Raw genomic sequence first — 72,089 nt, forward strand, 5'->3', positions numbered from 1 at the left:
ATACAAGTTTGTGGAAGAAGGGAGAGGCCTTCAATGAGCTTGATGGACTAGGAATCAATGTGGAGACAGGCAATTAGAGTGTGAGGCCACTTACTAGCTGGGTGAACTTGGGAAGATATTTGAACTTCTGTGAGTCTGAAGTTACTAAAATATAAAAGGCAGTGCGCTGGGAGGTGGTGCCTACATCACAGAGTTGTTAGAATCAAATGTGAAGGGGCTTCTTCCATTGCTTCTCAGGTATCCTTTCTAAGCTCTGGAATGCCTTTCTACAGATCTCACTTTGGCACCATGTTTCCCTTGAGGCTCCATCATATATTCAGCAACTTAAGTGAATACACAAGCCAGAAAGAATATTTTTTTCAACCATTTCAAAGGTGTAAATTTCTACCTTTCCTTGTGTTTGTAAATGCTACATGAAGCATCCTTATTACTGAAATGTTAGGTATAGAACATAGAGTGTGGAGGCAGAAGACTCAGCTTTGAGTTTAGCTCTGCTAGTTACATGGTTGTAGCCTTGGAAAAGTCTCTTACCTTTCCTGAGCTTCAATTTCATCTTTTGTAGAATGCCAGAACCGTTACAACACAATGGAACAGGTGAAACCAGGACATGAAGATAATGGATCAAACACCACAGTGTGAGTCAAATACCACAATACAACCTGAACTCAGACAGAGGCAAGTAGACAAATACCTAAAAAAAACTAAAAGAAGTTCAGAAAAGACCGGTCAACTGATCAATTAGAGGACTTGGACAGTGGTACAAGTCAAATTTGGTTGCATGGACAAGGTCTATATGAACAGAGATAGCAGTGAGAGAAACAAAAGAGAGGAAGAGGAGACCATTTGGAGACAGAGACTGAGTTCGTGTTAGACGCCAAGTTGTAATCTACTGGGAAGGTCAAGGGGCAGTAATTATTTAGACTGGCCTGGCACTGGGAATGTGAATGTGGATCACCCTCCCATAGAGGTGACAACTCATGTGAGTTCTCCATAGGAAAGAGGGCAAAGAAAGAGGATCACAGAATTCTGGCATCCTTTGATATAGGATGAGAGGGAAATGGAGACAGGGCAGAATGCAAAGGAATCAGGATTAAAGAAATAGTAGGCAACCAGAATGGTTTATCTTCTCAGGGCCTAGACACCAAAGCAAGGAAACAGAGCAGGGAGACATGGGGGAGGACAGGTAGTAAAGAGAAGCAGTGTTAAAAGCAATAGCAATTTTGAGGAGGAGAGAATAGAAAAAAAGCACAATGATTGTCAATGAAGGGACCTCAGTAGCTTTAAAAGGTTCTCACTGTTCTGCCCCTAGCCCTTTAAGGTTGGCCAATCAGCGTCTTCACACCCAGCTTCGGCAAGGACAGCTCCTATAGGCTTTGTGTAAGGGGGTCTTATTTAAGATTACATTCTCAAAAAATATCCTATTACCTGATAATAAAGTCAGAAGATTACTACAATAGACAATATTCAATATCTACCTCCTTAATCAAATTCCCACATAAAGTTTTGGTCCAATTCACCATTTTCTCCTCCCATGCCCAACCACTCCTGGCTTCTTAACCCAGTGTTGATCACTCTAGCTTCCTCAGATTTTGATTCCTTCAGATTTGCCCCCGACATTTTGTATTGTGGCACTCTTTAGTAGCTCCCAACACAGTGTACCAGCTCCTGGCCTCAAAAGCTCAAGATGGTGCCTTCTAGGTCTGAGCTGAGAAGGTGGCAGATACATAGCAAGACATATTCAGTTCAGCGAAGAATCCATTTACAGAAGGTTTAGGAATGTTTAGGAATGCTACAGAATGGGTGTGAAATGCTTACAGGTCTTAATTGCCTCTCTAGGGACAAGAGAACAAGAAGAACTAACATGGGGCAGGGTCAGTAAGAGTAAGAGGAGTACTGGTTTGTTGTGACTTGCTATTCCTAGATTGGAGGAAACATGAGTACCTCAGGAGGTCAAAAAGGAGCTGTCAGAGGAAATAAAGAGATTAAATGAGTTAGAGAGCAAGAGAGTGAGTGAGCAGAAGGTCTGAGGGAATGTACACAGAGGGAGGTCTTAAAGAAGAATGAAAAACCGTCTTGCAGAAGATAATAAATGTGAATTATCATTTAGAAATTGTTACTGGAAAGAAAGGGAGGACAAGAATACAGAAGGAATCATCCAGATGTGAGAGGAGGTGAGTTCCCTTCAACTTCTGCCGTCAGTCTGGTTATTGGGAGGCATCAGCCGCAGCATCTGGCATAGATCAAATATACCAAAAGCAAGAAAGAGTGGAAGGGAGCAAAGAAGGCAGAAAGCTTAGGAAATACTTACTAACAGCATTTATATGCATTAGCATATTTAATTATCATATTGTTAACCCAGATGAAGTTTCCATGACTTGGATAAGTTAAATAACTGTCAAAAGTCAAATTTGAGATTTTGGTCAAGTCAGCATTTGAATCTGGATCTGTTCAACTCCATAGATCATGTTTTTTCACTTAGTCTTCTTTCTCTTTTCCTCTGCATCTCCATTCTACTTTTTCCTACTATTAACATTGTTGTTGTTGTTGTTGTTAGTGAATTTATATAAGGACAAGTATTATTCCATGGTCTCATCAACTATTAGCCAAGAAAAGTCTTTACATTTGTTTCAATCCACTAATAAACAAGAAACCAGTATTATTTCCTTTGAACAAAAGAAAATGGATTTTCCCCTTTATACCTGTTGCCTTTGAGTCCATTCCAACTCATAACGACCCTATAGGACAGAGTAGAGCCACCCCATAGGGTTTCCAAGGAGCAGCTGATGGATTCAAACTGCTGACCTTTGGATTGGTAGCTGTAGCTCTTAACCACTACGCCACCGAGTTTCCTTTCCCCTCCATTGCACATTTGAATTGTTTGCATCTCTGAGAAAAACATAGGCCTCCCATAAATCAAAAAGTTTCTCCTATGATTCCTTTCTTGGCTCTATTCCCACCATGTTTCCATGGGGTGAGAGATCTAAGAGTGGTCCTGGACTTAGTTCTCTTTCTCCCACATGAACACATCTGACGATAAAACAAACAAAAAAATCAAACCCTTGCCATCAAGTTGATTCCAACTCATAGCAACCCTATAGAACAGGGTAGAACTGCCCCCTTAGAGTTTCCAAGGAGCAGCTGTTGGATTTGAACTGCTGACCTTTTGGTTAGCAGCTGTAGCTTTTAACCAATGTGCCACCATAGTGATACTACCTTCTAAACAGCTCTTGAATCCAGACTTCTCCTTTCTATTCCTCCTCACTTGGTTCAGGTTTTAATCTGGACTTAATCAGAAGGACTTTTTCTACTTCTCCAGCTTTGCCTCTTGTCTCATCTCCTCTCCCCTTGAGTTATCTCATACCATAGCCATTAGGACTTTTACTCCCAAAATTCTTCTGTATATTTACTTTCCTGGTCACACTTGCCCCACTTTCTGAATGACCATCTATCTCCCTTTTCCATCCTGGCACTCATGTCTGACAAATACCTACTGGGCCATAAAGCTCTCTTAAAATGCTTTTCCTAACCTATTTTCTCCTCCCATCCCCCAGTAGAGTTGTATTCTATTCTGTGTGCATAACTCCATCAGAGAACCTGTAACGTTGTTCTTATTTGCTTATGTGTCTGTAACTCTTACTGGCCTGTGGGAACTTTGAGTAAAGAAACATTCTAATTTATCTTTGTATCCCAGGGCTTGGCACATGTTTGATGAATAAAGGAATGAATGAAGATTGCTTTTTAACTGCACAACCATATGTTTCTTTCTGGTCTATATTGTGATTTACCATGATGCCAATGCAAAACAGAAATCTTTATGAATAGGAAACTAAGATTTCTTATATTTTTCGATAACCTCCTTTTTGGTTTTTTTTTTTTTTGGTTTTGTTTTCTTGGCTGCTTTGTTCTGCCCATCAGTGTGTAGGATGGAAACTTGAATGGGCAATTAACATGACAGCCCCGGTGATTACTCCCATAATCTGCAATCCCTAAGTAGTAGGAAATAGAGGCCTTGGGTTGGCTTTGAGTATATTTCCTTATTAGGAAATTACTGTGATTTCATGAAAGTCACAAAGGAAATGTTTTTACTGAGAAATAGCATGCTGCAACTAATTGGGAAAGGAAGAAAATATGTATTTTTTAAACCTCACATACTAACACTATGTCTTAACAATGACATTATGTACTCAGGAAATTCTTAGCTTACACTTGGCCTAGTTAAACAGAGGGATGTTAATTCATTTGAACCCCCAGTGTATAAGAAGATCTCTTACGTGGTAATGGTTTACAGCAGCGTAGCACTTTTCACTTTCAGAAACATTTTCACAGGCATTCTCTCATATAATCTTCACAACGGGTAGGTAGCTTTTAAATTGTTAACAAAAATGGAGATCGAGGCTCAGATTTGTTAAGCGACTTATTCAAGAGCACACAGTGGTCATGCCAGGGCCAAGACATGAGTCCAGATCAGCATGGTTCCTCTGTTCCAATGCTGGACACCTATGGTGACGGATAGACCATGTACTATAACCCAAATAAGTAATTGCAGAGAAGAGCAAAGGAGCCCTAGTGGCACAATGGTTAAGTGTTCAGCTGCTAACCGAAAGGTTGGCAGTTTGAATCTACCCACCAGCTTTGAGGGAGAAAGATCTGGCAATCTGCTTCCATAAAGATTACAACCAAGAAAACCCTATGAGACAGTTCTATTCCGTGACATGGGGTCACTCTGAGTCAGAATTGACTCAGCGGCACACAACAACAGAGACTAGTATGGACTCATTTATGTAATTTCTGAAAAGCGTTGTAGAAGCTCCTTAAGTGTCTTCAAAACTTCAAAAAATCCTTCGGAAATTATTTTTAAATAGAGGGGAAAAGTAGTCTTATGAAGCTTAGGTCAAAAGTAACCCACATTCTATTTCTAGTTTGAAGACAAATTCACTGTTTGAAACTGACTTTCCTTTTTTTTTTTTTTTTTGGACTTGACCTCAGTTAGATAAGGTATGTGGGCTCAAGAATTTCAAAGGACATCCATCTATAACCATCTCATACTATGGGAAATCAGGTGTTAAGACTAAAGAAAAAAGAGACTCTAGATATCCTCTGAAACCACCAGTTCTTAGACTGGGAAGGATCCTTGGACAGTGGTATGAGCAGATGATCAGTGCTGAGAACCTATCCATATTAATTTTAAATACATGTCAGTTCTTTGGTTTAATTTTCAAGAAGTATTTTTTTTTTGTGAATGCTTTTACATCTCTTGTATGTTGTGTTCTCTACTAATGTGGGTCACCAAAAAAAAAAAAAAAAAAGTATTGCCATCGATTCAATTCAGACTCATGGTGACCCTATAAGACAGGGTAGAACTGCCCCATAGGGTTTCCAAGGAGTGACTGGTGGATTTGGACTGCCAACCTTTTGGTTAACAGCTCAGCTTTTAACCACTGCACCACTAAGGCACCATGTGGGTCACATAATAGATTAAGAAAAAATAAAAGTAAATTGCCGGTAATAGGGTAACATGAGGACAAGGCAAGAGACATTGTACAAAAGGTAACAAGTCAACAGCATGTATCAATGAGTGACAGCTCAGCGGAGGCAGAAAGGCAGGACTCTAGGGGGTCTATTGTGAATCACTGGCTCCCTGAGAGTTGATACTCTTATTGTATCCTTCATGTACAATCTCTTTTCTTTAAAGATAAGGATGTTGTAAATGTTACTTTTCTTCTTGTGAACTGTAAAGGAGAAATGAAACCACATGGTCCAGGACTTTACTGGAAAAGCCTTTTGAATAACCTTGTATTGACCCTGGTATTATGTCCAGTATTCTTTTCACATTTCTAAACACCATAGTTTATATTTATTGGGAAATGCTGTACTGTATCCATTTCTGTAATGAAAGCCTTTCTGATCTTAACTACATCACCAACACCTCTGCCTGATCCTAGGTATTGATAATCATCTCTTTGATTACTCTGAACTTAATTAATCAGTATTCGAGCAAAATGTGTGGGTCAAGAGCTTGATTCAATGTATTCAGACAAACCTACCCAAATGTCAGGCTGTTCTGGGCACTGGAGATACAGCGGTAAACAATCATATAATCTCTTGCCCTTGAGGTTCTCCAACTAACAGGGAAGGCAAACATGAGAAAAGCAAATGCCATTTAATGTGATAAGTGCTATAGTGGAAATACAGTGCATGGCACAGTGAGCCCTTAAGAAAAAAAAATAAAAAAATAATTTTTTAAGAAAGAGTCAACTAATTCAGAATAAGAAAAGGTTCAGTCAGCATAGATAGAATAAATTGTCTGATGGTAACAAACAACCCTAAAATCTTAACAGTTTATAATCACACACACACACACACACACACACACACACACACACACAAAACCTAAACCAGTTGCCATCGAACCCTAAAATCTTGGCAGCATACAAAAAAAAAAAAAAAAAAAAAACTGGTTACCATCAAGTCGATTCTGATACATGGTGACCCCATGTGTGTCAGTGTCCATAGGGTTTTCAATCGCCAAGTCTTTCTTCTGAGGTGCCTCTGGGTGGATTTAAAACCACCAAATGTTTGGTTAGTAATTGAGCGCTTAACTGTTTGCACCACCTGAGATTCCTTAGCAGCTTACAACAAGCCCTAATTTTTTGCAGGTTTCCTATGCTCACCTCAGATTGATGTAGGATTGGCCCCACACCGTCTTTATTCTGTATGCAGTAGCCTGTCCTTGTCTGGGACATACCATCCACTTTCAGGAGACAAAAAGGACATGTGGCAGAACCACGCGATGAGCCAGAAGTGGCACATGTCACTTCCTGTTACATTTCATTCAAAACAAATCACACAGATAAGATTAACATCCAGGGGTAGGTTTGTTTAACAGTTTATATGGAGAAGCCCAATAGTGAGCAGCAGTGAATATTTTGAACACTAATATATCCTGTCACAGGGGAAAGTTTTGTCATTTATTATGATTAGAGCATAAGGTAAGATGGAAGATGGGTGAGAAATGGACTTGATATGAAAGCAGAAAACAGATAATAGAGGGCTTTGTATTCTCAAGAAACTTGGACTTGATCCTATGAACAGGGGATAAAATTGGTGAGTTTTGCTTGGAGGGGAGGGGAAAGAAAGGATGGTGTAGTTAGATTTCCAATTTAAACACATCATTCTGTTGTGCAAAGTGGATTGTGGGCAAAAGGCTGTTGGCAGGAGTAGAGGAAGAGGGCAAGAGACTGTCAGCAGGAATAGAGGAGTAGAGGAAGGGTTAATAAAAACATGAGCTTAAGCAGTGAAAGAGGGAATGGAGAGGCATAGAGGGACTTAGAATGTGTAGAGGCAGCTTTAATTGCACTTTATTTGAATTAGACCTGTTGATAGACAGAATGCAAGTTTTCTTTTGTCCATGTCAATGGTGCATTAGCACTAATAAAATGAGTACTTCACTTGCAAAACACACCAGGGGTGAGATGATGAATGCTTGGTGTCTAGGCTCTGTGAGATTCCAGGACACCGGAGAGTGTCTTAGACTGCTCACTGCAGCTCTTGCTGGTGCAATATAGGCAACAAGAGACATGAAGCCAAAATGAAATTTGCTCTGTGATCAAAAACCTGTCAGAAAGAGTTAAACTCTGCTTGTCTGCACAGCATTTCACAATTCACTAACTGCAACCGTGGAAGCTGTGTAGGCTTCGGAGTGAGACATACCTAAAACTCAGCCCCAATTTCTAGCACTTACAAGCCAGTTGACCTTGGGCAATTTATTTTACCTCCGTGAGTCAATTTCTTCAACTCTAAGGAAAAAAGGAGGGAGGGAGAGAGAAAGGGAAGGAGAGAAGTAAAGAAGAAAGGAAGGGGAGAAAGGAATAGAAGGAAAAGAAAAACTAAAATTATGATCATCTTTTTTAAGGACCCAGGGCCTGGTAGTGGCTCACCAAACTGTAGCTTATTTTATTATTGTTATTTTCATTTTATTATTTTTATCTGTAATCTATTCTGTTTTAGTTATCTAGTCTTACTATAACAGAAATACCACAAGTAGATGGTTTTAACAAACAGAAATTTATTCTCTCACAGCCTGTGAGGCTAGAAGTCAGAATTCAGGGTGTCAGCTCCCAAGAATGCTTTCTTTGTTGGTTCTGGGGGAAGATCTTTGTCATCAATCTTCTTCTAGTCTAGGAGCTTCTCAGTGCAAGAGCCCCAGGTCCAAAAGGCACTCTCTGCTCCCAGCACTTCTTTCTCTGTGGCATGAGGTCCTTATATCTCTGCTTGCTTCTCTCTCCTTTTACCTTTTGTAAGAGAAAAGGTAATGCAGCTGCACCCCAGGGAAACTCCCCTTACAGTGGATCAGGGCTGTAAGTAAGGGTGTTGCATCCCACCATAATCCTCTTTAACATAACGTAACGTTGCCTCATTAACCACAGGAAGAGATTAGGATTTTTTTTTTTTTAGTATGCAAAATGCAGATTTATTTATTTTTTTTTTTATAATAACTTTTATTAAGCTTCAAGTGAACGTTTACAAATCCAATCAGTCTGTCACATATAAGTTTACATACATCTCACTCCCTACTCCCACTTACTCTCCCCGTCTTGAGTCAGCCCTTTCAGTCTCTCCTTTCTTGACAATTTTGCCGGCTTCCCTCTCTCTCTATCCTCCCATCCCCCCTCCAGACAAGAGTTGCCAACACAATCTCAAGTGTACACCTGATATAATTAGCTCACTCTTCATCAGCATCTCTCTCCCACCCGCTGACCAGTCCCTTTCATGTCTGATGAGTTGTCTTCAGGGATGGTTCCTGTCCTGTGTCAACAGAAGGTCTGGAGAGCATGACCGCCGGGATTCCTCCAGTCTCAGTCAGACCATTAAGTTTGGTCTTCTTATGAGAATTTGGGGTCTGCATCCCACTGCTCTCCTGCTCCCTCAGGGGTCCTCTGCTGAGCTCCCTGTCAGGGCAGTCATCGATTGTGGCCGGGCACCAACTAGTTCTTCTGGTCTCAGGATGATGTAGGTCTCTGGTTCATGTGGCCCTTTCTGTCTCTTGGGCTCTTAGTTGTCATGTGGGCTTGGTGTTCTTCCTTTTCCTTTGCTCCAGGTGGGTTGAGACCAACTGATGCATCTTAGATGGCTGCTTGTTAGCATTTAAGACCCCAGACGCCACATTTCAAAGTGGGATGCAGAATGTTTTCATAATAGAATTATTTTGCCAATTGACTTAGAAGTCCCCGCAAACCATGTTCCCCAGACCCCCACGCTTGCTCCGCTGAGCTTTGAAGCATTCATTTTATCCCGGAAACTTCTTTGCTTTTGGTCCAGTCCAATTGAGCTGACCTTCCATGTATTGAGTGTTGTCTTTCCCTTCACCTAAAGCAGTTCTTATCTACTGATTAATCAATAAAAAACCCTCTCCCACCCTCCCTCCCTCCCCCCCCCCCGTAACCACAAAAGTATGTGTTCTTCTCAGGTTTACTATTTCTCAAGATCTTATAATAGTGGTCTTATACAATATTTGTCCTTTTGCCTCTGACTCATTTCGCTCAGCATAATGCCTTCCAGGTTCCTCCATGTTATGAAATGTTTCACAGATTCGTCACTGTTCTTTATCGATGCGTAGTATTCCATTGTGTGAATATACCACAATTTATTTACCCATTCATCCGTTGATGGACACCTTGGTTGCTTCCAACTTTTTGCTATTGTAAACAGAGCTGCAATAAACATGGGTGTGCATATATCTGTTTGTATGAAGGCTCTTGTATCTCTAGGGTATATTCCGAGGAGTGGGATTTCTGGGTTGTATGGTAGTTCTATTTCTAACTGTTTAAGATAACGCCAGATAGATTTCCAAAGTGGTTGTACCATTTTACATTCCCACCAGCAGTGTATGAGAGTTCCAATCTCTCCGTAGCCTCTCCAACATTTATTATTTTGTGTTTTTTGGATTAATGCCAGCCTTGCTGGTGTGAGATGGAATCTCATCGTAGTTTTAATTTGCATTTCTCTAATGGCTAATGATCGAGAGCATTTTCTCATGTATCTGTTGGCTGCCTGAATATCTTCTTTAGAGAAATGTGTGTTCATATCCTTTGCCCACTTCTTGATTGGGTTGTTTGTCTTTTTGTGGTTGAGTTTTGACAGAATCATGTTGATTTTAGAGATCAGGCGCTGGTCGGAGATGTCATAGCTGAAAATTCTTTCCCAATCTGTAGGTGGTATTTTTACTCTTTTGGGGAAGTCTTTAGATGAGCATAGGTGTTTGATTTTTAGGAGCTCCCAGTTATCGGGTTTCTCTTCATCATTTTTGGTAATGTTTTGTATTCTGTTTATACCTTGTATTAGGGCTCCTAGGGTTGTCCCAATTTTTTCTTCCATGATCTTTATCGTTTTAGTCTTTATGTTTAGGTCTTTGATCCACTTGGAGTTAGTTTTTGTGCATGGTGTGAGGTATGGGTCCTGTTTCATTTTTTTGCAAATGGATATCCAGTTATGCCAGCACCATTTGTTAAAAAGGCTGTCTTTTCCCCAGTTAATTGACACTGGTCCTTTGTCAAATATCAGCTGCTCATACGTGGATGGATCTATGTCTGGGTTCTCAATTCTGTTCCATTGGTCTATGTGTCTGTTGTTGTACCAATACCAGGCTGTTTTGACTACTGTGGCTGTATAATAGGTTCTGAAGTCAGGTAAGGTGAGGCCTCCCACTTTCTTCTTCTTTTTCAGTAGTGCTTTGCTTATCCGAGGCTTCTTTCCCTTCCATATGAAATTGGTGATTTGTTTCTCTATCCCCTTAAAATATGACATTGGAATTTGGATCGGAAGTGCGTTAAATGTATAGATGGCTTTTGGTAGAATAGACATTTTTACTATGTTAAGTCTTCCTATCCATGAGCAAGGTATGTTTTTCCACTTAAGTATGTCCTTTTGAATTTCTTGTAGTAGAGCTTTGTAGTTTTCTTTGTATAGGTCTTTTACATCCTTGGTAAGATTTATTCCTAAGTATCTTATCTTCTTGGGGGCTACTGTGAATGGTATTGATTTGGTAATTTCCTCTTCGGTGTTCTTTTTGTTGATGTAGAGGAATCCAAGTGATTTTTGTATGTTTATTTTATAACCTGAGACTCTGCCAAACTCTTCTATTAGTTTCAGTAGTTTTCTGGAGGATTCCTTAGGGTTTTCTGTGTATATAATCATGTCATCTGCAAATAGTGATAACTTTACTTCTTCCTTGCCAATCCGGATACCTTTTATTTCTTTGTCTAGCCTGATTGCCCTGGCTAAGACTTCCAACACGATGTTGAATAAGAGCGGTGATAAAGGGCATCCTTGTCTGGTTCCCGTTCTCAAGGGAAATGCTTTCAGGTTCTCTCCATTTAGAGTGATATTGGCTGTTGGCTTTGCATAGATGCCCTTTATTATGTTGAGGAATTTTCCTTCAATTCCTATTTTGGTAAGAGTTTTTATCATGAATGGGTGTTGGACTTTGTCAAATGCCTTTTCTGCATCAATTGATAAGATCATGTGGTTTTTGTCTTTTGTTTTATTTATGTGATGGATTACATTAATGGTTTTTCTGATATTAAACCAGCCTTGCATACCTGGTATAAATCCCACTTGATCAGGGTGAATTATTTTTTTGATGTGTTGTTGGATTCTATTGGCTAGAATTTTGTTGAGGATTTTTGCATCAATGTTCATGAGGGATATAGGTCTATAATTTTCTTTTTTTGTAATGTCTTTACCTGGTTTTGGTATCAGGGAGATGGTGGCTTCATAGAATGAGTTGGGTAGTATTCCGTCATTTTCTATGCTTTGGAATACCTTTAGTAGTAGTGGTGTTAACTCTTCTCTGAAAGTTTGGTAGAACTCTGCAGTGAAGCCGTCCGGGCCAGGGCTTTTTTTTGTTGGGAGTTTTTTGATTACCGTTTCAATCTCTTTTTTTGTTATGGGTCTATTTAGTTGTTCTACTTCTGAATGTGTTAGTTTAGGTAGGTAGTGTTTTTCCAGGAATTCATCCATTTCTTCTAGGTTTTCAAATTTGTTAGAGTACAATTTTTCATAATAATCTGAAATGATTCTTTTAATTTCATTTGGTTCTGTTGTGATGTGGTCCTTCTCATTTCTTATTCGGGTTATTTGTTTTCTTTCCTGTATTTCTTTAGTCAGTCTAGCCAATGGTTTATCAATTTTGTTAATTTTTTCAAAGAACCAGCTTTTGGCTTTGTTAATTCTTTCGATTGTTTTTCTGTTCTCTAATTCATTTAGTTCAGCTCTAATTTTTATTATTTGTTTTCTGCTGGTGCCTGATGGATTCTTTTGTTGCTCACTTTCTATTTGTTCAAGTTGTAGGGACAGTTCTCTGATTTTGGCTCTTTCTTCTTTTTGTATGTGTGCATTTATCGATATAAATTGACCTCTGAGCACTGCTTTTGCTGTGTCCCAGAGGTTTTGATAGGAAGTATTTTCATTCTCGTTGCTTTCTATGAATTTCCTTATTCCCTCCTTGATGTCTTCTATAACCCAGTCTTTTTTCAGGAGGGTGTTGTTCATTTTCCAAGTATTTGATTTCTTTTCCCTCGTTTTTCTGTTATTGATCTCTAGTTTTATTGCCTTGTGGTCTGAGAAGATGCTTTGTAATATTTCGATGTTTTGGACTCTGCAAAGGTTTGTTTTATGACCTAATATGTGGTCTATTCTAGAGAATGTTCCATGTGCGCTAGAAAAAAAAGTATACTTTGCAGCAGTTGGGTGGAGAGTTCTGTATAAGTCAATGAGGTCAAGTTGGTTGATTGTTGTAATTAGATCTTCCGTGTCTCTGTTGAGCTTCTTACTGGATGTCCTGTCCTTCTCCGAAAGTGGTGTGTTGAAGTCTCCTACTATAATTGTGGAGGTATCTATCTCGCTTTTCAGTTCTGTTAAAATTTGATTTATATATCTTGCAGCCCTGTCATTGGGTGCATAAATATTTAATATGGTTATGTCTTCCTGATCAATTGTCCCTTTTATCATTATATAGTGTCCTTCTTTATCCTTTGTGGTGGATTTAAGTCTAAAGTCTATTTTGTCAGAAATTAATATTGCTACTCCTCTTCTTTTTTGCTTATTGTTTGCTTGATATACTTTTTTCCATCCTTTGAGTTTTAGTTTGTTTGTGTCTCTAAGTCTAAGGTGTGTCTCTTGTAGGCCGCATATAGATGGATCGTGTTTCTTTATCCAGTCTGTGACTCTCTGTCTCTTTATTGGTGCATTTAGTCCATTTACATTCAGGGTAATTATAGATAAATAAGTTTTTAGTGCTGTCATTTTGATGCCTTTTTATGTGTGTTGTTGACAATTTCATTTTTCCACATACTTTTTTGTGCTGAGGCGTTTTTCTTAGTAAATTGTGAGATCCTCACTTTCATAGTGTTTGACTTTATGTTAGTTGAGTCGTTACGTTTTTCTTGGTTTTTGTCTTGAGTTATAGAGTTGTTATACCTTTTTGTGGTTACCTCATTATATACCCCTATTTTTCTAAGTCAAAACCTAACTTGTATTGTTCTATATCGCCTTGTATCACTCTCCATATGGCAGTTCAATGCCTCCTGTATTTAGTCCCTCTTTTTGATTATTGTGATCTTTTACCTATTGACTTCCATGATTCCCTGTTATGTGTATTTTTTTTTTTTTTTAATTAATCTTAATTTGTTTGTTTTTGTGATTTCCCTATTTGAGTTGATATCAGGACGTTCTGTTTTGTGACCTTGTGTTGTGCTGATATCTGATATTATTGGTTCTCTGACCAAACAATATCCTTTAGTATTTCTTGTAGCTTTGGTTTGGTTTTTGCAAATTCTCTAAACTTGTGTTTGTCTGTAAATATCTTAATTTCGCCTTCATATTTCAGAGAGAGTTTTGCTGGATATATGATCCTTGGTTGGCAGTTTTTCTCCTTCAGTGTTCTGTATATGTCGTCCCATTCCCTTCTTGCCTGCATGGTTTCTGCTGAGTAGTCAGAACATATTCTTACTGATTCTCCCTTGAAGGAAACCTTTCTTTTCTCCCTGGCTGCTTTTAAAATTTTCTGTTTATCTTTGGTTTTGGTGAGTTTGATGATAATATGTCTTGGTGTTTTTCTTTTTGGATCAATCTTAAATGGGGTTCGATGAGCATCTTGGATAGATATCCTTTCGTCTTTCATGATGTCAGGGAAGTTTTCTGTCAGGAGTTCTTCAACTATTTTCTCTGTGTTTTCTGTCCCCCCTCCCTGTTCTGGGACTCCAATCACCCGCAGGTTATCCTTCTTGATAGAGTCCCACATAATTCTTAGGGTTTCTTCATTTTTTTTAATTCTTTTATCTGATTTTTTTTCAGCTATGTTGGTGTTGATTCCCTGGTCCTCCAGATGTCCCAGTCTGCATTCTAATTGCTCGAGTCTGCTCCTCTGACTTCCTAGTGTGTTGTCTAATTCTGTTATTTTATTGTTAATCTTTTGGATTTCTACATGTTGTCTCTCTATGGATTCTTGCAACTTATTAATTTTTCCAGTATGTTCTTGAATAATCTTTTTGAGTTCTTCAACAGTTTTATCAGTGTGTTCCTTGGCTTTTTCTGCAGTTATCCTAATTTCATTTATGATATCATTAAGCATTCTGTAAATTAGTTTTTTATATTCTGTATCTGATAATTCCAAAATTGTATCTTCATTTGGGAAAGATTTTGATTCTTTTGTTTGGGGGGTTGGAGAAGCTGTCACGGTCTGCTTCTTTAAGTGGTTTGATATGGATTGTTGTCTCCGAGCCATCACTGGGAAACTAGTTTTTCCAGAAAATCCGCTAAAAAAAAACAGCAGTCAGATCCCTATCAGAGTTCTCCCTCTGGCTCAGGCTATTCAGATGTTAATGAAGCCGCCTGGGGAGGGTGGGGGAGGGAACAGAGAGATAGGAGAGTAGCACCTCAGAATATAGCCAGAGTTGCTTGTCTTGCTTGGAATGACTATTATATCTGAGATTCCCGCGGGCGCGTCGCCTATGTGTGCTGGCTGTGTGGAGATTGCCCCCAGGGGGTCTGGCCCGCTGGAGTCACGGTCAGATCCTCCGCTTCCAGCCCCACGCCCAGCGTCAAGGCTCCCCTACTGGGACGGTGCACTCTCGACTCCAAAATCAGTCGCTGCCTCCCGGGGACTTCTCGTCCCTCCAGCCGCGTGGCCGTGCCGCCCCCGTGAACCAGGTGGGCCCCCTCCCGGGGTTAGTTCAGATGGGTGGAGTAGCTCCCCCTGCTTGTGCGGCGACCGAGTGTCCCGGCTGGAACGCTGTTCTCCCCGCTCCAATACCAGTCGCTGCCTCCCGGGGAATTCTCCTACCGGCTGCGTCCCACGCCGCCCGCGCGACCCGGCTGGTCACCTTCCCGGGGTTAGTTCAGGGGGTGGAGCAACTCTCCGTGTTTATGGCGTACCTGCGTGCAGTCCAAATCCCTGCGAGACGGTTCCCCCGCTCGGATGCTGCTCTTTCTGCTCCAAGATCAGTCACTGCCTCCCGGGGACTTCTCCTAAAGGCTGCGTCCCACGCCGCCCGTGGAACCGGCTAGTCCCCCTCCCGGGGTTAGTTCAGGGGGGTGGAGCAGGTCTCTGTGCTTGTGCCGTACCTGACTGGTACGCTGGCTCCAGGCTCTGGAAACAATCGCTGCTTCCCCGTATTAGTTCGTTCTCCGTCTCTAAATCTGTGTTTGTTGTTCAGGGTTCGTAGATTGTTATGTATGTGATCGATTCACTTGTTTTTCCGTGTCTTTGTTGTAAGAGGGATCCGAGGTAGCGTCTGCCTAGTCCGCCATCTTGGCTCCGCCTCGAGATTAGGATTTATCAACACATAGGAAAATCACATCAGATCACAAAATGGTAGACAGCCACATAATACTGAGAATCATGGCCTAGCCAAGTTGACACATATTTTGGGGGGACACTATTCAGTTCATGAAACATTCCTATTTTACAGATACCAAAATTGGAATTCAGAGATGGTAATCCCCCTGCCCAAAGACATGCAATCTCTGATCTTTCCTCCCTGTCCTAATGAAGCCATTCAATCAATCATTGGATAGGCTTGGCCATTTATCAGTATCCAGCAAATTCTGGTAGGCATAGTATTCAAGTTTTATATATAAATCCACTGCTCATCTGTGAGTTTGTCATACTGTAGTGGCTAACATGCTGCTGTGATGCTGGAAGCTACGCCTCCAGTATTTCGAATACCAAATAGGTCACCTATGTGAAGAGGTTTCAGTGGAGCTTCCAGTCTAAGACAGACTAGGAAGAAAGACCTGGATGGCTACTTCTGAAAAAATTAGCTAGTGAAAACTCTATGAATAGCAGCAGAACATTGCCTGATACAGTGCCAGAAGTGAACCCCTCAGGTCAGAAGTCACTCAAAATACGACTGGAGAAGAGTTGCCTCCTCAAAGTGGAGCCTACCTTAATGGTGTCGATGGAGTCAAGTTTTAGGGACCTTCATTTGCTGATGTGGTGTGACCCAAAATAAAAAGAAACAGCAAACACCCATTAATAATCAGAACGTGTATTGCATCAAGTATGAATCTAGGAAAATTGGAAGTCGCCAAAAATGAAACATCGACATCCTAGGCATTGATGAGCTGAAATGGACTGGTATTGGCCATTTTGAATCAGATAATTATAGGAACTATGGCTACCGGGAATGATAAATTGAAGAGGAATGACGGCCCATTCACTGTAAAAAAGAACATTTCAAGACCTACCCTGAAGTACAACACTGATAGTGATAGGATAATATCCACATGCCTACAAGAAAGACCAGTTAATATGACCATTATTCAAATTTACGTGCCGAACATTAATGCCAAAGATAAAAAACTGAAGATTAAGAAAAAAAAAAATTTATTGTGTTTATGTGAAAGAGTACAGCACAAATTAGTTTCTTATTCAAAAATTTTTGTACAAATTGTTTTGTGACTTTGGTCGCAATCCCCTGAATGTGTCAGCTCTCTCTCCTTTTCCACCCTGGGTTCTCCATGTCGATTCATCTAGTTTTCCTGTCCCTTCCTGCTTCTTGTCTTTGCTTTTGGGCAGGTGTTGCCCCTTTGGTCTTGTATACTTGACTGAACTAAGAAGCACGTGTGTCGTCATTTGTTTTATAGGCCTGTCTAATACTTGGCTGAGAGGTGGACTTTGGTAGTGGTTCTGAGTTGGCAGGATTTCTGGGGGCCATAGTCTAGGCGGTTCCTTCAATCTCTATCAGAGCAGTAAGTCTCGTCTTTTTTTGTGAATATGAATTTTGTCCTACATTTTTCTTCTGCTCTGTCCACGACCCTCTATTGTGATGCCTGTAAGCGCGGTCAGTGGTGGTAGCCGGGCACCATCTAGTTCTTCTGGGCTCAGGCTGGTGGAGACTGTGGTTCATGCAGTTCATGCACCTTGCTCTAATATTTTCCTTGTGTCTTTGGTTTTCTTCATTCTCCTTTGCTCCAAACACGATGTGACCAATAGATGTATTTTAGATGGCCACTTGTAAACTTTTAAGACCCCAGATCCTACTAGCCAAAGTAGGACGTAGAACATTTTCTTTATGAACTATGTTATGCCAGTTGACCTAGATGTCCCCCAAGACCATGGTCCTCAGCCTTCAGCCCCAGTAACTCATTTCTTCAAGGTGTTTGGATGTGTCTAGGAAGCTTCTATGATTTTGCCTCGGTCAAGTTGTGCTGACTTCCCCTATATTGTGCTCTGTCTTTCCTGTCACCAAAGATAACATTTGTCTACTCTTTAATTGGTGATTTCCCCTCCTCACCCCTCCCTCCCTCATAACCATCAAGGGTTTTATTTTATTTTTTTTTCCTGTTTGTAAATCTTTTCTTGGGTTTTTATAATAGTGGTCTCGTACAATATTTGTCCTCTATGACTGATTTATTTCACTCAGCATAGTGCCCCCCAGATTCATGCATGTTCTGAGATGTTTTGCAGAATCATTTTTTTTTCACCGCATAATATTCCATTGTGTGTATGTACCATAGTTTGTGTATCTATTCATCTGTTGATGGACATCTAGGTTGTTTCCATCTTTTTGCTATTGTGAACAATGCTGCAATGAACATGGGTGTGCATATGTCTATTCGCGTGACAGCTCTTATTTCTCTAAGATATATTCCTAGGAGTGGGATTGCTGGACCATATGGTATTTCTATTTCTACCTTTCTAAAGAAGTGCCATATCAATTTCCAAAATGGTTGCACTGTTTTACATTCCCACCAGTAGTGAATAAGAGTTCCAATCTCCACCCAACCTTTCCAACATTTGTTATTTTCTGGGTTTGGTGTGTTTGCTTTTGTTTTTGTTTTGATTAGTGCCAGCGATATTGGAGTGAGATGTTATCTCATTGTAGCTCTGATTTGCATTTCTCTAATTTTTTTTTTTAATGGTTAATGATCATGCTCATTTCTTCATGTGTATGTTAAACCAAAAACCCGTTGCCGTCGAGTCGATTCCAACTCATAGTGACCCTATAGAACATGGTAGAACTTCCGCATAGGGTTTCCAAGAAGCAGCTGGTGGATTCAAACTGCTGACATTTTATTTAGCACCCGAAAGCTTAACCACTGGTGCCACCAGGGCTCCCATGTGTATGTTAGCTTCCCAAATGTCTTCTTTGGTGAAGTGTCTGTTCATATCCTTTGCCCATTTTTTCAATTGGATTGCCTTTTTGTTATTGAGGTATTGAAGTATTCTATGGATTTCAGAGATTAGACCCTTGTCAGACACTTCTTAGCCAAAATTTTTTCCAAGTCTATAGGTTCTGTTTTTACTCTTTTGATGAAGTCTTTTGATGAGCATTAAGTGTTTAATTTTTCGGAGCTCCCAGTTACCTATTGTCTCCTGTTTTTTCATTGTTAGCTATGATTTGTATTCCCTTTATGCCATGTGTTAGGGCCCCTAGTGTTGTCTCTATTTCTTTCTTCTATGATTTTATAGTTTTAGGTTTTATATTTAGGTCTTTGAACCATTTTGAGTTAGTTTTTCTGTATGGTGCGAGGTATGAGTCCCATTTCTTTTTTTTTTTTTTTTTTGCAGATGGACTTCCATTTTTGCCAGCACAATTTTTAAAAAGACTGTATTTTCTCCATTTAGCGATCTTTGGTCCTTTGTCAGCTGACCATAGGTTGATGGATTTACATACATCTGGGTTCTTGATCCTATTCCACTGATCTATTTGTCTGTTGTTGTACCAGTACCAGCCTGTTCTGACTACCCTAGCTATACAGTAGGTTCTGAGATTAGGTAGTGTGAGGCCTCCTGCTTCGTTCTTTTTCTTCAGTAATGCTTTGCTTAACCAGGGCATCTTTCCTTTACATATAAATTTGATGATTAGTTTTTCCATTTTGTTAAAGAATGCTGTGGGTATTTAGATCGAGATTTCATTATATCTGTAGATCATTTTGTGTAGAATTGACATTTTCACAATGTTGAAAGTGAAGAAAGCTTGAAGCACTTACTGATGAAGATCAAAGATTAGGTTTTTCAGTATGGATTACACATTAACATAAAGAAAAAATCTTTACAACTGGATGAATAAGCAGCATCATGATAAACAGAGAAAAGATTGAAGTTGTCAAGGATTTCATTTTACTTGGGTTCACAATCAACACCCATGGAAGCAGCAGTCAAGAAATCAAAAGACATATTGCATTGGGCAAATCTGCTGCAAAAGGCCTTTTTAAAGTGTTAAAAAGCAAAGATGTCACTTTGAGGACTAAAGTGCACCTGACCCAGGCCATGATATTTTCAGTTGCCATGTGAAAGCTGGACAATGAATAAGGAAGACTGATGAAGAATTGATGCCTTGGGATTATAGAGCTGGCGAAGAATATCGAATGTACTATGGACCGCCAAAAGAACAAACAAATCTGTCTTGAATGTACAGTCAGAATTCTCCTTAGACTCAAGGATGGTGAGACTTCTTCTCCTGTACCTTGAACATGTTATCAGGAGGGACTGGTCCCTGGAGAAGGACATCATACTTGGTAAAGGAGAGGGTCAGTGAAAAAGATGTAGACCCTCAAGGAGATCAACTGACACAGTGGCTGCAACAATGGGCTCAAAAACAGCAAAGATTGAGGATGAGACAAAGCCATTCAATGTTTCGTTCTGTTGTACATAGGGTCGCTATGAGTCTGAACCGACTCAACAGCACCTAACAAGAACAATAACATGTATAGCTGACTTAATTCTACACTTGACAACACCTATTAGGATGATCAAGTGAGAGTACAGTTGAATTCATTTGTAAATAGCATAAACAAAAACTGACCTAGTTTAAGTTGTGGGATAGGGCTCCAGACCTTCCATCTCCACAAAAGGGGAGCTAGGAGTACCGACAGGCTTTGTTTTATCTGGGCATCATTATTCATTTGCTGATGCAGTAGGAATTTATGAGCATACTCTATATATACTATATGTCCAGCACAGCACCAGGCTTTGTAGGAACACAGAGAAGTAGAAAAACACATGTATTGAGTTCTTACTGTGTCCTGGACATTTTAGTCACATGTATGACCTAATTTTATCATCATTTTTAAAGCTTTATTCAACTCGGGAGGTGTTTCTTTCTTTTTACTGGCGAATACATTGTAAGAGTTAAGGACATCCTGGTCCTGCATCCCAATTACAGAGTCCTGTGTGGTGTAAATGATTAGCAAGCTTAGCTGCTAAGCAAAACGTTGGATGTTTGAGTCCACTCAGAGGCACCTCAGAAGAAAGGCCTGTGATCTATGCTATGGAGCACACATGAGGTCATAATGAGTCGGAGTCGGCTCAACAGTAAGTAGTTATCGATTACACAGAGGAAAATCTGAAACATCAACGTAAGAGTTAAATAGCTGTCAAGGACAAGCTGTGCATACTGAAAGGTGCAAGCAAGTTAGGCAAACCAAACACAGGGGGCTAAAAATGTCAGAAGGGGTTGTTGTTGGATGTTATTGAGTCGATTCCAACTCACAGAGACCCTATAGGACAGAGTAGAACAGTTCCATAGGACTTCCAATGAGCCGGTGAATTTGAACTGCTGACCTTTTGGTTAGCAGCAAAGTTCTTAAGCACTATGCCACCAGGTCTCCTCAGAAGGGGTAGTGTGCAGCATTATAAAGAGCCATAAAGACAGATCGACTAGCACTAGTCCCCTGGGAGGACCAGAGATGTCCAGAGACTTGCCCAAGGCCATACAGCAGAGCAAAGCCAGATCAGACTATTTGCATGTGCAGACACCTGTGTGACGAGGTTTCCCTTCCTTATGCCTCAGCAGCCTCCCTGACAGGCAGGCACAGCCCTGCATTGGACCTGTGCCCTGAAGTCAGTAGCATGGTGCTATGGCCTGAGAATAAGCTTTGAGTCAAAAAAGAGAGAGATAAAAAAAAGCCCTCGCATCCCAGTTCTGCCAAGTATTTGCTGTGTGCTCCTAGGTGAGCTGTTTGCCCATTCTCTCTAATGGGGATAATAAAGCTAGCTTTACAGAGTTACTGTGAGCAGAAAGGCGTGACTGTATGTAAAGCACTGAATCCAGTGCTTAGCACCTTCTAGGTTCTGCAGATGTGGTGGTTAGGCTTATTACTTTCTTACCCCAGTTATTTAGAGCCCTCTTAGGGAGCTGTGGGAACAAAATTTCTGCTTTACCAAGAATTTAGCTATTATCTTTCTCTCTGAAGAAAGCTGTCCTCCTTTTATCTGAGACTGACAAACGAGGCTATTCTGAGAAGAACTAATTACAGCACACATCCGGTGAGTGCCCCTCTCTCGCCCACACACAATTATTGACTGCATTGTGACATGCAGCCAGCCTTAGCCATGCCGGCCCCAAACCGATGGTACCTGTTGGCAGCGGTTGCCCATAGCAACAGTGGGGGTGGGGTGGGGTAGGCTGTGAGGATGGAAATCACTTCTTGCAGTGCCTGTGTTTGGTCTTGTTCACAAATTCTTTTTCTTTCCTTTTTTTCATGTGTATGTATAGGGAGGGCATAGTTAGAGAGGGGTGCAGTCAGGTGGGAGGCAGAGAGAAAAAAAAGGCTTTTCCTGTCTGGATACAGTTGTAGGATACGGTTCTTCAGTCAGAACAGCTTCCAACCAAGACAGCTCTCACCTTCTGCTCAGCCATGCCCGCAGGCAGGCCCTTCTCTCCACCGTGCCCACAGGCAGGCGAACCTTCTCTTGGCCTCTGCACTGCTCAGGCGAGTGTTATGGATCTTTAGCTCTGCCAGCAAGTGCCTGAAGCTATCCCACTTTGCAAGCAAGCCCTCTGCCTGAAGGTGCTCAGCTCTCTCTCACTCTGTGGGTCAGCAGGCCCACTGCAGCTGCCCCACGCAGGTCTCCCGGTTCCCACGGCTTATATTGCTGCCACTGTTTCTCTGCCACTGGGCTCTGCTGTGGTTGCCTTTGTTTCTCACCATCGCTTCCTCTTCAGTGTTACAGTTCTCTCTCTCCTGTGTCTAGGAGGTTCTCTAAGCAGTAACTCCAGGTCTAAAGGACAAACTCCACTCCAGCCTCTTCTTCATGGTAGTGAGGTTCCCCATAACCTCTGTGGGATTTACCCTTATATTCAATTTCAAGGCATGGTCCTCCCAGTCAGACCATAAACTGATTATGGACCACAATCACTCAATTTGCACAGTAATCTACCAATTGCCACAAGGTCATTTAATTCTATTGGGTGGTTTTACACACCCTACTTGCACGGTAAACTAACCAACCCCCATGCAAGACTGCAACCTAGACAATCATTTTGGCAGGGTTATAAACCCAAGGCCAGAAAGACCATATATGAGAGAAACCCATTGCACTCCAAAAAGGATCCATATTTTATATTTGTGAGTGGATTAATGCTGGGTACGTAGCTCGTTTTAGTTTCATAAAGATACATTATATTTACCTGAGACCAGTAGCTCAGAAATTGACATGTTGTTGTTGTTAGGTGCTACCTAGTTGGTTCCAACTTATAGGGAGCCTATGTACAACAGAAACATACACTGCCCAGTCCTGTGCCATTCTCACAATTGTTGGTATGTTTGAGTCCATTGTTGCAGCCACTCTGTCAATGCATCTCATTGAGGGTCTTTCCTCTTTTTCCATGACCCTCTACTTTACCAAGTATGATGTTCTTCTTCAGGGGTTGATCCCTCCTGATAACATATCCAAAGAACATGAGATGAAATCTCACCACCCTCACGTCTAAGGAGCATTCTGGCTCTACTTCTTTCAAGACAGATTTGTTCGTTCTTCTGGCCATCCATATTATATTCAATATTCTTTGCCAACTCCATAATTCCAAGGCGTCAAATTCTTCTGTCGTCCTTACTCACTGTCCAACTCTCACATGTGTATGAGGCAATTGAAGATACCATGGCTTGGGTCAGGCATAGCTTAGTGCTCCAAGTGACATCTTTGCTTTTTATCACTTTAAAGATTTGCGGCAGATTTGCCGAATGCAATAATACATCATTTGATTTGTTGACTGCTGCTTCCATGGGCATTGGTTGTGCATCCAAGTAAAATAAAATTAACATAGAGTATTCTTAATCTGTTATTCTAAATGTCAGTAAGTTTAACAACTTTAGATAACCAGGAAAATAACGTTTTTACCAAGAGCTAGAAGATGTCTCCCTCCCACTTTGGGGCTCAAATTTTTCAATATGAAATGTTGAGGTTGGTACCAAAGACTCATTGAGTGACCTCAGACCAATTATTTCTTCCCCTGTAAGATGAAGAGTTAATCTCTAAGGGGACCTCCCCGATCAATGACATTGATGAGATTATGTATGGAACCAGAGTGCTGCCTTCAGGAGACCTGCCATCATTCTTCTGGAGGTGGCTGAGAGTGTAGTCAAAGTGAGCCACTGAGTCTGCAAACCTCAATACCATAACAACCCACAGGGATCATGGTATCGTGGCACACCTGAAGGCCACCGAATGAAATAAAAAACAGTTTGAATTTGCTTTTTTTTTTATAGAGTTCTCATAGCACTCCTGGACTTAGAGAATATATTTTTTCTAGTGAAAAGAAAAAAAAAAGTGTTAAGGGAAAAAAAAAATCAAAAAACCAATTGTCTTATGACTGTCAAGAAAATGAAGGTAAAACCATGTACCTGGCAATTAGTATCCTCTTTATCTCTTGATCTTCCAGAAGCCTGTCCTAGGCCAGGTCAGGTGAGTTGGCCTATTCTGGCACCTCCTTTATATAACTAATGCCAGTTTCACACATTCAGGCCCTAAAGGGATACCACCTCTCGCCATTCTCTAATTGTTCCTCTTCCATTTTACCTAAAACTCAATTACATCCTAGGTATACATGGCAGAACCCATATCAGATAATTCTCTGTAATGCCCAAACTGCCCTGAATAGTGTCTTCACAAAGAAGATAATCAAAAAAGTATGTTGAATTGAAGAGAAATGCTTGATATTTGATATTTAAAGACTGTATTTCCTCCAAGCATTTATGAAAGGAAAACAACTCCAGAGAAGAAGTGAAATGAGGAAATGGCAAGAATAGCGGGCCCAGACAGACCGAGGTGTGAATCCTGACTTTACATATTAGCTATGTTAAATCATTTAAATTCTGATCAATTTCCTCATCAAGAAAATGAGGCTGATAGCAGTGTTCATCTTGGGAGATGTTTGTTTATCATACATATACTACATGTGAAAAGCCTGACAACAGCATTTGGCACCAAGCATACTCAGGGACAGCTCCCGCCCTCCTCACTCACATACCCATTGTTATCGAGGATAATATTTTGTTGTAGAGAATGCATCTTAGGAGCTCAGTTTGTTGCCTGGCGTTTGAAATAACCCCCAATAAAGGGAGATGGCCCTGTGGGATGTAATTTGCCTTCTCTAGCTTTTTAGCCTCTCTGTCACCAGAAGGTGAATAACAAACCCACTGGAGGTACAGTCCATGGGATTCCCTCCTGGAAACTGATCAATGGCTGTGGACTAACCATCAGCTCTTTAGCCTAGGAATGAATGTGCCCTGTAGGCTCTCAGCCTTTCTGCAGACTCTGAAATACCTTTGTCTGGCCTTTGGAAGTGCAGACTTGCCATCGTCACTCTTTGTGAAATGAGGGAGAAACTCATTTGCTCTGTTATTTTCTTCTAACATTATCTGAATTCGTACTCTCTCTCTTTCCCTCTTTACCTCTGTTTCTTCTTCAAGCATATACTGAACACCTACTGTGTGCACACCCTGTGCTAGCCAATGTGGAAACCAAGAGGAACTGGCTGCAGCCCTGGCCTTCAAAGTAGACTTACGATAGATATATAAATGAGTACTTGAAGTATTTAATCATACGTTGTGATGAAAACTTACTTGATAGAAAGGGATGGGGGGACAGTAGATTGATGTGCAGGCGGTTTGGGAGCACAGAGGTTAGAATAATTACCTGTACCTGGAAGTTTTTAGAAAGGATAAAGAGGAATTTACCAGAAGGCAGGGGGTGGGGGGGAAGGTCACATCCCACAGAGCACATGATATGTATAAATGCACAGAAAACTTCCCGTAAAGAGGCAATTATGAGCAGGCACGTCTAAAAAGATTTTCTTTCTCAGAAAAGGATCAAGTTGTCTTTGTAATGACCAAATATCTGGCAGTTAGAGTACTTAGTGAATTATTGTCATCATCAGATGCGTTTGAAATAGCATCCTACTTTATTCGAAGTACTCTGGGATAAAAATCCTAAGGTTGCATCCTGGAGAAAACATCTGGGCTAGGAATTAAATATACCAGGTATGAATGTTAGCTCCACCCATTACACCTGTCTAATCAAGCTGTTTACCTCTCTGACTCCATTTACTTTTCGAATAAATAAGAATAATACCAAGGCTTAGCTTCAAGGATTGTCATCAAGGTCACAGGTGATAATACAGTTGACGTACAGTACATGGCAGACAGAGTAGGGCAGCTCCATCCCTTGATATTCTGAACAGTCATGCTGTATAAACAGGACATTGCATCAACACCAGTTTCTGAGACTTATCAGGTCATGGTTGAAAGCCATCTTTCCAAATGCTACCTGAGCCCTGCTTCTTATTATAGAACAGTCAATTATAACGCCTCCTAAAGCAACACTGTTTTTCCAAGGAGTTTACTCGTCAATTGATTTCACAGTCTCCCCTGGTATATAATCTCTCTCAGCTATGACAGCAGGCAAACTCTTATGAAGACATTCAATACTGTGACCAAATGAAACTATATCATTTGTATCCGAAGTTGAAATATGTCTTATTTTCAGAGGTTAAAAAAATATATATGTATTAGAGCACTAAGGAATAAAGCTACAATCAGCATGAACTGTAGACTTTAATTGCCTGAGAACATGAGAAGTACTCCTTAAAATGAAACACTAGACAATGCCCACTATCCATATTCAGACATCCTCATAGGCAAGAAAACAAAGAAGTGCATATTTATTAGTTGTGACTGGCAAACACCAGAGCTATGGTTAATTTTTTCTTCTTCTTCTTTAGGTTCCTCTTGCCAATCAATATATTAAAAATGTTAGTCTTTACTGAGAGTAGGGAACACTGGGGAACATAGAGCATTAGAAGTGTCCCAGAGGGGAGAGGCCTGTCCCAGCAGAGTTTGCATCAAGTTTCCCGGTGGGTTTATGACTCAGACAAACAGATGTGGGGCTATAATGACAGTAGGTCTGTATGCTGGAAGAGACCACTAGGACTTAGGATTTTGATTAGACCTTTGGCCATACATTTCACATGTCTGTTGCTTTTCTTCTGAATTTTGGTGCTTGCATCCCTGCCTCCTCATCTGTACTGTGAGCTTTTCAAGAGCATAGGCTGACTTTTAATAAAAACCCAGTGCCGTCGAGTCGACTTTTAATAAAAGGCTTAGTTTTCTTTTTATTTCTCAGCATCTAATATAGGCCTGGAGCCCCGGTGGTACAGTAGTTAAGAGCTCAGCTGCTAACCAAAAGGTCAGCAGTTTGAATCCACCAGCCGCTCCTTGGAAACCCTACGGGGCAGTTCTACTCTGTCCTATAGGCCCACTATGAGTCAGCATCGACTCCACAACAACAAATTTGGTTTTTTGATTACAGGCCTTGAAGGCAGTGGTGGTTCAGTGGTAGAGTTCTCACCTTCCTTGTGGGAGACCTGAATTTGGTTCCTGGCCAAAGCACCTCAAGTGCAGCCGCCACCCATCTGTCAGGGGAGGTTTTCATGTTGCTATGATATGAACAGGTTTCAGTGAAGCGTCCAGACTAAGACATACTAGGAAGAAAGGCCTGGTGATCTACTTCTGAAAATCAGCCAGTGAAAACACTATGGATGACAATGATCCAATCCCGTTGTGCATGGAGGTGTTAGCTAACAACAACAGCATAGACTTAGCACTTGTTAGCCCTCAGTAAGTGTTAGACTTCTTTATGTAAAAAACAAATATTTATTAAAACCACACTGTGTATCAAGCACCCTGCCAGGGGATACTGCAAGTTTTCTGCCATAGAGGAGGTCAGAAGTTAGAGAGTGAAACAAAAATGCCTTAGTGTATGCTTGTGTGCATTGAAAAGAGAAAGAAGAACCTAAGACTGCCAAGTCGGTGTGGAAGCGTTCACAGAGGAGGTAGAGTTTGAGATGGGCGCTGAATACTTAGTTGGAATTTGCCCCTAAGCAAACAAGGAGAAGGTATTCTAGGAAAATGCCATAATGTGTTCTTAATGGCAAATAAATGGATGATTACATGAAAGGTATTTCTGACTCTAGATTTCTGTAAAATTGAACCATGCTCCAACAAAGAAATTCTCCAGACACTGAGATGCAGTGTGATTTGAAATCATTCTGCTTCTAAAAAGCAGACAATTTGATTCAGAACATCAGTGAGTCACAAATGGCCCCAAGAGCCACACTGGAAAAGAAGAAAGTTTAGAAATCATACAACTGGGTGTTGGTATGTCATGACGGACACATAATCACATCAATCCCGTCCTTGAAGTGGAAAAGTGAGTTCTTCTTTAATGTGAGATCTGAATGGTCCACTTCCACGGCTGCCTCACCACACACCACCGCTCCCACCTCTCCAGCTGCTTCTACCCAGTCGGAGTGACCTAATCCTCAGCGCTAACTCTGGGACTGACTGTGCTCTCTGGTCCTGGATCCATGGCATTGCACCTGTGGAGGTTTATTCTGCCCAGCAGCTTCCTTACCTACCCTCACACTCCCATTTTAATAAATGGACTTTGCCCTTGCTCCAGGGTTCAAGCTCCCAAATTTGCTCTAGTGTGGGCTACTATCCTGTTGACCTCTATCTCCCAGGCTTGGATACCAACCATGATCTCCAGATATGGGACCTGTTGTTGTTAGTGGCTCTCAAGTATGTGGTGATTTCACATACAGTGGAAAAAACCCCTTTCCAGTCTTGTGTCATACCCATGATTGGTTGCATTTTGGACCACTGAGATGCATGAGGTTTTCACTGGCTAATTTTTGAAAGTAGATAGCCAGAACTTTCTTCCTAGTCCATCTTAGTCTAGAAGCTCCATTGAAACCAGTTCAACATCATAACGACATGAAAGACTCCAATGACAGACAGCTGGTGGTTGCGCTTAAGGTGCATTGGCCAGAGATTAAACCCAGGTCTCCTGCGTGGAAGGCAAGAATTCTACCACCAAACCACCAATTGCCCCTTCAGTCTGCAATGTTGTTGTTGTTGTTAGGTGCCATTGAGTCGGCTCCAACTCATAGCGACCCTATGTCAAACAGAACAAAACACTGCCTAGTCTTGCACCAATCCTTACAATCGTTGTTATGCATAAGCCCATTGTTGCAGCCACTGTGTCAACCCATCTGGTTGAGGGTCTTCCTCTTTTTTGTTGATACTCTACTTTACCAAGCATGATGTCCTTCTCCAGGGAGTGGTCCCTCCTGATAACATGTCCAAGATATGTGAGACGTAGTCTTGCCATCCTTGCTTCAGTCTGCAATAGGAGTTTGATAAACATTCATAGATTGCCTCTTTCTACTATCCCAGGCAACTTCTTTTTTCTCAAGGCAAGTTTTACACCTCCTGAGCTTCATGGACTTATCTTATATATAAGGACCTGAAGAGGTGGTGAAGTTCGTGCTTATGCTACTTAGAGGCAGAGGAAAATTGCCCTGATTTTAACATCCTCCAAAGATGAAAATTATAGCTTTCCTTAGGAACTCATTCCATTGTCTAATCACCCTGCCACGAAATTCTTCTCCAGATCTGACCTACATTTGTCCAGCTGTGGCTGAAACTGATGCTGTCCTGGGTGGTCCTCATAGGGGCAGCTGGTGAAAGAACTCTTTGTGTCAAATGACACAACACCCTACCCAGACCTCTCCATGAGACGGAAGATGGGCTCAACTCAAGGTTACAGCCTAAGTGATTTAGTAGGCTCCAGGAAACCCTGGTGGCATAGTGGTTAAGTGCTACAGCTGCTAACCAAAGGGTCGGCAGTTTTAATACACCAGGGGCTCCTTGGAAACTCAATGGGGCACTTCTACTCTGTCCTATAGGGTCGCTATGAGTCAGAATCGACTCGACGGCACTGGGCTTGGGCTTGGGCTAGGAGGTAGCCAGGGTGCGGTAGAAAAAGCTTCAGGGGAAGTCTTAAAGGTATGGGTTTAAGTTACCACTTTTTCCTGACCTGCTGTAGATTCAGACACATAGCGACCCTACAAGACAGAGTAGAATTTCCTCATAGGGTTTCCAAGGCTGTAAATCTTTACAGAAGCAGACTACCCCATCTTTATCCTGAAGGGTGGCTGGTGGGTTCAAACCACTGACTTTTCGGTTAGCAGCCAAGCGCTTTAACCACTGTGCCACCAGGACTCCTTATTTAACCTCCAGCAGCCTTTATTTTGTCATCTAGAGTTTGCATAATAATGTCTATATCACAGAGCTATTTAATATGTGAGATGATAGAGGTGAGATGCTTTTTGTCTATTTGTTTCTTAGTTTATCTAGCAACTGCTGCTAACCCATAAGGGCTTCTGAGCCCAGAAAGAAAAAGTGACCATCCCAAGTTCACTGAACTGGTAGAGTTTAAAATGTCTCTTTCTTCGAAGTCACAGGATTCTCTTTGAATTCTTCTTTGACCCTCACACAGTTTGGAAAGCTCCCTCTAACCGTCTCAAAGCAATAAGGAGAAAAGTGTTAGTCCTGTGTTAGAGAGAGGGCCCTGTCTGCGTTTGCCAGGACTGTCATAACAAAATAATACCACAAGGTGGGCAGCTTTGAAGAATAGGAATTTACTGTTTTACAGTTTTGGCAGCTAGAAGCAGAATAGGGTCTCAGTCATGTCAATACCTTCTAGGGGGCTCTCTCCTTGTTTCTGATGACCGCTGGCAATTCTTGACATTGGTTCTTACAGATGCATCTTCCCTGTGTATGGGTGTGTGTCCATTTTGTTCTTTTTATCAAGCACCACTCAGAAGGGATTAAGTTTAGAGACCACCCTACTCAGGTATGATTTCATTAACATAACAAAGAAAAATCTTATTTCCAAACAAGGTCATACTTACAGGTACAGAGGTTAAGACTTCAGCATAACTTTTGAGAGGGCACAATTCAATCCATAACAGCCCTCAACATAAGACATTTTTTAAATCTCTTAATATGCTCCCAAGAGGATATTTTGGGCTGCAAGCTTACCTGGCTGACACGTTAGGCTCATTACATTTCCCAACAGCCTCATATCTTGTTCAGCTGAACTTGCTTAAAGTCATCCAGTCCCCATCACTCCATGGAAACCGACAGCGTGGGAGTTGACAATGCAAAGAAGCAGAAATAGCCCAGGCTTCAGACGTGGGCTGTCTTGGCCTCAGTCGTGGGTATATGCAGTCATTTCAGATACCTTCCAGCAAAGCCAACCCAGCTGTGACCGACATTGTCACTGTTTCCACCTCAAATAAGCACTTTTTTTTTTTTTTTCAAAACTGTCTTTAGAGGCATCGGGCACAGAATAAATCTTCAGGGCCAAAGGCACCTGAACATGCCTTATAGATGGGAAAGCTGAAGAGAGCAAGAGGGGAAGTCTTGCTCGTTGAGTTTATGACAAGGCAGGGCTAGAACCCTGGTTCCTAACACCCAGATCCGTATTTCTTCCATAGCATCACACTCAAGCTTCTAGATGAATCAGACTGAGAAAATCATAGACATAGGAATAACTTCCTGGACCCCCTTAGTTTGGAATCATGGAATTCTTGAAGCTTTGGCTTCTAGTAGTTAGTGTGCCAGTCATTTTCCCACACTTTCTAGTACTTTGCATGTTGCTGATACCATTATGTTTAAGACTCAAGCTCTAGAGACAGATTAACAAGGTTCCTAACTTCTGCCATGTTACTTACTCACTAGCTGTGTGGCCTTAGGCAAGCTACTTAATCTTCCCTGTTTCAACTTCCCCATCTATAAAATAGTGATAATAAAAATGAGTGACCTTAAGGTGATATGAGAATTAAAATGAGTTGCTAGACGTTCAGTGCTTAGAATGATTCTTGGCATATAGTGAATGCCCAGTAAGACCTGGTTGGTGCAGTGGTTGAGAGCTTGGCTACTAACAAAAAGGTTGGCAGTTCGATTCCACTGGCTGCTCCTTGGAAACCACACAGGGCAGTTCTACTCTGTCCTACAGGGTCATATGAGTCAGAATGGACTTGATGACAATGGGTTTGGGTTTTTTTTTGTTGTTGTTGTTGTTGCTATTTCATTGGAGTCCCTGGGTTATACAAACAGTTTTGCACTCGGCTGCTAACTAAGAAGTTGGAAGTTCAAATCAAAGCAGAAGCACCTGGGAAGAAAGGCCTAGTGATCCTCTTCTTAAAAATAAGCTATTGAAAACCCCATGGAGCACAGTTCTCTTTTGACCTACATGGGGTCACCATGAGTCAATATCAACTATATGGCAACTGGTAAAAAATTACTTCATTATTCCTACATAACAGATAACAAAACTGAGATCCGTATATGCAACCTTAGAAGATGAAGAACTGGATATTAGCATCAAGTTTTCGTGATCCTCAGTGGAATACCCTTTCCTTTATACCAATTAAAATAATAGAATCATAAAATGTCAACAACAGAAAGGGCTTTAGACTGGGTTTTTGCCCAGTTTCTCTGTTTTACAGCAGTAAAAACAAGGCCCCGGAAGGAGGTAACCTGGCCGTGGATTGGAACCATTTGGGAAGAGGATGGGAAATGAAGATTACTGGGCTTTACTCTGAACCTACTAAATTGGAATCCTCAGTTCTGGTGGGGCCTAGAATTTTGTATTTTTAACAATTATTCTCATGAAGCCAGCTAAACACAGACTTGTAGATTGGTGTTTAGTAATCACTGAATTAGAGCATCCCAGCTTGGCTTATATATAATATTTGGTTGATTAGGCTCATATGCCTAGGCTGGTAATCTGGAAGTGTTTTTTATTTTATGTTTCTTATATGTATACTTATCTGATTATAAATGATATACCCAAACTACTGCACTCAAGTATTACATTCATTATTGAACTGACACATAAAAGTTAGAAAATTTTAAAAAGGGGTAAATACAAAATAAGTAGAAGTTCCAACGGAGTTTCTGAGTGGTGCAAACACTTAACGTGCTCAGCTGCTAACTGAAAGGTTGAAAGTTTGAGTCCACCCAGTGGCACCTTAGAAAAAAGGCCAGGCAATCTCCTTCCAAAAAATTAGTCACTGAAAATCACATGGAGCACAGTTATAGACTGACCAAGAGTTGGAGTCAACTTGATGGTACCCGTAAGAAAAAAAAAAGTTCCAATATTTTCTTCCTATTACTGAGATGCCTAGAACATTGCCTGCATTTGAAAGGAACAGAGTGAGCACATCTCACTTTGGAGACCACCGATCTAGAAACAACCATATTGTCGCATGGCACAAAGGGGCTTGCAAACAAACCACTGCTTTTCAGCCTCTCATTTTTTCATCTATGAATGCAAAGTTTTGAGGAGAACCTGCTGTATTGCCACCGATGGAACTAGCTTCTCTGAAATTGAAGGAACTGCTGAACTGGTCATCAGGATCCTATTTTGTAGGGACAACGCCCCAGACTTCTCCCTTATACTCCTCCCTTCTTGTTTCTCCCCCCGAGAAGGAGTGACACTAATCTAATTGAACATATACTGAGTCATGTTTGCTAATGTGTGGGTCACTTTGTGTTCAAAGGTCAGGCTTATAGGTGTGGCTCTTCTTGCTTTGACCACATCTGGCTGGAGAGGCAGCCTGAGCTCAGCGCATGTCTGACCAGGTCCGGTACCCGGCACCCTTCTCCTTGTCTTCTCTAGCTCCAGATACTCAGATTTTGGCTTAGTGATTAAAAAAAAAAAAAAAAAAATCTGAGGCCACATGCTTACCTGAGCTCTGACTAGATTTTGTACGTAGTCCAGCTGGCAGAACACTTGACTTTGTCATTGTCTTTGTGTCCTCACAGGAAGGAGGGGTGGCTGGGTCAAGGTAGACATCAGCATCTCAGTTCTACCCTTAGTTTCTCTCTTTGCCTCATTCGGATGACCTTCTGCTACTGCGTATTCTGTTTTCATCACAAATCAAGTTGGTCCCAACAACATTTTTCCAGGAAAAATTTTAACAGCCAACTTAATTTCAAAATTTGGATAGTACAAATTCTACTGGCTTTGAGTCAGATAATGTTGGTTTCCCCACTTAACGCTTGGGGGACCCTGGGCAAGTCAATTGATCTAACTGGGTCTGTGGTTTCATCTGTAAAATGAAGATAATAATATCTGTCCTGCCTACCTCATTTGAATGGTATGTGAGATGAAATTTGTAAACAGGCTTTGTAAGCTATGAAATCCCATACACATGAAATGGATAGGGGACCATAAAAAAAAAAAAAAAATGTGGCTTTTTGTTTTGTTTTTCATGCAGTGCAATTTGAAACTCAGTGGGCTTTTTCTCTTTAAACAAAATCCTCATTGGAATTATCATACTAGGAAAATTTGGTAAAGACCTTGAAAGAGGGGAAGACTTTATAATAATTGTAACCGTTCTCTATTCCATGGTGTCTTAGTTTCCTAGGGCTTCTGTAACTAAGTACCACCAGCTGGGTGGCTTAAAACTTCAAGCATTTATTTTCTCACAGTTCTGTAGGCTAGAAGTGTGAAATCAAGGTGTCAGCAGGCCCATGTTCTCTCTGAACGTTCTAGGGGAAGATCCTTTTTGTCTCTTTTTAGCTTCTGATGGTTCCTGGAAATCCTTGGCATTCCTTGGCTTGTAGATGTGTACCTCCAATCTCTGCCTCCATCCTCACATGATCTCTTCCCTCTGTGTCTGTCTGTGTCTTTTCTCCCTGTTATTAAGGACACAACTCAGACTGGATTAGGACCCTCCCTACTCCGGTATGACCTAATATTAACTAATAACATCTTCAAAGACTCTATTTTTGAAGAAGATCACAATCATAGGTACGAGGGGTTAGGACTTCAACTAAACTTCTTGGGAGACAAAATTCAACCCATAACACATGGTAAACATACAAAGCCATTGCTGTCAAGCCACTTCTCATTCCTAGTGACCCTATAGGGCAGAGTAGAACTGTCCCACAGGGTTTTAATCTTTACAGAAGCAGACTGCCACATCTTTCTCCCACAGAGTGGCTGGTGGGTTTGAACCATCAACCTTTTGGTTAGCAGCTGAGCACTTAAGCACTGCACCACCAGGGCTCCTATGGGGCAGCTCTACTCTGTCTCATAGGGTCACTTTGAGTTGGAACTAATTCAACAGCAATGGTTGATAAACATATATTGAACCCCTATTATATGTCAGCCATGCTCTGCCAAGTACTAGAGAAATAAAGATGAATAAGACACAGCTCTGTTCTTCAGTGAGTCGCAATCAAATGGGAAAGAGAGAAGTAAAAATGTAAGCAAGCCCGGGGGTCCTGTCTTGTCATGAGATTGTGAATACAATGCAGTTGAAGAGAGCAGGGGAGCCAACCAACATAGCCCAGGATCAGGGAGGAGAAGTCACCTGAAATAATGCTGAAATGCACAGAAGACTTAATAAGGCTAAATGTGAGTAGAGGCATTGCAAATCGAGGGGAGAGCATGTGTAAAGAAGCTGAGAAAAAAGAAGGCTTTGTGCTGTATGGCTGGAGTGTGGTGTGTGTATGAAATGTCCGACCGTAAAGCTGAAGAAAGGAATGGAACGGTGGAAGCCTTAAACTGAAAAATGACATGCTCTGATTTGTGTTTTAGGAGACCCTTTGGGAGACTTTCTAAATTACTGGTGTACTAGGTGCCTAAGAAGAAAGACTTGGTATTCTGAAAAACCAGCCATTGAAAACCCTATGGTGGTGTATGTGCTCGTTGTGTATATTCTCGACAGCAAAATTTTTTTTAAAAAAGTATTTTTTTAAAAGCCCTATAGATCACAGTTCTACTCTGACACACGAGAGGTCTCCGGGAGTTGGAATTGACTCAATGGCAACTGGTACTGGTATTACTACTGGTATAAGTTGGAGGCAGGGTTTTTCAAATCTGGTGGAACCATCAGGATCATCAGAGGAGCTTACACTAAATTCATATTCCTGAAGTCTGCTCCTCTAAACCTGAGTCTCCGGGGTAGAGTCCAGGAATGTGCCCTTTGAATGTGCTGCCCAGCTTATTCTGATGAAACCGTACCAACCCACTGAACAGCAATTCAGCTTTCCATTTACTCTGTTCCACGAAAGCAGGAAAAATGGAAGCAAAGGCTGAGGCCAACTCTAACAAGCTGTTAGAGTGAATTTGCTGAGAAAGAAAAGAGCAAACATCGTAATGATCAAAGAAGCTTTCAACCTGAGCTACAATCCAAACCTGGTATAGACTGAGCTTTGAATATGGCATCCTTCTCTCGTTCCCCTCCTCCCCACCCCGTTGCAACATGACATGCTTCTTCTCACTGTTGCTGGAAGTGGCCATGTGGGATAACCTTAAGGATAAAAACTATTTCTACCTCAGTTGAAAGCCTCATTCATCAGTTCTCAAGGGAAAACTCCAAGTCATTGGCTGCCTTTTCAAAGCACAGCTCTTAGAGTGCAGTGGTCTGAGAGGGCAGCTTTCTTAATGTTTCAATCTTGACTTTGTCTCAGGTACTTGGCTGATGAGAAACCACATCACCGAGACATCTGGGACCTGCTGAACAGACATTGTGGACTTGCTATATGCATTTTCTTAGTATCACTGTAAAAAAGAATTTCTTTAATGAGTCATGTGTATATATGTGTGTGTAGCTGTGTGTATGTGTGTGTGCAGCTGTGTGTACGTGTGTGTGCATGTTCAGCTTCTTCCTAGGATCCACCTATTTATGAAGCATCTTTTGGGATACTAACTAAATTTCCTGAGCACCTAATATATCCCAGGTCCTATTGCAAACAGTGAAGACACAGATACAAACCAGTATTTGCCCTGAGAAAGGGAAAATACACAGTACAATGTAAAAGCTGAGAAATACAGCTTTGAGTCCCAACAAACCCCATTTCAAATTCAGGCTCTGCCTTTCACCAGGTGAATGACAACTAGCGAGCCTCCTAAGCTGTTGAAGCTCTAGTTTCCTCACCTGCAAAATGAAGATAATAATATCTATTCTCAAGGTTGTTGAAATAATTGCCTGACTCAATCGATATAGAACACTTGATACAGTGTCTGTTACAGTAAACGGAAGCTAATATTATTTTATTTGTGATATGATAAAGGTGAGAAGATTCAATAAACACAACAGAAAAGAAGGACCGAAGGCAGCCTGAAGGAGTCAGGAAAACTTCACAGAGCCATAAAGGAGGGTTAGGAAGTTGACTAAATGGTCGGAGTACGGGGTCCAAGCAGGAAGCCAGAGTGAATCTGGGCAGGTGCACAAGACAGATCAAGGGTCCTGGTTCCCATGTTCAGCTTCTGTATATGGTGGGGGAAAAGGACCTCTATGGATTTTAATTGACGTAATTGAGAATTAACATTATATTGTTCTAATTTCATAGTCTGGAAACACATTTATTTAAATATAACAGTGTCTGGACTTGTGAAATCACAGTGAACGACAACCAATCAATTAAAGAATTGAGGACTTTACCCCTCAGGAGTACAAGCCATTTCCCTGAAGGAAATTTTCTAAAAGCTCGTCTTTATCTTACCTAAGACAAAAAGTAGTGAAAAATAAATAAATAAATAAAACATTAATTAAAAAAAAAAAATACAGCTTTTATAGGACACTCTGCAAATTCATTCTACATTTCTCATTTTTTGCTTAAAAGTATCATATTATCGCATTTCCTGAAAGGCATGGGGTAATCATCATACACATCAATTATTAAGTGGTACCATGGCCGGACCCAGCCCTACAGCTCATGACACCCATGCAGCCATTTACCTGTATTGAAGTGTCCCCAGACTGCACGGTTCTTACACTAGTCATTTCTTTCCTTTTCTTGATCATGAGCTTTCTTTATTCTCAGTGTATTCTCAGCAAGCCAAACCATGGCTCAAAAAGTCCTTTCACACATCTCACCCTGTCTAATCTTAGTCTTCAGAACAGTCTTTTAAGGCAAATATCGTTATCCTCATTTTAAAGAAGAGGAATCAACTCAAAGATATTAAGTAACTCACCCAAGTATACACACTTAAGTAATGGTAGATATGAAACTGAGGTTCTCCATTCAAAGTCTATATTCATTCATTTACTAAACAGGTGTTATCAGGAGCCCTGGTGGCACAGGGGGTAAGAATTCGACTGCTAACCAAAAGGTCTGTAGTACGAACCTCCCAGTTGCTCTTTGGACACCATATGGGGCAGTTCTTCTCTGTCCTATAGGGTCGCTACAAGTTAGAATCGACTCAACGGCAATGGTTTTTTTCAGTTATTAAGTAGGTTCATACTACATGTTGCACATTTCACCTGTTTTGGTCTTCATTTTATCCCTTTAAATTTAGCGGATGGGCTACTCCTTCAGATGACTGCACTTAAGATATTAGAGGACCACTTCAACTGTTATCTATTAGAACCAGGGGTTCAGTTACCTACCAATCCTTCTTGGGAGAAGTACAACCAGAATGCTGCTTAGAAGCAAGGATGGCAAGATTGCACCTTGCATACCTTGGACATGTTGTCGGGAGAGATCAATCCCTGGAGAATGACATCATGCTTGGCAAAGTACAGGGTCAGTGGAAAAGAGAAAGACCCTCAATGAGGTGGTTTGACACAGTGGCTGCAACAATGGGCTCAAGCATAACAACAATCGTAAGGATGGTGCAGGACCGGGCAGTGTTTCATTCTGTTGTGCATAGGGTCACTATGAGTCAGGACTGACTCAAAAGCACGTAACGACAACCAATCCTGAACTCTTATCTGAATATGCTGCACTCATCAATGTCCCTCCAGAAGTACAATACTTAGACCCATAAACGGTCATACAAAATTGCACTGACCAATGAAGACTCAAGCCAAACCATTGCTGCCTTGTGCTGGGATTGCTATCCCTAGCTCAGGCCAAGAGGACTGCAGGAAGATGGATTTCTGGTCTGACGCAGCCCTCCTTTCCCATCTTCACAATTACCTCCTTCACACCCTCTATGGCCCCACAGAGAAAATTAGGATGAGGCCTACCGAAACAGAAAAAGATCATCAACTGTGAAAATTATTCCAAGCCTCGGAACCCACAGACTTCTGAATGTGTTTTTCCATCAGCTCTATTCACTGAGCTGCAGATTCCACAGCCCACTGTTTCATTAGAACCGCCTCCAGCCACTTCAATAAATATCAGTGGAGCGCTCTTCTGAAAAACCCAAATGTTCATGGAATAGACGTTTAATCATGTTGCTCCATGTTTTTAAATAAGACGGGGCAAGTGAAGGCAAGTAGTCCACAATTTATGGTGTGCATTCTTTCAGAAAACTTTTTTTTATTAAGGATTTAATTAGCAATCTAAGCAGATGGCATGCCCAGGTGATTTCGAAGCTAAAATATACACACATATTTTGGGAAAAACTCAAATTTGTTTTATTGGACTTTTTTCTCACCTGGGCTGGGCTGGTGGAGAACTCTGAATGAAAAGGCAGGTAGGACAATCTCATTTGTTGCTTTCAGGGAGGAATACTTTTTAGAGGAGCCTGACTTGATCAAGCATTAGGTCTGTTCAGCTGGTTACTTTCGTAAGTGAGGGAGACAGCACGGTACACAGCAGAGAGCAGTCAATCCGACCTGGGACTGAATCCAGGCTTCGCCACTCACAAGCTGTGAGATTTAACCTCGTTGAACCTCAGTTTCCAGTTTTACGGGTGTTAGGATGAAGTCAGACAAAGCATGTAAGATGTCAGCTTCACAGCAGGTGCGCAATAAATGGGACCTGCTTTCGGGTTCAACATTAACCAAGTTATATTGGTAGAAAAATCACTTTTTATTTTTAAAGAAAAATAGGCAACTAGATTTTTCCCTGGGAGTCCCTGGGTGGTGCAAATAACTAAAAAACTCAGCTGCTAACTGAAAAGTTGGAGGTTCACATCTACCCAGAGGCTCCTTGGAAGAAGGACCTGGTTATCTACTTCCAAAAAATCAGCCATTGAAAACCCTATGGAGCACAGTTCTGCTTTGACATACATGGGGTCACTATGAGTTGGAATCCACTCAACAGCAACAGGTTTTGGGGAGATATTGGTGGTTCAGTGATGGAATCCTCACTTCCTGTATGGAAGACCTAAGTCTGACTCCTGGTCAATGTATCTCATGAGTAGCCACCACCTGTCCTCCATGGTGATTTGTGTGTTGTTATGATACTGATCAGGTTTCAGCAGAGCTTCCAGACTAAGACAGACTAGAAAGAAAGGCCTGGCAATCTACTTCTGAAAATCAGCCAGTGAAAATCCTACGGATCACAACAATCCAATCTGCAACCAATCATGGGGATGGCACAGGACCATGCAGTGTTTCATTCCATTGTGCATTCCTCTTGGGTTGGAAGCCAGCTCTGTGGCCGCTAACAACAACGCCAGTCTCTAAAGCTGAGAGAATTTTTTTTTTTATTGTGCTTTAAGTGAAAGTTTACAAATCAAGTCAGCCTCTCACACAAATACTTACAAACACTCCCAATTACTCTCCTCCTAAATGAAACAGCCCGCTCCCTCCCTCCACTCTCTCTTTTCCTGTCCATTTCGTCAGCTTCTAACCCCCTCTACCCTCTCATCTCCCCTCCAGGCTGGAGATGACAACATAGTCTCAAAGTGTCCATCTGATCCAAGGAGCTCACTCCTCACCCCCATCCCTCTCGAACCCATTGTTCAGGCCAATCCATGTCTGAAGAGTTGGCTTTGGGAATAGTTCCTGTCCTGGGCCAACAGAGGTCTGGGGACCATGACTTCCAGTATCCTTCTAGTCTCAGTCAGACCATTAAGTCTGGTCTTTTTAAGAGAATTTGAGGTCTGCATCCCACTGCTCTCCTGCTCCCTCAGGGGTTCTCTGTTGTGTTCCCTGCCAGGGCAGTCATCGGTTGATGTAGTCTCTGGTTTATGTGGCCCTTTCTGTCTCTTGGACTTGTAATTACCATGTGTCCTTGGTGCTCTTCATTCTCCTTTGATCCAGGTGGGTTGAGACCAATTGATGCATCTTAGATGGCCGCTTGCTAGCATTTAAGACACGAGACTCTCCTCTCCAAAGTGGGATGCAGAATGTTTTCTTAATAGATTTTATTATGCCAATTGACTTAGATGTCCCCTGAAACCATGGCCCCCAAACCCCTGTCTCTGCTACGTTGGCCTTCAAAGCATTCAGTTTATTCAGAAAACTTCTTTGCTTTTGGTTTAGTCCAATTGTGCTAACCTCCCCTGTATTGTGTGCTGTCTTTCCCTTCACCTAAAGTAGTTGTTATCTACTATCTAATTAGTGAATACCCCTCTCCCACCCTCCCTCCCTCCCCTCTCTTGTAACCATCAAAGAATATTTTCTTCTCTGTTTAAACTATTTTTGAGTTCTTATAATAGTGGTCTTATACAATATTTGTCCTTTTGCAACTGACTAATTTCACTCAGCGTAATGCCTTCCAGATTCCTTCATGTTATGAAATGTTTCACAGATTCCTCACTGTTCTTTATTGATGTGCAGTATTCCATTGTGTGACTATACCGTAATTTATCCATTCATCTGTTGACAGGCACCTTGGTTGCTTCCATCTCTTTGCTATTGTAAACAGTGCTGCAATGAACATGGGTGTGTATATATCTGTTAGTGTAAAGGCTCTTATTTCTCTAGGATATATTCCAAGGAGTGGGATTGCTGGATCGTACGGTAGTTCTATTTCTAGCTTTTTAAGGAAGCACCAAATCGATATCCAAAGTGGTTGTACCATTTTAGATTCCCACCAGCAGTGTATAAGTGTTCCAATCTCTCCACAGCCTCTCCAACATTTATTATTTTGTATTTTTTGGATTAATGCCAGCCTTGTTGGAGTAAGATGAAATCTCATTGCAGTTTTGATTTGCACTTGAGAGAATAAATTTTGTTGTTTAAGTTTGTGGTAATTTGTTAATGCAGTTTCAGGAAACATATACACTGTCTTAGAAAAAAAAAATTTTTTTTTTTTTGCTCTGTGGGCATTATTGAGAAAGAAAACTCAGAGAAGTTAAGTAATTTGCCTAAGTTCAGACAGACAGGTGGTAACCAGTGGAGCCAGGATGCAAATCTAGGTCTTCCTCACATGAAAATATACGAGTGTTTGTTTGTTTGCTTTTCCTATCAAATGACCATACTTTTTAAATCATCTATAAGGGCTGTTAGAATGAATTATTATTCAGGCATGTTAGAAGGTGTCATAGTAAACGTCTCACCATCTCCATCCAACATGTATCCAAGCTCTTAGATACCTCTAGTAACAATAGGTTGACTTCCTCACATGACATTCCATATTACTTGTAGCACTAATAGATAGAGGTATAAATATTTATCTGGAAGAGCAAAGCATTTGGTTAAACCCATCTCCTATCAATCCCTGACATGCTCCGATTATTTCTGTACAAGATAATCAGGCTAAACACAGTCTGGTGAATTCCGGAAGTCCCACCTCTCCTTTTATCCCAGCCCTTACCTACTGTATCCACCTTCAGAGGAGCTCCAGGTACTGCCATAGGGCTTCCTCTGAAGATGGAGAGAGCAGCAGCATGCCTTCCCTTGCTGCCACAAGGGAAGATTTTATTTCTTCATGCTTTTCAAACCCTCAGTGCCAGCCCCGGGAGCTGGCATGCAAAGCAGGTCTGCCAAAGGGTCACAGGGAAGGAGTGGCTGGTGCCTGCTTTCTGCTTCTGTCTGATTTGCACAGGATATGCCCTCGGCTTGACATCATGCTATACTGAATGACCTCTGAGGTCTCATGGTGAAGGGAATGATTACATAATCAGAGCAGTTATGCTGAAGGGAACAAAAACATAAGGAGATGGGCCTGCAGCCCAGAACAGAGAGGGAAGTGGTGAACACAGAGGATGAGCACATTCAATGTGGACCCAGCGTCCACACAATAAGACAAATATATTTTTAGGAAACTTTCCAGCTTATCCTAACGTGTTCTTCTGCGGTGCTCCATAGCCTTCTTCTGAGAGTACAAACACAATGATTTTAATCAGAGCATGTCCCTATGTCCTAGGGAATCAGTTTAATACCTCATTTCTTCTACCAAGGGAGGGGAAAGGAAATGCCTAGGGCCACCCAGTGAATTTGTGATAGAGTTCGGCCCAGTCATATTTGCCCAGAGTGTTCAAGACTTATTCAAATCTGCTCCAACTATAGCAAAGAGAACCTAGAAAATCAAGTATTGAATGCCCAATAGAATTGTGCTTTCTATTCCCTTTCACTACCAACAAACTTGGAAAACCACAGGCACATAATATATAGACTCATTTCTGCACAGATGGCTAAGAGTTGATTAAAAAAAAAATAGAAAAGAGGAGCCTGGTAGAGGAGTACACACAAGTCATTTCCAGTCTTGGAGTTTGATTCCTCTCCTTACCTACGTCCTCACTTGAACCCATGCCATCCTTTACCTTTCCCGTTCCTTACCTCACCTCATCTTCTCCAGCTGTACTCCTCAAATGGCTTTTCTGATTTAACAGCTCAGCCTCATTTCTCAAGCTCAAATCTTGGCCCCTACCAACTTCAATCCCATTAGCTTCAATGTCATTATTGTCTGGCCCCCAAGATCCCTGGAGGGTGTCTTCCTGGGCTTACCCACTGAGGAGAGCAGCAACCATAACTGGGGCATGACTGTATTAAATTTGAGTCATTCACCAACCATTTCTCTGATTCAGTGAATGATGAAAGGGAATTAAAATAGGAGCCAGGACATCTGGATTCTAGTCACATTGACTTATTTTGTGACCTTGAGATAGCCCTTCTTACATCTTGGTCTAAATTTTCTGCCTCTAATGGGGGGGGGTACTGGACTTGAGTTCAGACTTCAGTGTTATATGAGTTTATGAACTGGAGGAGAGCAAATGGGTAATGAAAGGGGCTTTTCTGAACTCATGATGTCTCCTGTCAAATCCATCATGAAGAAATTCATGCCCTAGAGAATTATTCAGCTAAGCAAATGCTATGAAAATATGAGAATTGGCATTGATTTTCTTAATGTCACACGTTGTAAACTAATTTATAAAAAAAGAAAATGAATTATTCTAGTCCACTGGGAGCCATTTCTATCATTTTTTTTTTTTTTTTCTGTCTGAATGGAACATCTCAGTCTGGAATATTTTAAGGAGCTTCTGAAGATTTGGAGTCTGCTGTCAGAGGGATGGACAAGGTAGAACACTGTCCTATTCTCTCAAATTCATTTAGTGTCTTCACCAAGCCTTACATTTTCTCTGGGCTCTCTTTTATTGTTCATGCACCCTTCATACCTCAAAGGAACATGTCTTGGGCTGGGTTCTCTAGAAAAGCAAAACCGGTATAGCCTATAAATATATACATAGAGAGAGAGGGATTTATATCAAGGAAATGGCTCACACTGTTGTAGAGGCTGGAACTTCCCAAGTTCATGGGTCAGGATAGAGGCTTCTTCTGATTCACATAACCAAAGAGGCTGGCAACCCCAAGATCGGCAGGTCAGAGAGCAGGGCTCTTGCTCACAGGCTGTGAAGATTGATGAATCTCAAGATCGACAGGCAACACCTCAGGCACGCTGATAGCTCAAGTCCCAAGAACTGGAGGTCAGAGAAACAGAAGCTAGCTGCAGGATCTGGCATGAGTAAAACTTCCCTCAAGGCTTGCCATAATATCTGCTTATATTCGATGCAGGCCACACACCCAAGGAAACTCCCTTTCAGTTGATTGGTTATTCACAGCAGATCCCATCATGAGGGTAATCACATACCAAATCTCAGCAGGGAAGTGATCACAACATTATACTACTGCCAAAACACTAAGAATCATGGCCCAGTCATGTTGACACACAATCTTAACCACCACAGAACAGAAGCACTTTTCCTGTTTGAGATTAATCTGACTGCCTAACTCAATCCCAGTCATTAAATACCCACCACTCTTCCAATATCTTCCTCTTAACTAATCCTCTTGAATCCACCCTCCTACCTACGCATCTTAAGAAACCCCAGGCAGTCTTCACAACAGACCACAGGCCAACTCTCTTCTCTGCTTATGTACATATACCTGTAAAAGCAGTCTACCCACTGTTCTCATTCTCCTGAAACAGGGATCTCCTGCCCCTGCATCATATCTGGTCCCTTTTATCTTTTACCTGGAACCTGCACCAATCCCTGAACCATGACCCAGCCTCTAGACCTGCTCCTATCTACTCTTTCCTTCTCCACACCACAGCCAGAGTGGAGTATGGTGTCCTTGGGTCCCCCTCTTATAGACAATGAAGAAATAGCCCCTCTATTTCTTCATTGTCTATAAGAAGCCTGGACTTCTTGGTCTCAGTCAAGCGAACCGATATTATCTGGCTGATCATCCCATAGCACTTGTATATGCAAGTCTGTTAATTTTCACTTCCTTCCCTTACTTCAGAGAGGGGATGCCTGGGGAACATTTATTGATATCCCTTGTGTGGCTTAAAGAAGAGGGGGCACACTTAAACCACCCTGTAGCTTTGCCAGCCTCTTTCTCAAGGAGCAGAGTATATCCTGAGCATCCCTAGGAGAGCACAGCAAACACCAGCAGACCCCTTCAGCCTGGCTCCCTCAACCCCCAACTCATATATCAAAAATGGTATCCCAAGACTGGCAATGGTATTTATATTTTTACTACTTTTTCATTTACTTTCACTTAACATTCACTATCCCTGAAATCTGTTTTTTTTTTTTTTTTTTATTCTAATTTTATTAGTGTCTTAGTTTCCTAGTGCTGCCATAACAAAAAATACCACAAATGGATGGCTTTAAAGAACAGCAATTTATCATCTCACAGTTCTGGAAGCTAGGAGTCCAAATCAGGATCTTGGCCATGTCAATTGCTTCTGTGGACCTCTTTTCTAGTTTCTGATGACTGATGGCAATCTTTGGCATTCTTTGGCTGCTTGTAGATGCATATGTGGTATCTTCCCCAATGTGTGGGGGAGGCTATTTAGCTCTTTTTATCAGACACCATTCAGAAAGGATTAGGTTTAGAAATCACTCTATTCGAGTATGGCCTCATTACCACAACAGAGGAAAACCTCTGTTTCCAAACAGGGTCATATTTACCGTTACAAGGGTTACGGCTTCAACAAATATTTTTGGGGGGAACACAATGGAATCCATAGCAACTAGTATCAGTGATAATAGCAAAAACTATAATTAATATTTGTATTATACAATTTTATATTACATTTATACACTGGAATTTTTTAATTAAACTTTTTATTTTCAGATAATTGTAGATTCACATGCAGTGATAAGAAATAACACAGAAAGATCTCCTGTGCTCTTTACCCAGTTTCCCCCAATGGTAACATTTTGCAAAGCTATAGTACTATATCAGATTCAGGATACTAGCATTGATACAAGTCCTGAATTTTGTTCAGATTTTTCCAGCTTTACTTGTTCTCATTTGTATGTGTGATCAGGTGTGTGTGTGTGTTCAGTTCTGTGCACTTTTATCACATTTGGGTTCTTGTATCCACCATCGCAGTAAAGATACAGAAGGTTTCCACCATTACCAGAATCTTTTGGGTTGCCATTTTATAACCACATACATACTTCCTCGCCACCACCACTATCACCATCATTCCCTTTCTTAATCTCTAGAGACTACTAATCTGTTTTTTATTTCTATAACTTTGTCATTTCAAGGATCTTCTTTAAATGGAATCATATAGTATGTAACATTTTTTGGATTCACCTTTCTCACTCAACGTGATTATCTATAGTTTTATTCAAGTTGTTGCACGTATCAGTAGTTCTTGGACTTGGCTTCTAACCAAAAGGTTGGAGGTTGAGTCTACCCAGAAGTGCCTCAGAAAAATCAGTCATTGAAAGTTCCATGTAGCACAGTTTCACCCTGATGCACATGGGGCCACATGAGTTGGAGTCGATTCAATGACAGCTGGTTGGTAGTAATCCATAGTATGGGTGTATCATAGATTGTTTGATCTTCACCTGTTGAAGGACATTATGTTTTCAGTTTTTAGCTGCTACAAATGAAGCTACTATGAACATTCATGTACTTATTTTGTGTGAACATAAGTTTTCATTTCCCTTGGAGAAATGCCCAGGACAGCAATTGCTGGGCCATATGGTGCTTGTGAGGCATCGTGGTTTAATGGTAGAATTCTCAAGTCCCATGCAGGAGATCTGAGTTCAATTCCTAGTCAATATACTTCATTTGCAGCCACCACTCATCTATTAGTGGAGGCTTGCATGTTGCTCTAATGCTGAACAGGTTTCAGCAGAGCTTCCAAACTAAGACAGACTAGGAAGACAGGTCTGATTGTTTACTTCTGAAAAATTCGCCAATGAAAACTCCATGGATCACAGGTTTTATTCCTTTGCACAAGCTGTTGCCCTAAGTCAGGGGCTAACCTGACAGCATCTAACAACATGGTACTTGTATGTTTAGCTTTCTAAGAAGCTCCCAAACTTTTTCTAAAGCAGGGGTACCATTTATACTCCTAAAACTGTTTGCACCGCTTAGGGACTACTATACTGCTCCTACCACATTGCAAATGGCGCATTCTACTTGGCCCTCGGCACTCAGCTGGAGATTTTCTTCTTTGCTTTCCTTCCCCACTGTTCTGCTGGCTCTAGGGAGAACTATTTCAACTTTCTTTGCAGACCTTACACTTTCTTTACCCTGAATAGCATTTATTTAACTCTCTGTCTTACCCATTGCTTGGGAGTTCCCTGAATTGTAGACTCAATCTAGTTAAGCTCTGCATACCCTGCGCCTAGCAAAGGATCTTCTGTGCAATAAATATTTTAATAAATTAAGTTCATGATATCATTTAAATTCAAATTTACCTATACAAAATGATGATTGGGGGCTACAGCTCACTCCTCTACACTTTTAGAAAACTAATTATGTATATATATGTACATTTTTGTTGCAAGGGGGATTGAATGGACAAAATTTTCTTAGCTAAATTCAGAAATAAATTCAAAGAAATGCTTCAGAGTGAATGGTTCTTTTTGAGAATGAAAGTTCTCCACTTTTTAAATTGAGTAATATATACTGACAAAGAAAGGTTAGCAGTGTTAATTAAATCCAAATTCAAATCTAGACATTCAATCAGGAAGCTCTTATATAAGCTTAATTATTTAACTTTTTTAGTTATCTGTTGCTGACTCATGTTCTCCATCAACTGTCTTTCATATCACAAACTCTGTGCCTGTCACATTTTTCAATGCCTGCAGACATTTCTATTTCATCTGCCTTGTCTTGTCAAACTCTTTGTGGTTCTCTCTGTCTTCCAATTAAATGCTAACACAGATTCTGAGATAATTAGTTCAAATGCACGTTCACTCAGGAGTCTAGGAAAGAATTTTAATAACAAGGGAATTCATTCTTCATTATCTTCCTCTCATCTCAAAACATTAGGATCCACTGAATTTTCTGTGACATTATGCATGACTTAACTCAATGTTTGAAATACACAGTGCCTGACCACGTGTGCTGGGAGGCAATAGGAACAAGAACATTTTGTACTAGTTAGAACTTCAGAGAAGTCCTGATCTTGAAGCAATCTTAGGAATCTACTTGTTGAACCTCCTTTTTTATAGGTAGGGGGCTGACACAACTAGAAGGAAAAGTAGCATCCCAGACCCACACATGGGCCCGCATTCTCTTTGATGAGCCTCCTCAGCTATCTGCTGTTTGGAGTCAACAAATTTACGTGAGACCACACTTACATTCCAAACAGACAAATGCAGGCTAGGGTGGAGCTATAATATTGGGTATCTTGCTTTTTGACATTATCTCTGAATTTTTCCTTGCCCACCTTTCATTGTGTCTAGAACCTTCTCTTTGAAGCAGTGGCATATGATCTGGACAGGGCACATATTTTAAATCAAAGCTGAGAAAAAAAAAAATAGGTCATTTGAAACCAAAATAGACGACAGCAACGTTGACAGCTGGCTTCATCTTTAGCCCTGCTGGAGCTGACAACTTAAAACTTTTCGTAAAGATATTTCACTCTCAACCAGCCAACTGGCAAAATTTATTTTCTGAGAAGATGCTTTCATTTAAAGAGTTCAAACCACAGTTGACCTGAGAGAAGTGAACAGTGACACTCATCCACCTGTCACTGGTTAGTGGCCAAGGTTCCTTGAGTAGTAATTATTTAGAGAAACCCAACGGACATGACTTTGGCTGGGAATTGAGAACTCTACTGGACCAGAAAAAGTTGTTTAAATACAAATGAGCATACAACTTCTTAAACTTACTACTATTTTTCAAAAAAAACACACACTGTTTTATACAAGTTCTAATTTGACATTTCTTAAGACAGTCGAGTGAATACGATACTTTTTATTGAGCACCTATTACATGCTAGATACTCTGTTAGTGTTTCAAATGAGCATGGATCCTTATAATAATTTTTTGGGTAAATGTTTTCGTCCCTGCTTTATAGATGAAGAATCTGCACTGCAGTGAGATTAAGTGAAAATGTATGTACATCATACTCAGCTCCGACCTTTCTCGAATGTCAGTGTACCTTCCACTAGATGCCCCCTAGACAAATCCTGGGCAGCTCTGAAATTCCAGCTTGAAGGTTTCTTCCTCCATTACTGTTGTTAAGTTCCCACTAATAGCAACACCATGTACAACAGAAGAAACATTGCCTGGTCCTGCGCCATCCTCACAATCGTTGTTATGCTAGAGCCCAATGTTGCAGCCACTCTATCAGACCATCTTCTTCCATAGAGTTTCAAAGTATATGTTAGGGCCATTTATCTGTCATGTAACACGTGAATTCAAAAGTCATTCATTTATTCAGTCTCCACTGAGTGCTTCTATACCAGGCACTGTGCTAGAACCCACAGACAGATCAGAAGCAATTTCTGCCTTTAAGGAACTCAATGCCTTGTATTTCTGTTTTCTTCCCCATTAAGTTGTATGTGTTCTTATATTCTACCTAACACAAAGGAAGTGCTCTTTAGACATTTGAGAATTGATGGCTGTGCATGGGGTTAAGTACAATAAGTCTCTATGTGGGTTGTATATTCTCCTGGCCTCCCAGGGATTGTAGCAGACTTTTCTATCTGTGTGACCTCCAACAAGTCACTTAATCTCTCTAGTTCTCAGTGACCCTATCTGCAAAATAACATGATACCAGCTATCACACTTAGGGTTAGAGCTAAAATTAAATGAAAGAATGTAAACAAAACTGCCCCACAAACAGTGTACAGGTTCGAAACACTACTGTGATGGTCAAAGGTTGCAATGGCACCACAGAACCAGGAAGCTTTAGAGTCAAATAGCCATAAATTTTCTCTTTTAGTAGCATTGGAAATGTCTTTTTTTTTTTTTTTTTTTAAAGGTAGTGCCCCTTTTCATACTAAATGTTTTGCAAAATGCCAATGAAATAAAACAAAAAATGTGAATCCAGGAATGCCTCCTGAAAAACTCTACTCATACATTCCTTTCAGGAGTATAAATGGTACTGCTGCTCTATAAAGCAGTTGGCAGCATCTTAAAAAGCTAAACATTCAGGTACCACTTTGTTGTTATTGTTAGTTGCCCTCAAGTTAGCCCCTGACTCATGGTGATCCCATGCACAATGGAACAAAACAAAGAACCAGTAGGTAGTAGAAGTGGGATTCAAATGCTAGCTTATTCTTGCACAACATGCTGACTCACAGCCATTGGAAACAAAAAAGTTCAATCACATTTGGTTCCTGCACTCCCAGGAGATTACAACCTAGTGGGGCAGACGAATGCTTATAAATCAACTTCAACTGCAGCAGTGTACCAGAAAACGCACTGCATCAGCCTTCAGAATTCAACTCAAGCGTTCCATTCCCTGAGAATCATTCCACAAACCACAAAGGCCCCTTTAGAATGAGTTATTCTCTCCCCTAACTTGGAAACTCTAGTGGTGTAGTGGTTAAGGGCTACGGCTGCTAACCAAAATGTCTGCAGTTCGAATCCACCAGATACTCCTTGGAAACTCTATGGGGCAGTTCTACTCTGTCCCTACAGGGCCGCCATGAGTCAGAATTGACTTGAAGGCAACGCGTGTGTGTGTGTGTGTGTGTGTGTATGTGTGTGTGTGTGTGTAGGGGGATTGTCTATCAAAACACTTACCTTTAGATATTGTTTGTTTATCTATCTTTAAGGGACCCTGGGTTGCACAAACGGTTTGTGCTAGACTACGAACCTAACCTAAAGGTTGTCGGTTTTATCCCACCCAGCAGTGCCATGGAAGAAAGCCTTGGTGATCTGCTACTGCAAAGAGCCAGGAAAACCCTATGGAGCACACTTCTTCTCTGTAACTCATAGGATCACTATGAGTTGGAATCAACACAATGGCAGTGGATTTTTTTTTTTTTTTGGTTATCTTTCTTTCCAGCCACTCTTGGATGAAGGCAGAGTGAGGTATGTTGTCTGGAAAGTGATAATTAATTACAGTGTCCCTAGTACAAAGCCCAGTATAAAGCACATAACTATCAAAATAAATACCTAGTGAATGACCGTATGGCAGGAAGAGAAAAATTCTAATTGGTCTACTATATTTGTGGGCTCTAATATGTCTTATGTTAAACTGCCCTATACTTTAGTTGGACCATGTATTTTTGGGTTTTGATTTTGTATATATTGTATTAAATATAACATTAACACACTGAGTCCTCACTCACTACATATTTATTCAAGGACAGTCATTAAGTGTGTATCCCCATCAAGCCCCACCCTAGGTGTAAGGTGTGTAAAGGCAAATATAACACAAGCCCTGTCCTCCAGGGCCTTACAGGCTATGTTCTAATTACAATTCTAACCAGACTAATTCTGTTTATGGAAACCGTGGGCTCCATCTCTTCAGTCGCTCATAGCAGTTGTCACTTTCTGAGGCACCTAGAGGTGCTCAGAGCATACTCGTGGATGGGGAATGCTGTGCACAGCACCCTTGCTGGGTTTAGTCTGTGGCAAAGTAGGAGAAAAAAAGAAGTCATCCTGTTGTGTGGAACAAAACCGATCAAGGGGACATTTATTGGTGCATATTCGAATCCAAAACCCTCAGCAAAAGAACATGAAATGATAGATTTCAGAAGCTATAAAACAGCCTCTCACTGAACGAAACACCCGCCCTGCCATTACCCTAGGTATAGCCCTGGCCTGTGGGTTGGAGTGTAACACGATTCTGCAGGTTTTCTAGCTTTTTCCATCTCAGCAAGCACATACATATGTACTCATGAGTACTAGGGAGAAGAAGACAGGAAAAATGGGAACTAGTAATTTTGCTTTGTCCTCAGGAACACAATTCTGGGTGAAGTGAGTTTGCTGTCCATCTGGGGGCAGGAAAATGAGTGCCGTGCACATAGTCTCTTGTGTCTGTGACTGAGGGTGAGCCTCTGCCATGCTATACATGGGAAAGCCATCCTCCCGACTTTCCTGGTCACAGTAGGACATGTGTGACATACGGGGGACTTCACGGATCTAGCTGCAGATGATACACTGCATGACAGATCTTGGCTGGAGGGACCCCAGCCAGTTTTACAAGTCTTGTTCTTGGAATGTACCAGGTAAGCCAGGCTCCAGTGGTGACAATCCAGGAGGAGCCATCCTATACCTACCTACTTTGTAAGGCCTTCATATCTGAATTAAGCCATGAGCTTCTTGAAATGGGAAATAACTCATCAAGGGACTATCGGCCCAAAGCAAAGCATCCTGTCTTCTTCAGAAAGTAAAAGTTAAAGACAGTAAGACGTGGGAGATGCCTTTCCCTCAGTCCTTAAAGGTCCTAACAACAGAGGAGACAACCAGCCTACAACAGTCTTCACCTTCTGTCAGATGCTGGAGCTGGTGTCACTGAAGCTGAGATGTAAAGATAAGTGTTCCTTAGCAAACTTCTCCAAAGTCTTTCACAAGTCTCCCCCAGCCACAGAGGTCTCTCAAGACATTTCAAAAGGGTGGGGAGTGGGGTGCCAACCTCAACAAGATTTTTAAAACAGAAAGGCAGCCAGGAACAGTGACAGGGCAAGGGGCTTGGAGGTGGAATGTCTGTATTTAAGTCCCAGTTTTGCTACTAACCAGAGAATCATCTGTGAGCCTATGTCCTCCTCCATCAAGTGGGAACGCTAATAATCTCACAGGTGGCTAGAAGGTAATATCTTTCTTTGTAACTTTGAAAGATTAATAAAAGTGCTAGCTATCCTTATGAATGACAATAAAATAACATTTACTCATCCGACTATGACTACTTTTTCCATTTCAGGTTTCTGTCTCCCCGTCTGCTCTGTAGACATCCCAGTACCCAGTGCCGTCGAGTCGTAGGTTTCTGGAATTCCAGAAACCTGTGCGGTCCTGAGAGCGGTCCTCCCAGGAGGCCTGTCACAGAAGGTGTTGGGGCTAAGCTCATCAAGAACTAGCAAGGCAAGTGGCTTTTGAGATTTTAGTTCCTAAAGTGTAGTAGAAGGGAGCTCAGTTTCAGTCCTATATGGTAGCCTCATTTTTGGTTTTCATTTCTGCTTAAAAACTGGAAAATCTAAGTTCCTTGTGGGCATAAGTGGCATCTATCTTGTTCACAGCTCTATGCCCAGAACAGCCCTAGTGCCTGCTCATGCTCAATACATGCTGGTTTTTTAATAAACGGGCACCTTTGGAGAGCCCCAGGGAAAACCAAAGCATCATTTGTCGTATCCATGAGCTCGTTATGGAACCCACCTCAAATAAGACCAGACTCGCCTCAAGCTCTCTTTCTATAGTGAACATTCCCTCAGCAATGGTTTATTTTCACAGAAATAGTTTATTTCTACCCCACCCCATTCTTTCAAGTGAAGGCATTAAACAAACAAACAAAAAAAACAAGACCCTATGTGGTAAAGGGTGGTGATTGCCCTGCTACCTGACCTGGGTTCAGGTCTTGGCTCTACTATTAATTGAGTGGCTTTGGGCAACTTAATTTAACTCTCTTAGGCTCGGTGTCCCTACCTATTAAGTGGAAATAATATGAGTACCTACCCTTTGGAGAGCATTTGCAAATCAAAAAGTGAAAACTAAAATCAAGTTAACAAAACAGTGTCTGGCATATGGCTTGTTGTTAGTTGCCATGGAGGCGACTCCAACTCATGGTGACCCCATGTGTCTACGGTCTACAAATTGTTATGATCGGGGCACTGCCTGAACTTTGAAGACAGGCCACCTTGTTCTCCATGCTGTGAGGAGGCCAGGTGAGGAAAGCAAAGTACTGCAAGGTTTTTATAAGGAGCCCTGAGACGGGACCCAGGCCAAACAGCCTCTATTGGTCACACACCTGGCACACAGTAGATGCTGCTTGTTGGAAGGAGCCCCAGGCTCAAATACACAGCCATCTTCAACTGCCTTGCAGATACCCCTGGACAACTTTAAAGTTAGCATGTTCAAACTTAAACTCATAATCTTTCAGAGTCCCTATTTTGGCCAGCATAGTCACAATCATCCCACTGGTCATCCATGTCAAAAGGCTAAGTAAGACTCTTCCTGGCCCCCTCCCTCATGCTCTCAGTCAATTGATCATCAAGTCCTGCTAAATCAGCCTCATTTTCATGTTCAGAATCCAGAGCCTCCTCCTAAGCTCCCTGCTTGACAGCCTTCATTAGTTCTGATAGTCAGTCCTATGATACAATACTATGTAAAGTCAATCCTCCACCTAGCTCATTTGACTGTCACTTCCTCTGTGACTGTCACTTCCCCAGGCCTGAGGCCCTGACCTTCTTTCTCTCTCTCTCTCCTTTAGTATTTAGGGATATCACCCTTTGCTTCCATAGTCCCTAGGCTATAGCCTTTATGATACAGTATGGCCACTGTGATTTACTTTTCTGTCTCCCCAGTGACAGGGCAAGTTGCACAGTGACAGCCAGGACCACGCATCATTCCTCTGAAGCCACCGCGCCTAGTGCAGGGCTTGGAACAAAGTAATCACAAAATGCTTAAGAAATGAATGAAGATCATTGATTAATTAACCAAGTGTAGAAGTATGGTTCTTTCTTCAAGTCACCCAGAAAAATCAATAGGAAGCAATTAGAGAACACATATGAAATAGTCTGCCTAGAATGCTACTCATTCAGAGGGCTGCCTGGCTGGTTCCCGAACCTCCCTAAAGTCCTGGCACAAAGGTTACCTTCTTAGTTAGGCTTCTGCCAATCGCTGTATTTGAAACTATAACACCTTTACCCTGCCTTCCCCATTCCCCTTTTCTAATTTATTTTTTTCAAAACCACTTACCATCATCTAATACAGTACGTATTGTATTATTTATTTTCTGTGTTACTTTATCCCTTTTTGTCTTTGTTCTCTAGTACTGCTGTAACAGAAATACCACAACTGGGTAGCTTTAAAGAGCATGGCTCTAGCGGGAGGTCCTTCCTTGTCTATTCAGTTTCTAGGAGCTACCAGAAATCCTTGGTGTTCCTGGGCTCCTAGACTGATCTGTCTCCTTTGTCTGTCTTCCTCTTCCTCCTCTGTGCGTGTCTCTGTGTTCATTCTGCCCTTTTTGTAATTCAGGAGTGATTAGGTTTAGGGCAAACCCTAGACTGGTATGCCCTCATTTATGTAACAAAGAAAAACCCAACTGCCAAACAGGATCACATTTACAGGTACAGAGGTTAGGATTTCAACATACATTTTAGCATGCATTAACATCTCTTTTTTTTTTTTTTTTTTTTTAACATCTTAGCCAGGGAATGAGTTGCCACAGTTTTTAGAGGGTACTTACTTTGGCAGCACATTTTAGGGGAGTGAGAAATGCATTCGAAAATATGAACATGTAGACATACGTATCAGACATTGAGTTAATCTGGATCAAAAAAAAAAAAAAAAAGTCAGGAGAAAAAGAAGACATATATTAGTGTTGAGGGCAGAAGAACTTCCAGGCTCTAAAGTAGCCTTGGAATTGTTGGAGGCCTTTCACTGTGAATCAGGTTACACGGAAGGTATATTTGGATTTTGCCAACCCACTAAGTGGAGTTTCACATTGGTCATGGGGCTGCATCACACAGTGAATTCTGACTTACCGTAAATAGAATGAAGAGAGCTTTGTTGCTAAATTATTTATTGCACATCATATCCGGCCCCAAGCAATGGAGTTTTTAGATTCCACAAAGGTAGTTGTATGTGCTCTTTTGTCATTACATAGAGGAAACTCGGACAGTTTACATTATAAAATATAAATTATCCTTTCATTATCCACTGTGTAGCACACAGAGGTAGTCCATCGTGGCAGTACAGGAGACTGGAAATAGATTTCTGCAGCTTCTTTCAAACACTTTGTCCAGATACAACCTAAAGATCTCCCAATTAATTTTTTAATCCTGTGAGTTTGTGAAAAGCATACGCTTCTCTCTTCTGCTTCATGAACTAGCTAACCCAAAACCCAATGCCCTCGAGTAGCTACAGCTTCCCAATACCTATGGGGAGAGACCCAGGTTCCAGGGGGTTTTCCTAACTGCATTTGAATACAAAGCCTCGCCTTATAACAGATGGATTGGGAAAGCCTTTCACATGCCTCTGTCTAACCACAACAGGTCTGAGGTTAAGGGAAATAACCAGACAGGGACACTCCCCATATACCTATTTTTTTTATAGATATAGGTATTTTTCTTTCCTGAGAAGGTACTTTTCATTTCAAATTTTTTTTATTTTCTCGCTTTGAATCCTTTGATCTTTTCCTAATACCAATTCAATTATGCATTCATTCATTTGGCCATTGATTTAGCAAATATATATATTCAGCCCTGGTGGCACAGTGGTTAAGTGTTTGGCAGATAACCCAAAGGTAAGCAGTTTGAATCCACCAGCTACTTCTTGGAAACTGTATGGGGCAGTTCTACTCTGTCATGTAGGGTTGCTGTGAGTCAGAATCAACTCAATGGCAAGGGCTTTTGTTTTTTTTCTAAATTATTGGTAGGGCCAAATTCATTGCATATAAAGAGAACTCCACTCATCTTCCTTCAACAACTCTGTGGCCCTGCTGTCTTGGGACCCTTGAATACAGTCCTTTCTTCCTGAAAGGCCATCTCACCTAGCTGCAATCTCTCAGTAAATTACCCCCATCCGTCTTAGCTGAGATTTTACTTACTCCGGGGTTCCTCCCAGAATCTCCAAACTGGATCCAGTCCCACAGGCCCCCTTTCATCTCTTACACACACAGTCTATGCTTTCCTTTACACCTACATATTTCCTCTCCAGAACTTTCTACACTTAAAATACAAATCCAGTGGTGGTTGAGTAATGTCTATCTCCCATACTGAGCTATACACACCCTGTGGGCAAGTCCTGTTTTTTTTTTTTTTTTTAAATCCAGTTAGATACCATAAAACAGGATCTAACTCATGACAGCTTCTTTATAATAGAACAAAATGTTGCCTGGTTCTGTGCCAACTTCATGATTGTTGCTCTGTTTGAGTCTATTGTTGCGGCTATTGTATTACTCCATCTTGTTGAGGGTTTCCTTTGTTTGGTTAGCTCTCTATGTGATGCATTTTTCTAGCAACTGATATTTCCTGATGACAAGCCCAAAGTAAAAGAGAGTCAAAGTCTTGCCACCCTCACTTCTAAGGGACATTGGAAGTGATAGACATAATTCTCAACCACTGTCCTTGTGGTTAACAGCTTGGCTGCTAACCGAAAGATCAGCAGTTCAAATCCATCAGTTGCTCTTTGGAAGCCCTGTGGGGAAGTTCTGCTCTGTCCAATAAAAAAAAAAAAATTTTTTTTGTCCAATAGAGTCGCTACAATTGGAATCAACTCTTTGGCAATGGATTTGTTTTTTGTTTTTCTCTTTTGGTCCTTGTCACACAGCTACCCAAGGGCCAGGAAGTCTGAGAAACATAAGGAGCCCACTGTTATTAGTGAAAACTGCTAGTCTATGCCACCTGCGCTTAAAAAGATGTTGACCGTTTTGAGAGACAAAGGCATGGAAAGCTTATCAAAGAACATGATCAAAGGCTGAGAGAGGGAAAAAGTTGAGGCATTAGGGAAGAATAATAAGAAACCTAGTACCTGAAGGAAAAGAGGCTGAAGAAAATTGTGAATAAATCATTGGATGAGCAGATAAATGAATGAATGGACTTGCACATACGGCTGAGGAGCCCAGACATTATTCCGTGAGGAATGGAAGTCTGCCTTGGCCCCTGGCAATCTCAGAATCACTGTTTTCCCTCTGCAGTCAGTGAAGCAGCCATATTAGGTATTGCCGAGGGGCCCTGGACACTTCTCCCTTTGGAGACGTTCTTTGGAAGACATTTCACTTTGCTTTCCCTCATTTGTGAGTTTAGTCTCACACATCATGAATCTGCTGCCTGCATCCTGGCAATGGGGACAGATGTGTGAAGGGAAATACAGGTGTGTTCTACTTCCAGAGCAGATGGCTCCTGAAAATTTGCGCATGGGCTAAAATAATTGCAATTTTAAATTCTGAAGGCAAATTAGAGTTCATCTAGTCCAACACCTTCATGGGAACGATAAGGACCCTGCTGCCTTTGTGACAAGAGTAGAACCAGAAAGAACCCCCGTCTCTTCCCACCAAGCCCAACACTCTCACCAGCTGAAATCTATGTGTGGGGAATCGTACCCAACCATGTGATAATTACCTAGTATGTGGGAAGATGCTAAGTGCTACGACAAAAAGGAAGAGTATTGCCAATGAAGAAGGATCAGAAATGTTAGGCTGTTGAGCAAGGCGTTGGAGATAGGGGTGTAAGGTGCAATTTTAAGTAGAAGAATCAGAGTAAACCTCAATAAGACGGTGATACCTGAGCAAGGCTTCAAGAAGTTGATGACTTAGTCATGTGGGCACCTGTTGAAAGAGTCAGTGCAAAGGCACTAAGGCAGGAGTGAGCCTGACTGGGGAATAGCAAGGAGGCTGGTATGGCAGGAGCTCAGGTAGTGAGAGGCAGTATAAGAGAAGACAAAGTAAGCACCGTCATCACAAGTCCATTGTACGGACTTTTGGTTTCACTCTGAGTGAACTGGGTGCCGTTGCAGGGCTATGAGTGAGTGCAACATGGAGATTTAATTTACATATTAAAACAATCACTTTGGCAGTTATGTTGAGAATAGGCAGGGGAAGGTAAGAATAGAACCAGAGTACACCCACTGCTGTTGACTTGATTCTGACTCATAAGGACCCTATAGGACAGAGTAGAACTTCCTCACAGGGTTTCCAAGACTGTAAATCTTTACTGAACCAGACTGCCACATCTTTCTCCCACAGAGCAGTGGGTGGGTTGGAACTGCCAACCTTTTGATTAGCAGCCGAGCCTTTTAACCACTGTGCCACCAGGGCCCCAGAAGCTGGGAAACTAATAATTAGGAAGAGTTCTGGATGGTTCAGTTAATAGGCTCAGCTGCTAACCAAATGGTTATAGTTTAGGGATGACTCAGAGGCATCTCAGAAGAAAGGCCTGGAGATCCACTTCCAAAAAATCAACCATTGAAAGCCCTACGAAGCACAGTTCTACTCTGACACACATGGGCTTGCCATGAGTCGAAGTTGACTCCACAGCTATTGGTAACCTTTAGGAAGCTACTACAGTAATCGAGGCAAAAACGCTGTATTGAAAATAATTAGTAATCAAAACATATAATGTTCTAGGCATATGATTGAGAGTGTGCATACGTTGTTCTTATAAAAAGTACACAAAGTAGATATTGGGAACCGTCCTCTCCCCCATTTTTCAGACAAGAAAGCTGAATTCAGAGAAATTAAGACTTTCTCCAGTGACACACATTTAGTTAGGGGCAGAGCCAGGTTTCAAATCTGAAGCGTTGGGTACCTACTATATGCAGCACATCGTAAGACATGGAAGAACCCTGCTCTCCAAGAACTCTAGGCCAACATCTGATAAGATGGGATGGACCACATATCAAAAAGGCAGATGATGAGAAGACAGGGCATGATGCCTGCTCTCCTCCCTTAGACTTTCTCCATCTGCCTCCACCAAATACCCTCCTAAGGGAGGAAACCATTAGGCACTGAGAGTAATGTAAAGAAAGGCATGGAATAAAACATGATGAATCAAAAGAAAGAAAAAAAAAAAAACATTGCAGTGTGGAGAGACAGATGGGAAGGGAGTAGGTCAGTGCTACACCTCCGGCTCTTCACTGCCTGGAGCACTTTTTTCTCTTTCCATCTCTGTCTCCTTTCACCAGTTTCCAGCAAAGGGAAAGTCATATGGCCCTACCCCTTCTTCTTGCCAAGTAAGGTCAATAAAAAGCTTACAAACTTTGCAAATCCTAGGCCTGTTTGCCTATAGATATTTCTGGCCTTTCCTCTGTTATACTCTACTATAAGGTGGTTGACACTACAGACTGCAGTTCCAGGCTCCCCTCTTAGCTAGTTTTTGGCCCCAGTTGACCAAAGAATGCCTTGCTTTTGACAGTGGCATTACTAGGAAGGTGTAGGGGGTGCAGACTACACTGGGTGACACTGTCAGGACTGTCTATAAAAATGTCCCTGTAGTTAGTAATAACAAGAAAAATATTTTTCATAACCCCAGCTTACATGCATCAGTGTACCTACAAAGCTAAAACCCTATGCTAATTTACTTTTTGAACCTTCTAACGTGCTCCAGTCTGGGCTGTCATTATTACCCAATCACAATGGCACTTCAAATCACATGGTTTTGTCTGCACTCACTCATGCTGCTTTTGTTGCTGCAGGTGTTTTTTAGTTGCTGATTTTGTCAAATTTTCTGGTGTTTTAGCTACACTATTGTGGTAACTGGGAAAGTCTTAATTTCTCTGCAGTGGTTAAGAGCTTGGCTGTTAAACTAAAGGTCAGCAGTTCCAATCCACCAGCCGTTCCTTGGAACCCCTATGGAGCAGTTCTACTCTGAGTCGCTATGAGTTGAAATCAACTCAACAGCAATAGGTTTATTGTGGCAGTTAGCATTTGTGAACATATATCAAAAACTTTTTTTGAGAATAAAGTAGTAATTATAAGAAAAGAAGGAGTGATATTCAGGGATTAGGGTTTACAAGTAGCATTAGTACAAAAAACATTATTAAGGACTCTATATGGTCTGGTATAGGAGGAGGTCCATGGAGGAACGGTAACACCGTGATTTACCTCACTGGGTGACACCAACCCTAGCGACGCCATTGGCTTTTGGCTCCAGTTGGCCAGAAGCTGGGTTGATTCTTCCTCTCCATCCTCATCAGTGGCTACGATGTTTCTGTGGCCCCAGTTCTCACTCTATGAGGCGTGCTGGAGATTTACAACCGTGGGCTTGAGTAGCACAGCCTCATCCGTCTGCTGTCCAGTTTAGAGTGCTAATCTTTGAGATACCTTATTCAATTCTATTTGGTTTCTCAGATCTTCCATTACCAGTGTAACTACTCCTCTGGATTAAATTCCGGTTTAAATACTGTTTTAAAAAGTGACTTCTGTTTTTCTTGAATGACGCACAGCGTACCTTCAAACAATAGAAAGCCATCCACTGTAAAACATGCCACCCTAAAAACAATGGGATGCAGTATTAAATTTGAAAAATATCTGCCTTAAAAGTGGGTTCCATTTCAGGTTGATAATTGAACAGCAAAAATCGTGTTTGAATAGAAGTCAATGTATTTACGGTCAAAAAGGTAATTTTGAAAGAATAATCAGTTTCCTTTAGAAGTTTTTGTAAGGAATTAAGACACATTAATACCCACAAATTTTCTAAAAGATTCTTCAATATTTAATTTTCTTCTAAAAACTATATGAGGATTAACATTACAAAGAAAACAGGCTTTTATTCCAAGGAAAAATACAACTCTGTGCTCTGGTTGTTTTATCTGCTATCTCCAATAGCATAATACAGTGGAGGGGAGTTTATTTATACTCACAACAGAGCTCTTTTCATGACTGTCTCCCCCTCCCACTTTTACAAACTAAGCATCGTTCTACCAGCAGGCGAACACAGTACATAAAGCTTTGCAGCAGCAGGATGTGTTCCCTAATGTTTCCCTAATCTTTGAGGGTGATCTCAAGAGAAGATAATGGAAGAATTTGAATAGTTAGCAGGGATTTTGTGAACTTCTCTTTTTATTACTTGGGTCACCTAACTCTTGGCAAGGTGGTACAGCACAAGAGCCTAAATGAATATGCCCAGAGCCCTTCAATGCTCTATTCAGGATCAACTGGTAGCTAGTTCCCAAGTGCTAAGCTTTAAAGCTTTAAAAGATCTGCTCTTAATAATTAATCCTTTGCTTAAAGTGCTTTGGTTTTTCTGATTCATATTCAGCAAAGTAGGTATTTGACAAATCTAAATCTATTGAGCCAGAACAAAATTGTAATGTTGGAGGGGTCACGTTTTCCAGTCCCCGAGTGGTTTGGGCAGAAGAGGCTGAGGAGGTGTGCTGCTTTAACCCAGAAGGGAGGCTCTGCTTTATTCACGTCACCAGAATAGACACATTTAGCCCACCCACGCTGATCGCCACTCACGTTGTGCCACACACTTGTGCCTTTGCTCATGGTGCTGCCTTTCCTTGGAGCACCAAACTCTCCTTCAGCTCCCTTCCTTATCTTTACTCTGCTAGCTTGTGCTCATCTCTGAAGATTCACCTCAGCCACCACCTCCTCCAGAAAGCTCTCCTTGACTCCTCCCCCAATGCCTCCTTTCAGCGTTCCCCAAGCTCCCTCTGCTTTCTTCTGCACACAGTAACAAGGTGATCTCTTTGTGGGTCTGTCTGTCACTGTCACAGACTCTGAGCTCCTACAAAGTATCACCCTATCTCACATACTTGAGGATGTAGCCTAACCGGCTTCTCAGTACATGGTTTTTGAACAAAGTTACACTGAGCTGGCTGTAGGATTGAGCAGAGTGACTAATAATTTATGAAATCTCCAGCATGCTTCCAGCAAAACTGCAAAAGACAACACTCCCTCTAGCCTTGTGCTCCATGATCATTTCAGGACACAGTTGAACATTCATCTCATTTATGTGAAGTCGCCTGTGTGCAGACGCAGCTTGCATTTTTCCCTTTCTTTTTGGCTTTCTTCCTGTAAGAATTACACAATCTCCTGTCCTCCCCCTCCCGCTGTACTGCACTGTACCTCCTGCTCTGAAAAGCTATGAATAAAGAAAGACATCTGGTATTTCAGGATCCTGTTACTAATTCAATACGTGCATACCTTTCCTGTGAGTTCTGCAGAGTTGCATTTTCTTGAGAATGGCAAAGCCAGTTAAGCCTTTCACTCAGGGCCAGATTATCCAATAGACAAGGTAAGCATGGGCTTACTTGTGCTTACTTACTAACCCATAAGTAATTGCACAAAACTCAAGTGGAATTGTTTACCGCAGATTAGTAATTAAGCACAAGTAAGCCCATGCTTACCTTGCTTACTGGATCATCAGTCCCTGTCAGGGATTATAAATTTGAAAAGAGGCTTTGATACTGTAGGAGGGTGCTGCGGGGTTGGGAGAGAGACAGATGCCAGCCACGCCTAGAAGCAGAATTTTTGATGTAGTAAAAAAATGTGAAATTGTTCACTACAGATGATCTGGTAAGCAAGGCAAGAACAGTGCTTACCTTGCCTATTGGATAAACTGCCCCTGCTTTCACTCTTTCCTCTACAGAAAAACCCAGATGCGCTGGTGGCACAGTGGTGAGGAGCTTGGCCGCCAACCAAAAGGTTAGCAGCTCAAATCCACCAGTTGCTCCTCGGAAACCCTATGGGACAGTTCTATTCTGTCCTATAGGATTACTATGAGTCAGAATCCACTTGACAGCAATGGGTTTGGTTTTGGTTTGACAGAAATCTGAAGGGCCTTAAAAGCTCAATCAGAGTTGCCCCAAAGTTCATCGAACATAATGGGTAGCACACAGCTAAACCTGGTCTCGGAAGAAGTGCTCCACCATTTGCTTCCTGTTGGCAACTCCAGATAAGCTCTTGTACCTCTCTGTAGCTCGGTTTCTTCATTTCTAAAATCAGACCAATACTATCTACTGTAAAGTGTTTGGGGGAGGATTAAAAAGATAATGTTAAGCGAATTCTGGCACATATTTCTCAAAAATGAGTAGGAATAATAGTAGTGTGCTATAAATAGTAATGGGCCCTGGTGCCACAGTGGTTAAGAACTCAGGCTGCTAATCAAAAGGTCAGCGGTTCAAATCCACCAGCTGCTCCTTGGAAACTCTATGGGGCAGTTCTACTCTGACATTTAGGGTCGCTGTGAATCAGATTCGACTTGACGGCACACAACAACAACAACATTTGTAGTAACAATAATCACAAATACTTTTTATTCCAATTTACCTTCAATGAAACTGAGGAAGAGGGATGTAACTTGTCTAGTGATGATACAGCGGTGAGGGGCCGGTGAGTCAGAACTGAGTCGCTGGGGTTCCGGGCTCAGTGCCTTTTAGCAAGAGCATTTGATTCAGTCAAAGGTTAAAATGGGGTTACAAAAAAAGAAACTTGTTGCCATGGATCCAGTTCCGACTCACGACCAACCCATGTATTGTAAAGTAGAACTTCTCCATGGGGTTTTCTTGGCTGTGACTTTTATGAACTAAGATCACCAGGCCTTCTACCATTAGGTTAGCAATGGAGCACAAACCATTTGTGCCACCCATGGACTTTTTGTTGGTTACTGCAGTTTCTATCAACACCTTCTCAAGCTACTTTCTCCAGAACACATCCCCTGAGCCCCCTTCCTCTGCACATTATCAACATACCTGTCATTTTCTCCAGAACTGTTGCCACATCCTCATCTCCTACCTTGCACTTCATTTGGACATTACATATATCCCTCCTGTGAGGGATTCTAATTTAATTGGTCTAGGGTGGGGCCCAGGGTTCCCAAAACCAAACCAAGCCCACTGCTGTCAAGTCGATTCTGACTCATGGTGACCCGATAGCGACCAGGAGTCCCAGGTTGGTGTAAACGGTTAACAGGCTTGACTGCTAACTGAAAGGTTGGAAGTTCAAGTTCACCCAGAGACACCTCAGAAGAAAGGCCTGGTGATCTGCTTCTGAAAAAACAGCCATTGAAGAGCCTATGGAGCACAGTTCTACTCCGACACGCATGGGTTGCGATGACTCAGAGCCAACTGAACAGCTTCGGGTAGGGTGGAGCCTAGCCATTGCTTTCTTTCTTTCTTTTTTTTAAGCTCCCTAGATGATTCTAATGGGCAGCCAGGATGAGGGCTGTTGCATTAGATCACACACCTCTCAGAGCACATTACCCGGTGTCTACCAAATCCCACCCAATGAGCGCTCCATAAATGGGTTGGGAATTAGTGATACAAATCCCAGGTAACAAATACAGAAGTTTAATAGCAAAGCCTAGGCATCCCTGCAGTGTTTCAGACCATATATGCATATGTCTTACAGAGCCCTGGTGGCTCAGAGGTAAAGAGCTTGGCTGCTAACCAAAAGTAGGCAATTCAAATCCACCAGCCACTCCTTGGAAACCATATGGGGCAGTTCTACTCCACCCTACAGGGTCACTCTGAGTCCAAATCAACTCAACAGTAATGGGTGTAGCAGTTATGTGAACTTCCCTAGTTGAGCCCCTAAAGTCTTATGCTGAAATCATTACAAAGTCTACCTAATGCTTGTCTCATTCCTACCCAACCTTGGCCCTGCTCCAGAGGGCTTCTATCCTGGCTTGTATAAAAGTCACCTTAGCCCTACATCTTGGTGCCCTTATTCACCACCTCTGGATATATGTCCAGCCAAGTGCATTTTCTTTTAATCCACGCAGTTCATTCCCATGCCTGCCATCCAGAGCTGAGAACCCTCTGCAGTGGCCAGAGTGTTCTTTCTAGAGAAATGAAATGAAGTTGAAAACACTCCTTGGTGAAAGCAATTGAGCATCTCTTTAACATCTATTTCAAAAAGCCTAAACTTCGTTCATGACCCATCATGCCCTGTTATTCTCCTCAGAGCCAGGTCATCCTGATCCTTTCTCTTCCTTGTAGGCTGTAGTAAGTTCGAAGCTCCCCAACCACGATAAGCTTTCCCCTGCATCAGCCTATTTGCTCCTGATTCTTTCTGCCTAGAATGTCTCCCCCTTCTGCAAACCAACTCAGACTTTTTCAACACTTAGTTCCTGGATTTCCTTCCCTGAAACACCCCTTAAAATTTCCTACCCCTAGCCAGACCCCAGTGCTTCCATTATCACTCTAGGTTTGTGTTACAGGTTTAATTGTGTCCCCTAAAAAGATATATTAAATGTGACCTTGTTTGGAAATAGAGTTTTTGAATATGTGATCAGTTAATATAAAGTCATACTGGAGTAGGAGTGGATCCTAATCCAATGTGAGTGGTGCCCTTACAATGTGAAGGAAACAGACACAACAGGAATACACCACATGACCATGGAGGCAGGGATTGGAGTGATGCATCAACAAGTCAAGGAATGCCAAGGATTGCCAGGAACTATTAGAAGCTAGGAAGAGACAAGGAAGGATTTTCCCCTAGAGCTTTCAGAGAGAGCATGGCTCTGCTGACACCCTGAATTCAGGCTTCTAACCTCCAATACTATGAAAGAATAAATTTCTGTCATGTTAAGCCACACAGTTTGGAGGACTTTGTTACAGCAGCTCTAAGGCACCAATACAGTTTAATTTCACCGTCAGTTTGTTTGTGACTATGTATTTACGCAGCTATTTCCCCCAAGCCAATACAGTCTTGACAACTGTGACTATGCACTACACATACCTATATCGCCAGCACTTAGCCCAGCATCTGGCACGCAGTAGGTGTTCAGCAAATATTTGTTGAATGAATGAATAAATCATACTAATTGATATTTGCCAGTGCTTTACAGTTTACAAAGTATATTAAAAGGCAAATAAGATGAGTAAAAGGGAAAGAAAGATCATGCAAATATAGGAGCTATGCCACCGAAGGCCCCTGCCAAAACTGACCCAATTTTAAATGAGTTACTGCTCTCCAAGGAGCTGAGATGGAAATACAGCTGTGAGGGAAGTGCTTTGCTTTTGCATTTGGACAAAGAAGGGTAAATTCATACATCTTGGCGCAGAGGGGGATGACCTTCATCAGCACTGCCATCTGATCGAGACCATGAACCCTGACCATGCCACGCTCTAAGCAAGAACCCTGAATGCTTGCATTCACAAGGAAGGGCCAGTACAATTGGCAGGTGTGCCTATGGTCAAGCATAGAGACAGGTAGTGGTGCACCCACCTATGAGCATAGGCTGTTTCCTTCCTATTCATTCAAGCCTGCAGCACCCAGGGAGTCTCCAGTATGCATGCTAAACCCATTGCCAAGGGTTCTGGTGAAACCATTTGGAAGTGGTGAGGGGCAGGAGGTTAGGGTCTTACAGAAAGAGAGTTGGCTTTGAGGCAGCTCCTGGACAGGACCTTTTTGCTGGTGATGGACTGAGCAAGCGTGGCACACTATCAGAACTGATGACTATCCACTCCACTCTAGCTCCTTAAACAGGCCCTGCATGGCCCCAGTCCATGTGGTAACAACGTAAAAAACACCAGTCATCCACGTTCGGACTCTGGAATTGTTCCAGAAGCTATTTTCTGTTTGCCTGCTTGTATTCTGCTTTCTCTCCAGGTTCCACAATCCCCTTTTGGCTTCAAAGCTTGGCTCTAATTCTCAGTCAACTCCTGAGGATCAACAACTTCATTTCGGATTAGCAGCCTCTGCTTCTACCTTCAGTAGCCAGCACTCCGACTTCCTATGCTCACCAAGGTTGCCTCCCACCTCTGCATCGAGTACACCTAAGGGCATGTCTGCCACTCTCAACCTGGTAGCTTCACATGCTGAAACCACAGGGAAGAGGCTGCCCAAGCTCGACTGAGCCCTGGATCTTATCTAGTTTTCCCCAACCCAAGCAGGTCTCTACCTGGCAGAGAAATGGTACTGACTCCAAGTCAGGGTTATTGTCTGCCCGCAAGGTGACATAAAGTCCATGCTCACTGCTTAGCTCCAGTTAAATTTTTGTTGTAAATTGCAACCATGCATACATGAAATTAAGCCTCTCCCACTGAGCCCTTATCTGTCTGTTTGAAAAGCTGGTTATTATGAAGCTCACAGCAGAGACATAACCTATCTTCTACAAGTGAGAGAAGACTTCTGGTGTCTAGATCATGGACTTCCCTGATGTCATTTTACTTGTTTTCACTTTATTCCGGCCTTTCTCCCCATACCATTCCCACCCTTAATTTTAAAATCTTCATATCTGTAGGAAAGAAGGATGAAAATGAATGAATAAATGAAGCTACTAGACTCATCAAAAACAGAGACTACGCATAACAATGAAACATGTCCTATGTTCTATATAAGGTCTCTGAGATGAGAATTAATGTGAGAGTTTGCGTGCCTTTGAAAATAATCAGGTAACCAATACTTAAATGTGTCTTAAAATCACAGATAGGCAGAGGTAGAAGAGAACTTAGAGGTCTCTGAATCCAACATGTAGGTTTTAAAGATGGAAAAATAAAGCCCGAGGGGGAAAAACCCCACGCAAAAGTCATGAGTGAATGTGCGTCAAAGACAACATCTTTTATTCAATAATCCATTTGTGTATTGAGCACCTACTCTATACTAAAAGGACACTGTAGCAAAGTGGCTGGGAAAATGGACTTTTGATTTAGATAGCCTTGAATGCAAATACTTAACTACATCATCACAGCAAACTATGTAATCTAAGATAATTTCCTTTCCATAACATGTGGATAGTAATACTTCAAAGGTTTGTTCTGATAAAAATAAAATCAGATCTTATACATAAAGCTGTCAGTACAGTATCTGGCATATATACAGCAAAGTTCACTAAATGTTACCTATTGTTGTTGTTAGGTACTGCCGAGTTGGTTCTGACTCATAGTGGCCCTATGCACAACAGCACAAAATACTGCCCAGTTCTGCACCATCCTCAGAATCATTGTTATGTTTGCGCCCATTGTTGCAGTCACTGTGTCAATCCATCTCATTGAGGCTCTTCCTCTTTTTTGCTGACCCTATACTTTACCAAGCATGATGTCTTTCTCCAGGGACTGGTCCCTTCTGCTAACATGACCCAAGTATGTGGGACAAAGTCTCTCCATCCTTGCTTTTAATGAGCATTCAAGTTGTACTTCTTCCAAGACAGATTTGTTCATCCTTCTGGCAGTCCATGGTATATTCAAGATTCTCTGCAGCACCATAATTCAAAGGTGTCAATCCCTTTTGGTCTTCCTTATTCATTGTCCAGATTTCACATGCATACAAGGAGATTGAAAACACCAAGGCTTGGGCCAGGCGCTCTTTAGTCCTTAAGGTGACATCTTTGCTTTTTAACACTTTAAAGAAGTCCTTTGCAGCTTTTTTTTTTTTTTTTTTTTTTTGCAGCAGATTTGCTCAGTGCAACGCTTCCTTTGATTTTTTGACTGCTGCTTCCATGGACGTTGATTGCAATCCAAGTAAGATGAAATCCTCGACAACTTCAATCTTTTCTCCGTTTATCACGATGTCTCTTATTGGTTCAGCTGTCTGGATTTTTGCTTTCTTTATATTGAGGTTTAATCTATGCTGAACGCTGTGGTCTTTGATCTTCATCAGCAAGTGCTCAAGTTCTCTTCACTTTCAGCAAGCAAGGTTGTGTCATCTGCAAAATGCAGGTTGTTAATGAGTCTTCCTCTAACCCTGGTGTTACACTATTGAAATTTCCAGGCTCTCAGCATAGGGTTCTTTCCACCACATTACGAAGCATGGAGATATTTGAAGTAATGGCCATGGAGATGTTTGGACCACAAAATCCAAATTGTTGTCCCTGTTCCCTAAGCTTTTTTATTTTTTGATTCCCTAAGCTTCAAACTGCATAGAGAGGTTCTGAACGAATTGTTGTTTGAAAGGTTCTTTTCATATGATGTAATAGTGAGTGATCCAGGACAAATTTATTTCAAGAAAATAACACAAAGCTCAGGTACACACTCAACTCAGTGCTAGAATCAATAATTCTGTTATAGAGAGAAGACACACAGCAGGTCGGGTGCAGCAGTATCTCACCAGTGTTGGTGCAGTAAATTTAGCTAGACATTTGAAATGATCCTATTTGCCTCAGAAATAGCTACGCATATTTTGGATATAGTCACTAAACTATTAAAATGCTGGGCAGGTAGCCTAGAATTTGATGATATTTTGTTTTTTCACTCTATCTTCAGCCAATCTACTGTATTAACCGACAAAAAGGTTGAGCAGTGGAAATGTAAGGAAAAAAAACAATTGTTAACAACACAACCCATTGGTTCTACCAGACTGGCCATTCGCCATCCCATCAATATACCGTGAGCTTGGCATCAGAGATGCTCTGCCTCTCCCGATCCATGTGGCTTTGAGTGAATCTCAATGTCCTCATATTTAAAATGGGGAAAATAAGACCCAGGTTGTTGAGAATAATTTTCCTGGGAATTAAGTGAGATAAAACCTAGAGTTCCCAGTATCCAGTAGGAGCTTAATAGTGGCTTAGTCATCCCAGCCTCCATGTCTCTGGCAGTAGAGTTTGTTCTCCTAGAATGTGCTCTTTTTTACTGTCTGTCCATGTAAACCCCATCTATCTTTCACGGATATTTTAAGGCAAGAATTGCTCCAGTAAATCTTCCCAGTCAATAGAGACCTCACACTTCTAATTCATGGCACATATTGTTAGAATTGCCCATTTATAAGATTGAGTAAAATAGCTAACATTCATTAATTAGGTGCCTAGTACCATCCTGGATGATTCCCTTGCAGTGACCTAGTATGGTAGATCTACTATCTGTGTTTTATGGGAGAGAGATATGAGGGCCCAAGGTGTGGAAACAGGTTGCTTGAGATCCCAGGACCAAGAAGTACCAGAGCCATGTGTTTTTTTCAATAATAGCCCAATGACTCCCTTTGAGCATGTACCCAACTGCTCATGTCATCATCAACGAACATTTTACCTGCCTAAAGTATATAAAAAAAAAAAAAAAGTATAGTTCCTTGATTAAATTGCCAGCTCCTTGAGGGCAGCACCATGTCTTTTATATCTTTGTATTGTTTTTGCTTTGTACAGCAGTTACCACTTGGCATGGAGCAATACATGACCAGGAATGGTGGATAACTTTTGCATTTGCTGTTAATTTACTTATAACCATTGGCAATTCAAATTGCCTTTCATTTCTTCAACTGTGGGGAAAAAGAAAGTTCGGATCAAACTCTCTGTAAGATCCCAGGAAGCTCCCAATTCTGTAATTTACAATATGCATGATTCTAAATTGTCCTAACTTGATCCCCTTTCTTCAGCACTCCTTCTGACCCTCAGCTCTACATTACACTGCCAAACCTATCTGAACATTCATTCCTGAGCCCACTCACTCTTCTCAGTGCACTTCTAAGCCGATGCCATTGGTCTCCAAAGCATGGGGCAGGGAGCCTTGATGTGCTTGTTAATAAGCTTGTTACTTTCAATACAAAGAACATATACCTTAGAAAAGTATTTAGAAAAGTATTTAGAGGAGAAGTACTATCTGTATGCATGATACAAAATAAAATAATAAAATGCTTTATTAGGCATAAGCTGGAGGCAAACAGAGCCTTGGGCATGCCATAGTTCCAGCCCCACGAGTCGTCTGAGTTACCTGATGAACAAATTGAACAGACACAGAGCGATGGGGTGTAATGAGCACACACAGATGCCACTTGAGTTCAGTACATACGGCAGCATTTTTTTCCAGACATTTTATTTTTTTTAGCCCCCAAGTCTTCCTAATATTTCAGATTCATGCTGTGATTTTTTAGTAGGATGAAATTACAGCAGCTCAAAATGACATCAGTACTTACATTCTGCTCAGATGAGAATGATTATGTGTTCTTTGTGTCAGATAGCCGGGTAGAGCAGTTTAGCATAGCAGTGAAGAGGAGAGGCTATTTGGTCACTCAGATCTGGGGAAATTTGTCTCTGTCCTTCCCTAGCTCTGGGGTCTTGAGTCAAGTCTTCAAAGCCTCAGTCACCGTATTTATAAATTAGGAATAATAATATGCCCATCTCCTAGAGTTGTGATGATTTAATGAGTAAATACATGCAAAACACGTAACACAAAGATGGTACATAAGAAATATCCAAAATGAAAGGTTAAAACACTTAAGTGGGGCTCCCTAGAGAGAGCCCCAGTTTGTCTTCATACTTCTAAAAGCAGACTACCTCTTCACCCCATGATTCTGGAACTGGCCACATGACTTGCTTTGGCTAATGGGATGTTAGTAGATCTGATATAAAATGTAATATAAAGCTCGAGAAACATCTGCAGGGCAGGGCGTGCCCTTTTCTCTTTCTATTGCCACAAGTAAAGCACATTCAGGCTAGCTTGCTGGTGTCAGAATGAGGATAAGAGACACAGGGTCCAGAGCCCGACCTCAAAGAGCTGAGCCCAGGTGGCTCTCAGAAGCACATGGAAGTTCAGCAGACATCAGACGACCCTCAGCTGACCCCACAGGTCCGTAAGAATACATGATTGTTGTTTTAGGGTACTCATTTTTAGAAAAGTTTG

At 41.5% G+C, this 72,089-nt stretch overlaps 1 long non-coding RNA gene across 1 annotated transcript; it reads left to right on the forward strand.

Moving 5' to 3' along the window:
• The first annotated feature begins 20,618 nt into the window (after window positions 1–20,618).
• Window positions 20,619–53,015, forward strand: LOC135232931 (uncharacterized). Its single transcript, XR_010323554.1, has 3 exons — window positions 20,619–21,772; window positions 50,846–51,029; window positions 51,902–53,015. It is a non-coding gene; the product is annotated as an uncharacterized LOC135232931 (long non-coding RNA).
• Window positions 53,016–72,089: the final 19,074 nt, after the last annotated feature.

The sequence above is a fragment of the Loxodonta africana genome, chromosome 12 (genome assembly GCF_030014295.1).
Source record: "Loxodonta africana isolate mLoxAfr1 chromosome 12, mLoxAfr1.hap2, whole genome shotgun sequence".
NCBI lineage: Eukaryota > Metazoa > Chordata > Mammalia > Proboscidea > Elephantidae > Loxodonta > Loxodonta africana.